The sequence below is a fragment of the Peromyscus leucopus genome, chromosome 4 (genome assembly GCF_004664715.2).
Source record: "Peromyscus leucopus breed LL Stock chromosome 4, UCI_PerLeu_2.1, whole genome shotgun sequence".
NCBI classification, from domain to species: Eukaryota; Metazoa; Chordata; class Mammalia; order Rodentia; family Cricetidae; genus Peromyscus; species Peromyscus leucopus.
The window spans coordinates 7754665-7817146 of record NC_051066.1 but is presented as its reverse complement, the minus strand read 5'-3'; the positions used below and the strand labels follow the sequence as shown (position 1 = coordinate 7817146).

The following is a 62482-nucleotide window of genomic DNA, read 5'->3' as shown; positions in this document are numbered from 1 at the left end:
TTTAAGCTTATTTTCATTAAATTTGACAAAATTAAATTCTGATAATAGCGAGTATTGGGGCTGGGGACACATAGCTCAGTCGGTTAAATTCATGTTTAGCACACACAATGCCCGAGTTAGATGTCCAGAACTGTATAAAACCATCTGTAATCTTAACACTGGGGAGGCAGAGGCAGGAAAGTCAGATGTTCAAGGTTACCAATGGCTACATAAAAAATTTAAGGCCAGCCTGCGCTACAGAAGACTCAAGTTTGTTTTCCTTTTTGCGGGCTGGATAGGAAAGTTATTAGTGAACTATGATTGGTGGAGTGTGGGACTGAGTGGAAACCCACAGGAGAGCAGGGCTTGCTATTTGTGGAGGAGACCTCAGCTAGGGATATATTTGCCCCCACAGCCATCAAGGATGAGCTGCTTCCCAGGCACCGTGTCTAAAAGTCCATCTGCACTAAACTAGCTGAATCCCCTCTACTTTGAGATGTGGATCTTCTGGTGATCATGGAATTTGAACCGGGCAATACACAGGGCCTCAATCATGTGTTCCACATTCTGCACCTTGGTCAGATGACCCGGCCACTGTGTCCTGGGGCTTCCCAAAAGCACCCCACATACCTGCCTGCAGCATTGGTTGGGAACACAAGTGAGATCAGAAACATGAGTATCCACTAGAAACTGTCTCCAAGATGAGGAACTCTGACTCTTAAAGACAGAGTGGGGGAAGGGCTGGAGAGACGGCTCATCTATTAAGAGCACTTACTACTTTTGCAGAGAGATGGTCTGGATTTGGTTCTCAGCACCCACATGGTGGCTCACAAACATTCTAGAGACTCTAATACTGGCTCTGACCTCCCCAGGCATGCACATACATACATGCAAGCAAAACATTCATACATACAGAATAAAATAAATATAAAAAACATTGAAAAGAGATTATAAAGAAAAAGAGTATAACACCACATGTTACAAGGTTGAAGCATTGGAAGTCCTATTTTTAAACTGTGTGTTGTATGTATGTGTGAGCGGAGATGCACACTTGGCACTGTGTGGATGTGGGGGTCTTAGGACAACTCTTGGGAGTCAGCTCTCTCCTTCTATCAGGCCTTCAGGGACTGGACTCAGATCATCAAGCTTGCTCAGCATGCATGTTTGCTGCCTCCTCCCCACCCAGCCATCTCGTCGGCCCTGCAGTAAGAACTCTTGCCCATAGCTAGCAGGATGCTTGTCACAATTCAGAGAGACTATCCAGTCTGAAGAGCAATTTGACTCTGGCAAGCAAAGCCAAGGCAGCACACTAATTCAACAAGTTTAGCTATCCAGATGCTAAACTGTTTCCCAGGAGCTGGGATTACAGGTGAGCTGCCATGCCTATCTGGCATTCATGTTTGGCATTAGGGTTTTGAATTCTGGTCCTAATGCTTGTGCAACAAGTGTTTTGCTCTCTGAGCCAAACAGAACCAGTGCTCTCTCTCACTCTTCCCCACCCCTGTGTGTGTGTGTGTGTGTGAATGTGTGAATGTGTGTGTGTGCCTGTTTCACATACATGGGTGTTGGCTCTGTGTGTGTATGTGTGTGTGTGTGTGCCTGTTTCACATACATGGGTGTTGGCTCTGTGTATGTGTGTGTGTGTGTGTGTGTGTGTGTGTGTGCCTGTTTCACATACATGGGTGTTGGCTCTGTGTGTGTGTGTGTGTGTGTGTGTGTGTGCCTGTTTCACATACATGGGTGTTGGCTCTGTGTGTGTGTGTGTGTGTGTGTGTGTGTGTGTGTGTGCCTGTTTCACATACATGGGTGTTGGCTCTCTCTCACTTTTTCACTCTCATCATGTGGGTTCCAAGAATTAAAACTAGTTTATGAGCCTTTGTGGTGAGTTCCCTTACCTATTAAGCAATCTCACCGGCTCTTGGACTGAATTCATTTATTTACATATGACATGTATTTTTTGTGGAGGGGCATGCACATATAACAGTGCATGGGTGGAGGTCAGAGGACAGCTTTCAGGAGTCAGTTCTCATTCTACTATGTGGATTCTGAGGATCAAAGGCCAGTCATCAGGCTTGGCAGCAAGAGTCCTTACCCACTGAGCCATCTTGCCAGTCCCTGAGCTGAAGCGAACAGTAATAACCACAAGATGGGAATAGCTGCATTCATATCAAATTGCTGTCTCTAAAACAATATTACTGAAAATTAAGTGGAAATGGTATGAAATTATGAAAGGATCAATTGACCAAGGAGACACAGCCATCTTCTCTGGCTCCTTGACTCCTAACTGCCCAGAGTCCTTTCCCTGTCTCAAACAAAGCAAGGATCTGGATGGATGGCTCAGTGGTTAGGAGTGCTTACTGTTCAGTGCTGTTAACTGCTCAACCATCTCTCCAGCTCCACCCCCTTTTCTTGATACAGGATCTCACTATGTAGCCCTGGCTAGCCTAGAACTCACTGTGTAGAGCAGGCTGGCCTGGAACTTACGGATATCTGCCTGCCTCTGCCTTCAGATTGCTGGGATTAGAGGTGTGTGCCATCACATCTAGAAGGATGAAGCATTTCAATGTCATCAGTAAGACAGAGAAAAATAGCTCATTTATATGTCTGTGTATGTGTATGTTGTTTGTGTGAGTGCATGAGCATGTGTGTTTACACATGTGAAAGTTAAAGGCTGATGTCTTCAATTGTTGTCCACCTAATTTTTTTGAGATAGGCGGTCGCACCAAAACTAGCACTCCCCAATTTGACTAGAAAGATCCTCCTGTCTCCATGTCTTGGTCACTGTTCTATTGCTGTGAAGAAACTTTGTGACCACAGCAATTCTTATAAAAGAAAATATTTAATTGGGGGCTTGCTTATAGTTTCAGACAGACTAGCCCATTATCATCATGGTGGAGAGCATGGCAGCATGCAGGCAGGCATGGTGCTGGAGCAGTAGCTGTGAGTTCTACATCCCGATCTGCAGGCAGAAGGCAGAGAGAGAGACACAGCCTGTCATGGGCTTTTGAAACCTCAAAGCTCATCCCCAGTGACACACTTCTTCCAATAAGACCACACCCCTAGTCCTTCCGAAGTGGTCCATCAACTGAGAAGCAAACATTCAAAGACATGAGCCTATGGGGTGCATTCTCAATCAGACCACCACATTCTAACCATCCCTCCACTCAGCACTGGGGTTACAGGCATGCACTGCCAGGTCCAGTATTAGTTTCTTTTAATGATTGTGTGTGTGTGTGTGTGTGTGTGTGTGTGTGTGTGTGCGTGCCACATCTGTGTAGTGTCATATCCTTTGTAACTGGACTTTCAGGAAGTTATGAGCCATCCAATGTAGGTGTTGGGAACCAAACTTGGGTTCTCTGCAAGAGCAGCAACAGCTCTTAATGGATGAGCCATCTCTCCAGCTCTATGCCCAGACCATGTAGTTTCTGAAGACTGGCTTTGGACCTCATATTTGTGCAGCAAGCATTTACCTTCCTGGCTGAGCCGACTCTCCAGCCAAAGGAATAGTTTAAGTGATGGTCTTAGAGACAAAGCCACCTACAACCACAGTGTGTATGGGTTTTGTTATTTTGAGACAGGGTCTATCACAGGCTGGACCTCATTGTATAGCCAAGAGTGACCTGAACTCCCTAACTTCCTGCCTCTGCCTCTCAAGTGCTGGGATTCCAGCACGGCATCCACTGGGCTTCTGCATTTAATGTCTAAGACTCTTTTTCTCTGTGCTCTTTGGACAGAATTCTTTTCCTGTATTCACTGAACTAAGAGCCAAGCAAATGCAACAGGGGATTGTTGTATGATACTTTGTTTGTGTTCTGACAAATAAAGGTTGCCTGGAGATCAGAGGGTAGAGCTAGCCATTAGTTAACCATAGATGCCAGGCAGTGGTGGCATGAGCCTTTATTCCCAGCACTCGGGAGGCAGAGGCAAGCAGATCTCTGTGAGTTTGAGGCCAGCCTGGTCTACAAAGCAAGTTCCAAGACAGACAGAACCAAAAAAAAAAAAAAAAAAAACCTCTCTAGTGGCTCGCTGCTCTGCTTCTCTGATCTTTCAACTTTCAACCTGCTAACATCTGCTCCATGTTTTTATTTATTAAGACTAATTAGGTTTACGCTTCAGGGGATTTGTAGTAAGTATTAGATAACGAAGCCCAGGACAGTAGAACATTCCACAGTGGCCTGACCAGGTTAGAGTCATCTTCCTTGTCTGGTCCCCACAGAGATAATTGACCAGACTAGAGTTACTCAACCAGAAAAAGAGGGTGGGCCAGAACCTGGTCACCCTAGCTAAGCGTTCTGTGACCTTTGCAGTGCAAACCGTCTGGAAATTGATCTCTTTACCCCATTTCTACTTACAGGGAGAGTCGGCAATAGGGATGCATGAGCACTCTTTCCTCAAAGGTAGACACAGTAAAAACAGGAGCACCACTGAGGATGTCAAGTAGAACATGCCTGTCTGTAGCTGAAACTCTATGGTTGATTTTTCCATCATATACAGTGAAAACACTCAGCCATCCAGAGTGCTGCCTCCTGCTTCCAGATGGCTAGTGCTCAGTAACGCCCATACTACCCATGCATGCGTCCCTACAGGTTTTGAAATGATGTCTAAACGTGATCAATTTCAATTTTGTAATTTGGCTATTCTTTTATTTTGCCATAATCTAAGAATTATTCAGCTTCAACATTATTCAATTTAAAATTAGTTTCCTAAGCACCTACGATGTGCCAAACTCTATGAATACAGGTCGAACAAGAGCCTCTAGGGTGGTGAGGTGCCTCAGCAGGTATAAGGGCTTCCTGTCAAGACTAATGGCTTGAGTTTGATTCCTGGGACCCACGGTGAATGGAGAGAACCAACTCGAGCAAGTGCCCTCTGACCTCCACATGCGTGTGGCAATACATTCATACATGCTCACAAAGAAGGAAGGGAGGGAGGGAAAGAGGGAGGGAGGGAGGGAGGGAGAGAGGGAGGGAGGGAGGGAGGGAGGAGAGGAGGGAGGGAGGGAGGGAGAGAGGAGAGGAGGGAGGAGGGAGAGAGGAGAGGAGGGAGGGAGGGAGGGAGAGAGGGAGGGAGGGAGGAAGGGAGGAGAGGAGGGAGGGAGGGAGGGAGGGAGAGAGGAGAGGAGGGAGGGAGGGAGGGAGAGAAGGAGGAGGGAGGGAGGGAGGGAGGGAGGAAAGGAGGGAGGGAGACCTCACTAGCGAACTCAAGATGATCTTGAACTCCTGCTCCTCTGTGCTAATCCACCTCCCACACGTGTTGGCAATGTGAGGTGTGACTTTCTGTTCTAACAGGACTGAGGGCAGAAGCAGCGTATTCCAAAGTGGAGCTGCCCTCAGTCCCTTCTGAAACGTCGCTGCTAGCTTCTCCCCCTCAAGCACTCACACCTTCCGCCTGCCTCCTGCCTCGGCAGGCCCGGAGGCAGTGACGGTCCTAGGGTATTTCCTGTCCCCCCAGTGAAGGAATGTGAAAGAGGACACCAGGCTGGCTTTACAGCCGAGGTGGCCGTCTAGAGCGGCGTCTTCAGACCCATCCTTGGCAAACTGATGGCCAGTCCTGGGACATGCTGGAGTACCGAGCCTCCCAGCGCCATGCCAAGGTGCTCAGCCACAGTCAACGCAGCACACCACGGCTATTCCGGGGGTGGTGGGTGGGCGGCCAGGGCGCCTCGACGGTTGGCCGAGGTGTTGGAAGAGCCACGTCTCCCTTCCGTCAGGTACCAAAATCTGACGGCGGGCGCCTGGCAGCCGCTCCTGCGCCTCAGCGGCCGTCACACAGACGATGAGGGTCCGGGGCCCGAGACCCCCTTTAGAGGGCGGGGTCGCAACCCGGCCTTCTTGACGGACAGCAGCCTCGTGCGCTGGGCAGGCCCCCTCGCGCCGCGGCCACGCCCCCACTTCCGGCCGGACAGCGGTCACGTGCCTGGAGACCCCGCCTCACAGACGCGGCTTCTCCCCAACCTGTCTCTCACTGAGCGGGCAGTGCCTTCCCTCGGCTTCCCTTCCGCCGGAAGTGGGGCGACTTTCCCTTTCCGGCTACGGGTCCCGGAGCGGAGCGGGAGGCCGGACCGGGGAAGCGGAGCGGCGGCGGCGGCGGCGGGGTCGGCCATGGCGGAGCTGGTGCAGGGGCAGAGCGCTCCGGTGGGCATGAAGGCTGAGGGCTTCGTGGACGCCCTGCACCGGGTCCGGCAGGTACGGGCGCGGGAGGCTCGGGCCGGGGGCGGGAGGCCGCCTCGCCGACGCCTCGGGTGGGCAACTGGGACACGGGAGGCCCGGGCGGTTCCCTCCGGCGCCCCGGGCCCGGAGCAAGCCTTAGCCGAGCGCTTCTGGCGCCTGCGCGCCCGGCTGCACCCACAGGCCTGCCAGTCGGGGTTCAAATCCCTACAGCTCCTGGTGGGCACCCGGGTGTAGACCCCGGGCATCCATCTCACTCCCTAGACGTGGCTTCTGCAGCCGTGGGAAACCTCATCTTCCACTTGCTGCATTTCAAGCGGATTGGAAGAAATTCGAAGACATTTTATATTTAGGAAATTTTTTTGTTTTTGTTTTTTGTTTTTTTTTTGCAGAAAGGAGAAGGGGAGGTGTTAAGTGGGTGGTCCCCAAGAGTTCCTTCTGGCGATTAGTCCTGCTCTGCTGGGAAGAGTGTGGGATGGGCTCGCTCCGACCGTGAAGCTTTACCATCTGGCAATATCGTGCGTTTTGTCAGTGAAACTGGCTTTTTAGAGGGCTTGAGCTTCCCTGGAGAATGAATATGGGACCTCTCTGGCTCCTGGCATAGTGCCTAGAACAGAACTGTCCTTGTCTCTTGCCTGAAACTTAGTGACAAGATACCCTGACGCTCAAACTTCCCTCTGTTCAGTGATGTTTCTCTTCCCCGACTTTGGAAGCTCGCTGGTTCTTTGAAAGCTGGGCTGTAACTAATGACTGTTTGATTCCTAGCAGAATGCCACAGGATTCGTTCTTAGGAAGTCCTCACCTGTGCACGTGAAAATGGGGCCTTTGCGTCACTTTCCAGGAGTCCTGCGAGGGAACCTACCTGTCTCCCATGCAGTTTGCATTTAATGCTGATGCTTCTGTAGACATTATTGGAGCCTGACACTTCCCAATGTTGGACTCACCCAAAGTTTTCTCTGATGAGTTGTTTGTTACTGTCTAGGCCAACCAGTACAGTAGTGAGCATCCATCCATCTATATTCCACTGCAGAGTTACTCAATTACGCACTTGTAACGGATGAACATGCCACCCAGCTCCTCTTCCACCACTGTGCTCACTGGCACTTTCTAGTATTTTCTTCTGCCAGACAGGGTCCTGAACCCTGTTTTGTACTAGTTGGTACTATCTACTGGATTTTCCTCTATGCTAGCATGTCAAAGTCATCGTGTTGGCTTTCTCTGATCACTAACAATTATAGTCGCTGGTTTAGAAAGCTCAGGTCCTTTGTCTGTAGCCCTTAGTTGAATGTAAAATGAATTTCTTTCTTTTTCTTTCTGTTTTGTTTTTTGAGATGGTTTCCCTGTGTATCCCCTTGGCTGTCCTGGAACTCGCTCTGTAGACCAGGCTGTCCTTGAACTTAGAGATCTGCCTGTCTCTGCCTACAGAGTGGAAAACATGAATTTTTAAGCATTGCTAAGACTCCATCTCTTAACTTGCTCGAGGGGGGTGCCTTGTATTACATGCTGCCTTAATGTGGAGCACTGGAGGAGGAAAACTTCATCAGCATTGTTCTTATTTCTGAAGCACACTGATCTGATGCCTGGATCGGTAGTGAAGCCCATTGGAGGTGGGGGTGTTGCTGCTGAGTGGCAACAGCTGGAGGTCCATACAACCTTTGAAGATTTGAAGGGGATTAAAAAAGAGAGAGAGCCTGGTATAAGTAGCGCACGCCTTTAATCCCAGCATTCAGAGGCAGAGGCAGGTGGATCTCTTTTAGTTTGAGGCCAGCCTGGTCTACAGAACGAGTTCCGGGACTGCCAGAGCTACATAATGGGACCCTGTCTTTAAAACACACACACACACACACACACACACACACACACACACACACACACACACGAACCCAAGAAACAAAAGATTTGGTGGTAATTTTGGGGTTTATTAGTAGATTTCATTGGGTAAGACTGAACATTAGAACTCTGCATTGTAGAGCTCTACTCTTGGAGAGGACCTGAATTGTATTCCTAGCACCCACATGGTGGCTAACAAATTGGTAGCTCCAGTTCCAGGGGATCTGACGCCCTCTTCTGGCACCACACACAGGTTGTGCAAACACATGCATGCATGTAGGCACAACATCTACACACAAAGTAAAATTATGTTTTAAAAAAATCTGTGTTATATGCATATGATAAAGCTTAGCAAAGGAGATCCTGTTTGAGGTTCTGGATAGTCAAGGTTCTGTGTCTCCATCACATACAGAGAGTGCTGCCAAAGTGAGATGCCTCCCTCACCCCAGTAAATGGAAATAAGATTTTTGTTTTGTCTTGTTTGTACTAGGGATTGAACCCAGGACCTTGTATGTGCTAAGCAAGCCTTTCAACACACAGTGAAAAAAATTTGAGGTATCATTAAGAGGCCCAGGCTGGCCTTGAACTCAGGCTTCTGTATCAGCTACCCACATAGCTGGGATCACAGGCCTGACCTCCTAGGCTTGACTTAACTATATTTCATTTTTATCTTTATTTAAAAACGTATTTTAATTTTATGTGCATTGGTGTTTTGCCATGGGTGTTGGGTGCCCTGAAACTGGAGTTACAGACAGTTGTGAGCTGCCATGTGGGTCAACCCGGGTCCTCTGGGAGAGCAATCAGTGTTCTTAACCACCGAGCCATCTCTCCAGCACCATATTTCTTCATTTTAATAAGCATAGAGCTTTCTCCCTTCTTGGATGGTCTCATAAATATTAGCAGCAGTAAGACCTTTAGTCTTTCAGAGTAATGAGTTGTCTTGTGTTCAGTTAACATTAGCAAGTTCTAGTAGTATGAGGTGGCCCTGCTGGAATTCAGTCTGTTAAGCCTGTTGCATAGCTCTGTCATTTAAGCCACTGAGCTTCCTTCCTGGTGGTTTCTTAAAGCATCTTTATATGAGTGTCTCCAGGCTCATAACAACAATGGTTGATGTTAGTGTACTTGAGTATGGAATTCTTAAACTCAAAGGGAATCTCTGAATATACGCATACAACTTAAAAAAAATTTCCAGAGTAGGGGGTTCAGTGGATTACTGTGTGGCAGATAAAAGAAATTCACATCTGTTCTGAAGGGCAGTAGAAAGAGGATCTGAGTTGGGACTACTGATAAAGTCTAAGACAGCTAGATACTCCCAGAGCATCATGGCTAGTTCTTCAAGTCATTGGCTGCTTAGCACGTTCAAATGTTCCTTCATTAGTTTAGAGAGGACTGGATGCTGGGAGTGTGGGCTCAGCCAAAGAAAGTCATCTTCCAGAGTCACATTCTGCACCTGCGCCCTGACTTTGAGTTACAAGAGGACCAGTGGACACTAGTCTGTTTTGCTTTTAAAAGTTTTTCTTGCCGGGCAGTGGTGGCGCACGCCTTTAATCCCAGCACTCGGGAGGCAGAGCCAGGTGGATCTCTGTGAGTTCGAGGCCAGCCTCGTCTATAGAGTGAGATCCAGGACATGCACCAAAACTACACAGAGAAACAGTGTCTCAAACCACCCCCCCCAAAAAAAAATAAATAAATAAAAGTTTTTCTGAGGATTATTAAAAATATTCCCTGGCTAGGGATATAGCTTAGTTGATAGAAGGCTTGCCTAGTATGCATATATATAGTACTGGGTTCAGTCCCCAGTGCCATATAAACTAAACGTGGTGGCACACATATGTATATGATCCCAGCACTTGAGAGATCGAAGTAGGCTGATTAGGAAGTTCAAGGTTGTCCTTAGCTACATAGGGAGTATAGCAAGTTTGAGTCCAGCCTGGGCTACATGAGAACCTATCCAAAAAGAAAAATGTTCCCAGAAAGTCTATTAGCACTGGTCATCCCGTAAAGACGGTAACTTGTTAACAGGGTCTTGTACCATCACAGTGTTACAAACTGCCAACAGCCTCCCACTAGCTTTCCTGAAGATAGGGTATTTTGCCAAAGTCAGTGTTCTGTAGGACTTTATGTTCCTATTTGTTGTGGAGGTAGTTTTGTTGAGGCAGGGTTTTGCTGTGTAGTTCAGAATTGTCTCAAACTCATGTTCCTCATGCCTTAGTCTCCTAAGAGCTGGGATTATGGGCATGCAGCATCACACACCTTGCTCAGGAGTTTTGTCTTAACCCCATTGAGGCCCTATGCATTACCTAGCTCCATGGTGTGTACTCACATAGAGTGCAGTATAGATGGCTCTTCAAGGGGTTGGGCACCATGCCTTGCACCCAAATAAAAGTGACCAAGCCATTATAAAATCGAGAAGGCTAGCAAAATAGCTTAATTCCTTTGAGGAATTTTGTAGGCCTAGAAATCTAATCACTACTGGCACCTTTGTGGGGGAAATATTGATTAGTGTGTGGCCTCAGAAGTTCAGCCTCCTTGTGGTGCTCCATTTCCTACTTTTGAGACTGAGAGTTGATTGCTTGGGGGTAAGTGTCCTATTTCCTGGGCTAATATGGGGCTTCAGTAAAATGATATTGGCATAAGCAGCAGATTTCCTTTAAAGGAACAGAGTGTGCCTGCTATTAGCAAAAGCTCTGTTCACTGGCTATTGGATGCACCTTGACAGCTCATGCCTTTGCTCATTTAATATGTGGGTCTGATTCATGGCTCAGATGAGCTGCTGAATGCTGAAGAGAATGAAATTGTGTTCTACTGAAATACTGCCTTGTGTTTATATACTCCTTTCAGCTTTCTCAGACAGTTGGGGAAAGCCAGTGTCTATGGGGAATTCCTGACCTGCTCCTGAGGCTTTGCTCTGATGGGCAGTGTTGAACCCTTGGAGTGAGTTCACCTGTGAGGGTTTGGTTTTGGTTGGTGACTGCCATGTATCACTACAAGCAGTTCTCAACCTGTGAGTCGCAAACCCTTTGGGGGGTCACATACAAGATATCTTGCATATCAGATATTTACATTACAATTCATAACAGTAGCAAAGTTACAGTGATGAAGTAGCAACAAAATAATTTTATGGTTGGGGTCAGCACAACACGAGGGTTGTGTGGCAAACTCCCATTAGGAAGGTTGAGAACGGCTGTCCTGGTAGAAGTTGGAAACTTACTTGATATTGAAAAGTAGGTAGTAAATTAACTGCATTCCATGGTATAATTCAAAGACTTCAGTGAAATTTATCATAATCTTCAGGTTTGTTAGCCCGCTTATGTTATCAAATTTTGCCGTCTTTTGAAGTCCCAGCTGTGTAGTTAATACCTTGACCACAGCTCTTCAGCTGGTGCCTCGTGGGCTGGAGAAGACTCCAGGAAACCTGCAGCTATGTCTTGTCTTACCCACGCTGTAACACTTAGAAGCCAGTGTGGCTTCACGTACAGATCTAGGGCTCTAGTTTTTCCAGGAAAGCTGACTGCCTTTTGATGTCTGCCACAGCCGTCATTGTCTTCCACTGCAGTTGACAGTAGCTGCTGCCATGACACTCTGGGCTGCCTTCATTCCTGCCACCTTGCTGCTGCTGTTTATACTGCCCATTAGGACCCTGACTGACAGTTTTTCTCCCATCCTTTTCCAAATTGGGAGCCTGTCAAGAGGCCCGAGTCTTTTACAAGTAGCTGCCAGGCCTTAACTACGGCGTTTGTGCTGCACACTGTTCTAGGTCTTTGATGGAAGAGAACTTGTGGGCAGGGTTAAATAAAGATAGAGCCACGTCCTTGCTGCAGGACTTCCTCTGAGTCTAATAGCTATGTGTAGTAACGCCTACCAGGGTAGAGAGTGTTATGTCACTTTATGGAAACAAGTCAGTTCTATGGGTCAAACTCTAGACAACCTCAGGAGCCCTTTCACATCCATGAACATGCAGAACTCCCCTAGCTGCAGCTAGAAAACATGGCCGCATTTATTGTGGTCTCTCTGCTTTCTAACATAATAGGTATTTGTTCGCACTCTTCTGCCTTCCTTTACTTTATTTTTTTTGAGACAGGGTCTCTGTATGTAGCTGGCTGTCTTGATCTATGTAGCCCAGGCTGGCTTTGTACTCAGAGCTCTGCCTGCCTCCACCTCTACCTCCGTCTCTACCTCCCAGGTGCTGGGATTAAAAGTGTGCACCACCATGCCCCACTGCCTTACTCTGTTTCACCTGTGAATCATCCCATTTGAAAAGAATAATTTTGGTCTTTTAGAATAGTCTTGTGTAGCCCAGGCTAGTTCAGAGTCTCTAAATGTAGTCCTCACATTCCTGATCCTTCATCCACATCACAAATGGTGGGACTAAGGTGTACATTGCCACAGTCAGCTGCATTTGGAGTTTTACAAGAGACTGGGAAGAACAGCCAGTCTGCTTCTGTGGGCACAAACTGGTTGTACTGTGAGAATAGATAGTGGCAAGTCACTTGCCATTATTTGAAGAGTTGAGGAGTTGCCATGTCCAAGGCCTCTTTCCAAGGGCTGGGCCAGAGGGGGAGATAAATCAGACACATTGATGGCTACTTTTCATTTTCCTGTGGAGTTGATGCAGGGACTAGAATTCTTATTTCATATTTGAAAATAAGCCAAAGGAGGTAGAGCAGTTTTTCTCAAAAAGGCACACAGGGGCTTGGGAGATAGCCCAGATTCTGAAATACTTGCCACACAATCATGAGCACCTGAGTTCCGGTCCCTGGGTGCGGTGGTTTGTATCTAATCCCGGTGCTGGGGCAGTAGAGACAGGAGGAGCTCACTGGTCAGCCCACCTAGCTGAATTTATGAATTCCAGGTTCAATGGGAGAACTTGACCTACAAAATGGGGTGGGTGGATGAGGAAGACGTACCCCCCTGGCTTCACACAGGTGTGTACACGCTGTATATGCTGTGGCTCTTGGGGCTGGCTCTTGAATTTTAAGCAGGACTTGATTCTTCTGTCCAGTTCATTGGATCATTTTCCCCCTCCGTGAGGTGACTGCAGCTCTCTGACCCAGTAGTGAAGGGATGCTTGTGGAGCAGGATGGAGAGGAAGATGCCGAGAGGCATTCCATATCAGCCCCACCTGCTAGCCCCGTGTCTCGGGATGATCCTTCAAGTGGACTTCTCCATACCTGCTTTGCCTTCTGCAGGTGTTTATTGAATGCCTGCCACATGCCCCCAGGCAGGGTTACTAGGGCTATTGGAGCCCACATAGTGTGTGGGTGGCTGCCTAGCATTTATTTAGCGGTTCTGCATGTTTCTAAGGATAAATTGGTGGGCTCCAGCTTCCCGTTTGGGTTTGCAAGATGAGCTGTCATGGCGTTGAGTCTGGAGTCTCAATCTTGAGTGCTCTGCGAATAGCAAGTGCCGTGTCCAGGTGACAGTGATTTACTGTGACTCCTTTATGACCTCTGCAGTGTTTATGAAGTCTCAGTACATTGTGTGTTTACTATTTTTACTTTGTTTTATTTTGGGGATTGGGGTCTCACTGTGTGTTGCTGGAATTCCTTTCCAGGGGAGCAATATCTGCCCCTTTTCCTAAGATCCCGGCAACAAACTGCATAATTCCACTATGGAACCGATGAGTTTATTGGACTTCACAGAGCATAGGTGAGGGTTCTTCCCCTAAACAGGTCACACCTGAAAAACAACTACCAGCAGCAGTGAGCCCCCGCCCCCAGATGGGGTCCCTTTCCCCTTGTATAGTCTATCCCTTCCCCAAGGCTTCCTGCAGTTAAGGCAGAGTTACATGCCACAGGGAGGTGGTGGGAAAGTGGTTGGTTACTAAGGTGAGAGTCTCATGGCTCTCCAACCCTCCATGATGGGGTATAAACAGTTAAGGAGCCCAGCTGAGTAATCCTTTTGCAAGGAAGTGCATTTGAAGTCCTCCTGCCTCAGTATCCCAGGATCTGTGATTATAGGTTCATGTCAACCACATTGGATTGAAAATACTTGTTTTTGTTTGTTTTAAGACAGTGTCTCATGCTACATTCTAGGCTGACCTGAAATTCAGGCTGGCCTGGAACTTACGGCAATCCTTCTACTTCAGCTTCTTGAGTGCTACCATTACAGTCATGAGTTACTTTGTGTGGTTCCAGTTTAAAAATAGTTTTTCCTTTTTCTTTTTTTGCTAATGTATATTGTATGTACGCATACATGCATGTATATTCTTGTTTTGTTTTTCAAGACAGGGTTTCTCTGTGTAGCTCTAGCAGTCCTTGAACTCACTCTGTAGACCAGGCTGACCTAGAACTCAGAGATCTGCCTGCCTCTGCCTCCTGAGTGCTGGGATTAAAGCAACATGCATATTGTTTGCATATATGGGAGCACTCTGCAGGTATGCTATGAGTCCAGAGGTAGACAACTGTGTCTTCCTCAGTTGCTTCCCATTTAATTTACTGAGACAGAATCTCTCAATGAACCCAAGCTCACTGAGCTTGCCCCAGGGACTCTCTTGGCTCTGCCACCTAAGTGTTGAGATTGCAGGTGGGCCACCATGCTTGTCTGGCTTTTTTTATGTGGATGCAAGGAGGGAGGTGGGGTGGGGTGGGGGGTCCAAACTCAGATCCTCAGGCTTCTGTGGCAAATGCTTTATCCATTGAGCCTGGCCTTGAAATAATAAAAGGGAAGAGTATCACTGTCCCAAATGGGAGACTTAGCTGTGCATATAAGGGAACTAAGAACAGTGTGTGTGTGGTCTTGAAAGCATGGATCCTGCAACCACAAGAACAGCCTTGTGTACCTGTTGGAGGAAGCATCAAGGAAAAGAACCTTGCCACCTTACTCAGTCATGTATTCTGAACTCTGTAATCGAGTGTGTGTGCTTGCAGAAGCTAGATGGGAGAGGGCTGTTAGGTGTTCTGTTCTCTCACTGAACCCTCAGCTAGTAAAGCCCAGCAATCCATCTGTCTCCTCCCTACAGCATTAGAATTACAGGCTTTTTACATAGATACGAGCCTGGTCCTCATGCTTGCAAAGCTGAGCACTCTAACCTGCTGAACCACCGAGACAGGGTCTCTCTGTGTAACCCTAGCTAGCTGTTCTGGAACTTGCTCTGTGGACCAGGCTTGCCTTGAACTCACAGAGAATCCGCCTGCCTCTGCCTCCTGAGTGCTTGGGATTAAAGGCGTGTGCCACCACTGCCCACAAGGTTGCATTTGTATGATAAAGAAAAACATTGTTTCTTTATGCTGTAACATAATAAAATGTACACTAGAATATAAATGATACATTGTAACAGGCATTTGTATAGCCAGGATTCAAGTTCAGAGTGCTTTAGAGCTACAGTGTGTCTTGTTCTATAAATTTTGTTTGGGGTTGTTTTTGAGAGGAGGTCTCCTTAGAACTGGGGATATGGCTCAGTGAGAGCACTTGCCTCACATGTGCAAAGAAAGACCTGAGTGTGACTGAGTTGGGGTCTCCCTTCTATAGTCCCAGGTGGCCTTGAATTTGCAATCTTCCTGTTTTGACCTATGATGGGTTTTTTGTTGTTATTTGTTTGTTTTCTTGCATTTTTGTTGTTGTAAAATGATTTATTTTTAATTGCGTATATGCATTTGTATCTGTGTGTGGGTTTGTGTACATGCATATAGGTGTCCTCGGAGGCAAGAGGTGTCAGATGCCCAGGTGATTGTAAGCCACCCACAATAGGTGCTGGGGAACCAAACTCAGGTCCTCTGTAAGAGCTCTTAAGTGATGTGCCATCTTTCCAACCTGATTTTATTTGTTTGCTTGCTTACTTGTTTGTTTTGAGACAGTGTCTCACAATGTAACTCAGGCTGGCCTAGAACTCATGACTTCAGCCTTCCTAGTGCTGGGATTACAGACATGAACTACCATACTTGGCTCTAGTCTTTTTAACTGTTATCCCATACTACCATATACTATATACACAATGTTGTCTTAGTCATTGTTTTATTGCTGTGAAGAGACACTATGACCAAGGCAACTCATAAAAAGAAAGCATTTAATTGGGGGCTTGCTTATAATTTTAGAGGTTTAATCCATTATCATCATGGTAGGGAACATGGCAGTGTGGTGCTGGAGAAATGGTTAGGAGCTACATCTTGATCCATGGGCAGAGAGAGATTGGGCCTCGCATGGCTTTTTGAAAACTCAAAACCAGATGAGCATTGGTGGCCCATGCCTTTAATTTCAGCATTTGGGAGGCAGAGGCAGACAGAGCTCTTGAGTTCAAGGCCAGCCTTGTCTACAAAGGGAGATCCAGGACAGCCAGGACGACACAGAGAAGCCCAGTCTCAGAAAAAAAAAAAAGAGGGGGGGGAGCTCAAAGCCCACCCCCAGTGATACATTTCGTCCGACAATGTCCCACCTACTCAAATAAGGACACACCCCTTAATCCTTCTAATCCCTTCAAATAGTGCCATTCCCTAGTGACCAGGCATTCAAATATATGAGCCTCTTGGGGTCATTCTCATTCAGACCACCACATATATTCTATGTTACTCCATCCCAGTGGTAATTTCCCAAATTATAGACAACGAAAACAATCATAAATTTAGAACGGATGTAAAAACTTCCATTATAGTTTAGAAGGATACTTGTTGATTCAATAAAGTGAACAATAGGAAACCATGGTAACACTCATTCCAGCTATTTGTAAGACCAACAGATAAGGAAGGAGGCTGGGCATAGTAGTGCACATCCGGAATCCCAGCACTCAAGAGGTAGGAGTTTAGCTGGGCTGTATTGTGAGTTCTAGGATTGGCAGACTGGATTACATGAGACCCTGACTCAAAAAACAATGGCCGGGTGTGGTGGTAAACACCTGCAACCCAGCACTTGGAGGCCGAGGCAGACCTTGTCTCAAGCAAACAAAAATCTGGAAACCAGAAGGCATCTTCCAAAGGGAATGGAAATAACCTGCCTAAGGTACAGACTTGTGGTTAGATCCTGTCTGTATTCAGACTGCTCATTGACTGTTTGAACCCCTTTACCTCTTTAGGGGAGGTCATTTTATTTGTTTATTTGTGGGATTTTTTTCTTCTGAGACAAGGTTTCTCTGTGTAGTTCTGGCTGTCCTGGAACTATCTGTATAGACCAGGCTGGCCTCAAACTCACAGAGAGCCACCTGCCTCTGCCTCCCAAGTGCCGGGACTAAAGGTGTGCTCCATTGCTACCTGGCTGGGAGTCATTTTAAAGTTAATGTTTTAAAAGATATCTGTGAATATATGCCACATGGGTGTGTCCCCCAAAGCCAGAAGAAGGGGTCAGATTTCCTTCTGTTGGAGTTGGAGTTATAGGACATCATTGTAAGCCACCTGCCATGAGTGCTGGCAACCAAACTTTCTGCAAGCCCAGGAAGCTCTTGACCGAGTTCTTCTTCCAGCTCCTCAAGTCTTGTGAAAGTTATTATGGACTGGGCTTGACCATTAAGAGCACTGGCTGCCCTTTAGACGACCCAGCTGCATTCCCAGCACCCACATTGCTCCTCACATCCATCTGTAACTCCAGTTCCAGGGCAGCTGACACCCTTTTGTGGCCTCTGAGGGCACCAGGCACTCTTGGTACATGGATGTACGTGTAGGCAAAACACCCATAAGCATAAACTAAGAATAATTTTGTATGTGTGTGCACATGTGGAAGTCAGAGGACAGTTTATGGAATGTTTTCTCACATTTGTGTGGGTTCTGCGGGTCAAATTTAGATAGTCAGGCTTGGGTAGCCAGCCCTTTACCTTTTAAGCTCTCCTGCCAACCCATTTTGGGGTCATTTTTCTTATGTGCTGAGAATGTTTGAGGCTGCTCTTAAAATTAAGGTGGCCCAGAGCCAGGTCTGCCATTCATGCTTATAATAGCAGCAGTCAGGAGGCTGAGGCAGAGAGCTGCCCTTAGTTTGAAGGTATCTAGTAGGATCTTGTCTAAAACAAGACCTCTGGGTTAGTCAGAGGACTCTGGAAGATGTGGCATACATATATATTAAGTGACTAAAAATTCTGGTTTTCTTAGGGGGTGGTGAGATGGCTTAGCAGTTTGTAAAAGCAATGTGAGTTTGAACCATGGACTTCAAGAGGTAGAAAAAGAAAACTAACAATCATAGGTTGTCCTCCACATACACCTCTTCTCCCCCTGAATTAAATTTTTAAAAGACAACATTTGGGGAGTTAATTTCTAAAGCGGCAAGACCAAAGAAAACTCAACAGGTAAAATGTTTGCCCTAGCAGAGAAAATGCTCTAGGTAGGAGAAATGGGGTCACAGCCCCTTAAAGAAGACGATGTCTTCCCTCTCAGGATCAAACTAGGACTCGCTACCAAGTATTTAAATTTGATTCTCTCTGTAGATTGCTGCTAAAATTGATTCAATTCCTCACTTGAATAATTCCACACCCTTGGTGGACCCCTCGGTGTACGGATATGGAGTACAGAAACGGCCCCTGGATGATGGAGGTAAGTTGCTGTAAACGGCTCACCTTTTTGATGGCAGTGAACCTGCCAGTTATTTTGAGTCCGTGTCAGCCATTTCTGAGCAGTTCTCCAGCATCACATTCTTAGAGGAATGCTGAAGAGGAAGTAGTTAGGATGATTTTTCTTAGCAATTGGCTGGCATTTGAGTTCCTATTTGCCTTGATAATACAGGAATCTTTTCAGCTGGGCTCCACGGTAAAGACTTGGCCTCAGCGTCCACTTGGAAGTAATTTGACCCATTTGAGAATTGTGTTTGATTTAGTTCTCAGTCCCTCTGGCACTTGCATGGGAATTGAAGTTAGTACTTTTGTGAAATCCTAAGATTTGGTGCAAGTCCTGGGGAAACTGTAGTTAGCTGACCTCTAAGAAAGGGCAGATTGGTGACCTTTCCAGTCTCTGCCAGTTTTCACCATTTCCATTTGTGTCTGGCGTGGTTTATTGTAGAATTTTTTTCAAAATCAGCATGTACTATTTACATGCACTACTGGATTCCATGATGACATTTTTAGATATGCATGTTACATACTCTGACCATTCTCCCTTCTGTCTCCCTCCCCCATCCCTGACCCATCATCTTCCCTAATAGTCTCCATATACTTTCATGTGTGACAGGCTCTTTCTAGAAGCGTCCATTTTCATTCATTCATTTGTTTGTTGATTTCTATTTCCAACTCTATCTCTAAAGGAATTTGGGGACACTCAGATTACCTGTCACCAGTGCTCCAGCCTTGTGTTGTCACAAGAGTTCACACTGGCTTTGTTCCTCCTGCAGTGGAGCACACTGAGGGGGGAAGTGAACAGAGTTACACATGGGTCTGCATACAGCTGGGGAGACGGTGTCTTTTCTGCTGACCTTCCTGTTGCTCTGGGTACATAGCCAGTTGTGTACAGATGCTTCTGTGATGTGTTGTTAAGAGGAAAAAACCACCAAGGTTTAGAATTGTATGTGTTGTGTAATCTCCTTTTCAAAAGAGTGTGGTTTTTGTTTGTTTGAGACAGGTTCTTTCTACATAGCTCTTGGCTGGCCAAGAACTCACTGTGCAGACTAGGCTGGCCTTGAACTCAGAGATGTACTTGCCTCTGCCTATTGAATGTTGAGATTAAAGGCATAAGCTACTATGCCTGACTTGAGTGTTTGTTTGTTTTGGCTTTCTTAAGACAGAGTTTCTCTGTAACAGCCCAGGCTGGCCTCGAACTCACAGATCTGCCTGGCAGATTTTTTTTTTTTTTTTTTTTTTTAAGAATGATTGGATTCTAAGTATAAGGGACAATAAGAATTTTTTTTCTTTTCTTTCTTTCTTTCTTTTTTTTTTTTTTTTTTGGACAATAAGGATTTTAAGAGTGAAATTTTTTGTCTATTTAAAAAAACTATTCATGGACTGTGGAGATAGTTCAGCACCTGAGTTCAATTCATGGAAGAAAAGAACTGATTGCCACAATTTGTCCTCTGAACTCCACAATGCATCTGTGCATTCATGCATGCATACAAAATACATTAAAAAAAAAAAAAAAAAAAAAAAACACAATCACAAGATGGGCAATGGTGCTGCATGCCTTTAATTCCAGTACTTGGGAGGCATTGGCAGGAAGATCTCTGTGAGTTCGAGGTCAGCCTGGTCTACAGAGTGAGTTCCAGGACAGCTAGGACTGTTACAATTCTGTCTCAAAAAACATCAACAAAAAACCCCCAAACTGTTTGTGATCTCATACAGAAATTCACCTCAAGGTTGTCAAAATGCAGGTAACCGTTTAAATTGCTGCTGCTAAGTGTACCCTATGGTGTCTCAGTTTTGTAGAGTGGTTTCTTAAACCTAGTGTGGTTGAGTGTGCTAAGGGCAGTTTTGCACAAGTGAGGAGCAGTGAGTCAGAGAGATCTCTTTCCCTTTCCAGGGCCTTGCACTTTGTTTGTTTGCAGGACGACGTCAATATAAAAATAAAATGGAGTTGTCTGGCTCTGAGCACAGATCTTCTTAATGGATGGTATCTCTCTAGTGCAGTGTTCCCAGAAATCACTATCAATCACTTTACAGTTTACCCAGTCCTGTCTAGCAATTCAGCCTATAGATTCGAAGTGTGACAAGTTGGGTCATGCTGTCTTTTGCATAGGGTATACCTAAATATTTGCTAGTGAAACCCTCTGGCACTTTTAAGATATTTTTCTCGATGAGCAGTGGTAGCACATGCCTTTTATCCCAGCACTCAGGAAGCAGAGGCAGGCGGCTCTCAGTGAGTTCAGGCCAGCCTGGTCTACAGTGATTTCCAGGACAGCCAGGGTTACACAGAGAAACCCTGTCTCAGAACCACCACCACCACCCCCGGCCAAAAAAAAAAAAAAATGTTTTTAGCCTGTTTGAAAGAAATCAGTAAACATTTCAATAAAAAGCACAGGATAACAAGCAGATATGGGTGCCAGAGACAAGACTCTGAAGGGAAGACCAGAATCTCACCTAAAATCCCAAGTCCTTGTTATAATGCATGCATTTTCACTTCTTTTCTCTTGTTGGTTTGGTTTGATTTATGAGAAAGGGTCTCACTGTGGAGCCCTGGCTGTCCTGGAACTCAGAGAGAGCCACCTGCCTTTGCCTCCTGAGTGCTGAGATCAAAGGGAAGTGCTACTGTGCCCACTTTAAGGATAGCATACACTGGCCTCCAAATTGTCATATAAGCCAGGGTGAAGTTTTTCCTAACCCCGCTGTCTCTACTTCCCAAGGACTGGGACCACAGACATGCACTACTGTGTCTGCCTTGTTACCTCTTTTTGAAATACACACTCTCTGTGTCTGTCCTTGAGGACAGACAGCTCCTCAGTATAGCTTTCTTTCCTTTCCTTTCTGCAGTGTGCTTTCGTAGTGAGAGAGTACCAGGGAGAGTGCAGCTGCGGGCTGCTGGGTCTCCCGGATCTTGGGCACACACTTGTCTCATAACGACCCACTGTACTGGAGGAAGCAGACATTACCTGCAGGTGCTCTGCACTGTGCAGCACATTTTGATCAAGTAAGCCTCTTTGTTAAACACCTTATGAAAATTGTTTCTTTCCTCCTGCTCTCCAAGTTTGGAATTTAGGTTTCCTGTTGAGCAGAGGAAGAACCCTGGAAATAGGGCCTAGTTTTGGCCTCAGCATCATCTTCTCCCTCCCTTAGCCACTGGGAATTAGGTCACTGGGCCAGATCTGGGGAGCTGTGTCCTGTGGAGGAGAGAGAGCTAAGCAGATGCGGGGCAGTGCTGCCTTAAGAAGTGTCCTGTATGGAAAAGAACAAGTCAGTGCACTCTAGGCTTCTTTTTTGTTTGTTTCTTAATGATTTTTTTTTTTAATTTATATACATTGGTGTTTTGCCTGCATGTATATATGTATGAGAGTGTCAGATCCCCTGGAACTGGAGTTACTGGCAGTTTTAAACTGCCATGTGGGTGCTGGGATTGAACCTGGGTCCTCTGGAAGAGCAGCCAGTGCTCTTAGCCTCTGAGCCAACTCTCCAGTCCCTGAGATGGCTTCTCTAGCCTCTTAGTCCTACAGGAGTGTGGGGCGTTTATCCACCACCCCCACAGCTTCCCAGAGTTTTCTTGAGTGCGAGCAGCAGGAAATATTAGATAGAAGGATTTATTGCGGAGAATATCGCGGAGATAAACAGATAGAAAATAAAGGATAGCCTCGAGAGGGCCTGGAACCTATTCCAATGGGCCCCAACTGTCTCTGGCCCAGGGTTTTTATAGAGACGCCAAGGGGTGGAGCAAAAGACCTCCTCCCCCAGCACAGCCAAGTGCAGACCATCTCAGACACCTGCACTCAGGCCCGTGGTCCTTATCATCCTCTATTCGGACCTGCTGGGTAAAGCCACGAGGAACCCGAGAACAGACTCCCACACAGGAGGACAGCAGCTCAGCTCACCAGGCCTGCTCATTGCTCTTCCCCAGCCTTTTAGTCTCCTTGAGACAGAGGCAGGAGTCAGGCTCATCATGTAGCTCAAGCAGTTATACTCGTCACTCTTTTTATAGTCTGTATGGTATACTTGTGGTTGTGAACAGAGGTCAGAGGACTCTCCTTACACTTGTTTGCGAGTTCCATGTGTCAAATTCAGGTCATCAGGCTTTATGGCAAGCTCTTTTACCCAGAGCCATCTCAATGAACCATAGTCCCAGACTCTCAAACCCTTCACCTCTGAATGCTGATGATATCCACATGTACTGCATCTTTGGGGATACACCTTTGACATTGCATCAGTTTGGAAATCCTTGTTCTCAACTGCAGTGCTTTCCTGTCAGACTTTTGTACATGCTGAGGTGTACCACTCCCAGAGCTGTCTGGCTTGTTAGGGTTCTCTCCTACGCCCTAGATCCTCGTGGCCTGGCTGTCCACCTCTGCTTTTGTGGCAGCCTGCTCAACTGCTGCTTCTCTGCTCTGTCTATATCTAGACCCCTAGCCTCGGCCGGTGCTTTCCTACTTGGTGTTAGATTGCAAGGTTGATGTGACTTCCTTCTAGAAATAGTCTTCATCCAGGCTTAGCCCTAATGTTGGGGAGCTGGATGAGTTGTAGTCAGTGACAGCTCTGTCATGAGACTATCCATGAAGACTGTAGCAAGATGTTTTTTTAGAGCTGAGACTGTAGCTCAGTAGTAGATTGAGCTAGGTTGAGGCCCTAAATCCAATCCTCAGGACTGCCACAAATAAGAAAGGAAGTGCTTTTACTTTTAAAACTTATCACTCATGAATGAATTAAATCCTGTTTCCATCAGAACTAGTTAGTATACACCTTAAAAAAATCACACAAAACTGAAATAAAGGCTTAGGAAATGTAAACCTTCACTATGTGGTAAATTGGTTCTTAAGAAATCTGGGCCCCCATATTTATCATGGGAGGAAGGCTTAGTACTGTGCTGATGGCCTCAGAGCACTACTGTTCACTCACTGTTACTCTGTTGCTTCCAGGTCAGGCCTTGGCTTTAAGGGTGTACTGGTGGAGGGGTACAGGTGTTGATTCATCTTGACCCTCCAGTTGAGTTAGTGTACACTGGACCCTTATGCACCCTAATGGCCTGGTGTGGTGGCTGAGGAGTAACAGAAACAATATTACAGGAGGAGGGTGCAGCTCAGTGGTCGTATACTGGCCTAGTGCAGGAAAGTCTGGGTTCCGTCTTCAGCACCTCCTAAACAATGATCCAAAAGTGCCGGATAATGGCAGTGCTACGTGCAGCGCCCCTGTGGCTCCAGGCAGCTGGAGCGAGTGTGTAGGTGTCCTGGAAGGCTGCTAATGACAGCCGCTCCCTGGGAGTGGGGAAAGCAGCTGTGCAGGGCAGTGCCCCAGGTAGCTGCTGCTGCTGCTGGTCTTTTCTGCTTTTGAACTTGCACTTCTTCATGATGGCTTCAGACTCCTGATTCTTTCTTTACCTCCTAAGTGTTGGGCTAGCAGACATGTACCAAACTCATTGTCATTTCCTATTTTGTTTGAGGATTGCAGACCAGTTTGTTCCAGTTTGCAGTGCATACAGGCTATAACTCTCAAAGCTGCTAGGAGGAAGAAGAAAGCACCCTGCCTTTTTAGTTAGGGTCCAGAAAAAAATGACATATTCCATGGAAGTTGGAAAGCAGTTGCATGGAGTGTGAGAGTGTCTTCAGAAAAAGAATGAGAAAGCTGAGGATCAGGACAAGCATGCTCAGGATTTGGTCAGTAGCCAAAGAAGGGATTGAGGGCTGAGCAGAACCTACATCTGCTGATTTAGGACTCAGGAAAGAAGGCAGGTTTAGTAGTGAGGAACACCCTCAAGCAGTTGCCTGTTTTTTCTTTGTTGAGAGTATCACCAAGTACACCAGGCTAGCCTGGAACCCTCAGTTCTCCTGTCTCTACCTCCCTTCTCTCAGTTCTCAAAAATAAGTAATTGGAGGCCAGGCAGTGGTGGTAAACCTTTAATCCCAGCACTCGGGAAGCAAAGGCAGGCAGATCTCTGTGAGTTGAAGGCCAGCCTGGTCTACAGAGTGAGTTCCAGAACATGCTCCAAAGCTACACAGAGAAACCCTGTCTCAAAAACAAACTAACTAACTAACTAAGTAAGTAAGTAAGTAAATAAATAAATAAATAAGTAAATAAAAATGGAGGTCAGGTGGTGGTAGAACACACCTTTAATCCCAGGACTAGGGAGGCAGGGGCAGGTGAATCTCTGTGAGTTCAAGATCTGCCTGGTCTACAGAGAGAGTTCCAGGACAGCCAGGACTATACAGAGAGACCCTGTCTCAAAAAAACAAGGCAAACAAGCAAACAAAAAAATAATTGGCAAAATTAGTAATGGATCACTTGCCCTAAAGGCCCTTCAGCAAAGGAGCACTCTGTGGTCTGGGACAGGAGCTGCTGTAATAGGACACAGGAAGCCTTTATGTCCCCCTCAGCCACCTGGGTATCACTGACTTTAACTGAGACCAGGAAAGGGCCAATCATAATCAGAAGAGAGGCGCTTGGGTTTCGGGGGGAATGTTGAAACTGAAGAGGGAGGAGGGCTGGGGAGATGGCTCAGGGGGCAAAGCAACTGTGTGAGAGCATGACAGCCCCAAGGTCTTGTCCCCAGAGTCCATATAAATCAGTGTGCAGTGTCTACAATCCCAGCACTCCTTGGGAGCTTCCGGCCTGTTAGCCTGGAGTGTGCAGCAGTGACCTGAACTTCCATGAAGCCTGCACTACGCATGAAGGTGCTCTTGGACACAAATCCAGACTTAAAACAAGAATCTGGGGGGCTGGAGGGAGCACCAACTGCTCTTCCAGAGGTCCTGAGTTCAATTCCCAGCAACCACATGGTGGCTCACAACCATCTGTAATGAGATCTGGCACCCTCTTCTGTATATATAATAAATAAATAAATCTAAAAAAAAAAAAAAAAAAAAGACAAACTACCTTTGCCTTTCTATGGCCTAAGAAAGGACCAACCATCTCTTTTTTAAAAAAAAAAAAAAAAAAAAAAAAAAGAATCTGAAGAGGAAATTGGTTTTGTTGCTGAGCATAAAAATCCTGCCATTTTTCTTCCTGCTGGAGCTGCACTCTGGTATCTACCCCAAGCACCTGGTGTCTGGGGGGCGGGGTAGGGGCAGATGATTATTAAAGTTGCAGCTTCTGGGGTTGGGGATTTAGCTCAGTAGTAGAGTGTTTGCCTAGCAAGCGCAAGGCCCTGGGTTCGGTCCTCAGCTCCGACAAAAAAAAAAAAGTTGCAGCTTCTTAGAAAGTTGGGCTAATTGGCCAGTGATACTTTGCTAGCATTTCTTTGCAATGGCTAAAAACAAGGTAATTTTTTTTCCCCTCATGAGAAAGAATATGTTTGGCACTATACTTTTTTTTTTTTTTTTTTAAGATTATTGCTGAAATTTTACAGAGTGTTACTCCTCAGAAATAGTTTTTTATATTGTCAGCTGCCGCATATCTGAAAAGTTCATTCTCCCTCAACATCCCAGGCAGTTTCCATTGTAACCACCCTGTGAGTGCAAGTATGCTGGAATTGAGCTAAGGGGACTCAGGAAGTGAGATGCCTCCTTAGTGTGACCCTCCCACCAGGAGGACAGAGGAGACCCAAGAGGAGCATTGTAGTTGCATGCACAGTACCCAATGTCCTTTCTGTCGGTTCCATTTTTAGGCACCCAATAAGATAGATGCATGGAGCCACACATGTGTATCATGTGTTGTGCTTGCATGGAGAGAGGGGAGAATTTGGGCTTCTTAGCCTGCCTGAGGCCCAATACTGACTTGGTGGAATCTGGTTTTGTCCTTTGGTGTCATGGCCCTTGAAGGCTGTGTATTTAGTAGTAATGGTGTATGCAGGTTTGGTTCCAGTGTTTGGGGCACCTCTGAGTGTCTGGGAGACAGAACTATGCCATGTGTATGGCCAGTACCTTGCCAACAAAAAGGAATTTCTGTTGCTGTGAACACAGGCTGTCATTGAATGGTGTTGACAGAAAGCCTAGAGTGTTCCGGTGAGTTTCACAGGGTTCTTTGTGGCCAAGTTGCCCTTTGCTGTGTTCCTGTGGCTTCTCTGAGCCAGGGCCTGCAGTCTGCTGTGCAGCTCTCACTGAGGATTCTCACTGTGCATTCACTTGCGGGCGTTTAGTTCTTCCTGTATTCAGTGGACTCTTCATCCTCTAATAGAGGATTCTGATGGAAATTGAGGAAGCTAAACTTTCTTTTGAGACAGGGTTCAGTATAACCCAGGCTGCCTTGAAATCTGTGCATATGACTAAGGCTGGTCAACCTCTTGAGTGCTGGAATTACAGGGGAACTGCTGTGCAGCTCACAAGCCTCTGCCCTTGCCTTTCTTTCTGGCATTTTGTTCTGTCCCCTCGGTGGTGGACAGTTTTTGGGCAAAGCCCATGATGGGGATTCCTCTGCTAAGCTGGAGAGTGTCCAGTTTTCATGCGAAAGGGAATCAAGCACTGGGTAAGGGCAAAGAAAGTTCTAGGAGTCGATTAAAAACAACTCTCTTCCCCTGAGATGAGCGATTAACAGTGTACAGTGTCTCTGCTTTGGCTGCAGACTGTCAGCTTGCTATTGATCCAGATGGAATAGAGTATTTTTTCTGGATCAATAGCTTCAGTGAACTCAGTAGTTTACTTTTGGCTATATTGTTCCTCTGCTTTCTCTCCTTTGAGGATGTCATGGTCTGGTTTGCTTTTGTTTGTCTCTTCATGGACCTCTACTGTCCAGGGGATGGCAGGGGAACTGGACAGGAAACAGCAGTTGGCCTTCTTAAGCATTCTCACTCTCCCAGACATTGGTGTGGCTGATGCTTTCCCGCTTTCCCCAGGGACATATTTTTGAATGCTCTTTTAGCATCTCGAAAGGTCCATTCAGTTCTTGAGTTTATAGTCTCCCTTTGTCCACTGACTGTATTTCTTGAACTGCATTTCCAGAAGAGAAGCAGCACAGAACCATTTCTGCTGATGGCTGGTGAAGGAGGGGGAGGCACATCGATAGCCAAGAGACAGAGATTAGCCCAGGGGGCCTGGCAGAGAGAGCCACTCTGGAAATGCGGTTTGCAGAGTCTGTTCTAAAGTGAGGGCCTGAGAGAGGCACTCAGCTCTGGGAAATGGACTAGAGAAGCTGCTGCAGGAGGAGGGCCTGGTCCTTTCTGGTGCTGTTCTGGGTGAGGGGGGATTACAGAACAGGGACATATGTGCGTGTTTAGTGACTGCAGCTGCCATGGAGCAGTCCTCAGTGCTTCCAAGGAGATAAATCTTCTCATTTGGTTTTAAAAGAGTAGGAAGGACCCGGTGTATCTACGTTGGGTTTGGATGGCAAGCAGGAGGGAGCGGGCAGGATTTAGACAGACAGGCTTCCTTCCTAGGCCTCTCAGCATGTGGACACACAGATCAATTTCTTATCCTTCGTTCAGCTGGACACTGGGTTAGAGACTGTTGAACAAGACATCCCCTCCTGTTTCATATCACATAACGCATTCATTTCAGCCACTGAGCCTAAATTACTGTTTGCTTTCTTTCTGTCTCCCGCCCACCCCTGAACAGTAAGAATGCGGGTAAGGATGAAGTTAGTTTATCCGTGCTAATGCTTTGATTTTTCTTTTCTCTTTCTCTTTGCCACAGTAGGTAACCAGTTAGGGGCCTTGGTACATCAAAGGTAAGCAGTGGGTTATGTTTTATTATTTATTGATCATTTCTAATTGTTTATTGATCCACCATCTGCACTGGAGTGTTAGCAAGTCAGAGGTTGGGAGTGTGGGAAGCCAGGGGCTAGATTTCCTTAAGACCCATGGTTTCTGCCAGCCCTGCCAGCCCTCTCCAAAACAGTATCAGCCAGAGGAGCAGACTGACATGAGGCACTAAGCCAGCCCCTGTTGGGCCTCAAGAGACTCTCACAATGGTGGAGTTGCTCTCTTCCACTGTAGATTAAATTTGAAAGGAGGGAGTGCATTGTCCTGCTGGTTCTGTGAATCTCCCAGTGCCTCAGGATCTTCAGCCTCTTCACAGAAGAAGAATGCAGTTCTTGGGTGAACAGAGTGTATGGGGCTTCAGAAGCAGGATGTGCTTGGGACTGGGGATTCGTTGAACAATGTTTAGTTTCTTAGTGCCTTAGTGCCTTAGTTTCTTCTCTCCCTCTTCCCTCATAGCCTTCCATTAAGTTGAGGATTTAGAGACAAAGACCCTAGGCTTTAAAAGGGCCCATCTGTAAGATAAGAGCATCTGGTCATAGCATCACCTACAGGAGGGGGAAAGTGCCCAGGAAACTATGCTGCTTCTCCTCTGCAGACTATAACTGTCAGTTGTGTCCTTAATCTGCACTGCCAGTGACACAGGTCTGCCCTCCATGTTGTACGTGAACATCACTAAGAGTCAGTTAAATGGAAGGTTTAGCCTGATTTTCTTGTTTGCATTGTTTTGTTTGTTAATGAGTTAAAATAATTTACATGAGGTTGTTCATATGAAATGCTGATGAGCATTTCCTGTTAAACTGTAATTAGCATGTTTCCTTTCCAGAATACCTATTCTAGGAACCTTGCCTTCAGAAGAGAGCCTTTGAGCTGGGTGTGGTGTCATAGGACTGTCACTGTACTTGTGAGGCGTGGATGGGATGTCTTTGAGTCCAAGGCTAGCCTGGTCTAAAATAGGAAGTTCCAGGGCAGCTAGAGGTACATCGAGGGGAGTTAGAGATTGATTGCCAGTGTTATTTATGAGAGCTGAGGGATTGCCCAGCTCTGTGGTATTCTCTATTGTGTATGTTGTTTTAGGGACTGCTTTTGTTCTTGGTGCTGGGGATGAGTTAGGACTGCCAGCAAGCATGCTAGGTGAGCACCCCATCCAGGGTGACCCACTGTGCTAATGTAGAAGGCACTCTAGCCGGCTCCTGTGGACAGCCTGTGCTACATAAGCAGGCATAGGGCTCAGCCCTGTGTATAAGATGTCCCAACTGACAGCTGTGCTGGAACACACCCTGACGGCCTGGTCTCTGCCAGCGGTGTTAGGTCTTGAGGGCTGGGGGATGTGTCAGGCTGGGGAGACCCAGCGGAGGTCTTGAGGGCTGGGATGCTGGGGATGCGGGGGTGTTAGGTCTTGAGGGCTGGGGGATGCCAGGGGTGTTAGGTCTTGAGGGCTGGGGGATGCCAGCGGTGTTAGGTCTTGAGGGCTGGGGGATGCCGGGGGTGTTAGGTCTTGAGGGCTGGGGGATGCCGGGGGTGTTAGGCCTTGAGGGCTGTGGGATGCCGGGGGTGTTAGGTCTTGAGGGCTGGGGGATGCCGGGGGTGTTAGGTCTTGAGGGCTGTGGGATGCCGGGGGATGTTAGGTCTTGAGGGCTGGGGGATGTCGGGGGTGTTAGGTCTTGAGGGCTGGGGATGCCGGGGATGTTAGGTCTTGAGGGCTGGGGGATGCCGGGGATGTTAGGTCTTGAGGGCTGGGGGATGCCGGGGTGTTAGGTCTTGAGGGCTGGGGGATGCCGGGGGTGTTAGGTCTTGAGGGCTGGGGGATGCCGGGGGTGTTAGGTCTTGAGGGCTGGGGGATGCCGGGGGTGTTAGGCCTTGAGGGCTGTGAATTGGCCCTATTAGGATTGGGTGAATGCTTGTATTGCTCGAGACAGGGAGAGAAATGAGGAAAGGTCCCCATGTACACAGGCTGAGGTGGCTCCTGTCACAGTGATGTGGTGACAGTGCTGTTTATGCTGTTAGATTTCTTCTAAGTGCTGCACTCCCCTGAAAACATGACTGTATTCAATCCTTTCCATGATGGGTAAAAATCCAGCTGTGTGGGAGATGCTTAAAAATGTATGCTATTTTTTTTTTTTTTTTTTTTATAAACTACTTGTATTTAGCATCCCCTAAGGTAAATGTTTAGATTTAATTGCTTTCCGGGGTGCTGGGCAATTGGATATTGTCCACAATACACTGCATGCAACATTTTAAAGTTTGTTTGAAAGAGCCAGTGGAGTCTTTTTTTGTTTTTGAAGGCACCTGATGGACAGGATCATATTTAACAAGAGTCTCTCACAGCACGAGTGAGGCGATTATACTGGCCTGGCCAACACTGATTAGGCTATGCGGGGTGCTGGTTTTCGTGGGCACATACTACCTTAGAAGACATAGGTATATTGGAGGGGGGCTAGGAAACAAAGAGATCAGGAAATCCAAAAAGTTATCTCTGTTTTAATCTAGAGAGCACACTCTAATAGGTGTCTGAACCTCTTTCTAAACCCTAGCAGATCTTTAACTTTCCCGGGGTTAGCAGCTCATCTGTTAGGCCCTGCTACAAAAGCACAGCTGTATGTAGAACAGGCAGCTAAGGAAGGAGTTGGTTAAGGATCAGGATGGTTTACTTCTGACTAGAGGGGAGAAGCTTTGGTGTTCTTGAGGCATGCTTGACCAAAGAGGCATGGAAATGACCCTCTCTGAGTGCCTGGGAAGGACCAGATCAGCATGATTTGTTGTAAGCTTTTATCTTGGGGATCTAAGGTGGTTGCAGAATTTTGAATTCTGACTTTTTCTTAAAAATTATTGTTTGTTTTTAGGGCAGTAATAACAGAAGAATTCAAAGTGCCTGATAAAATGGTTGGATTTAGTAAGTATCTGCATTCTTTTCCCTTAATCCTGGTCTGTTACCATCTCTTAGGAGCATGTTGCCTGTGGGAGAATGCTAGTGGGAGTGTGTCGGGCACTGGAGTCGGTAGAGTCAGAGCATTTGTGCCTGACCACCCCCAGCTAAGGTCACCTCAGCTAAGGTACCATTGCCTGCTGATCTCACATGTAGCTTCTGCTGCTGTGATGCCCAGGAGTTGATGGGCTCCCCAGAGATCAGCTTCCAGGGAGTTGGGAGCAGAGTATAAATGTCTGTTGGGTTAATTAAGCTATCCGCATGATTAAGTGTGGAAGGGGAGGTATATTCTGACCCGGCTCGTTTTGTTGCAGTTATTGGCAGGGGAGGTGAGCAGATTTCACGAATTCAAGCAGAATCTGGTTGCAAAATTCAAATTGCCTCAGGTAAGGGCTGCTTTTCTCATAGATTTCTTTAGTAGAAATCAGTGTTCCACACATTTTCCAGATTCGGTGTCTTTGCTTTTTTGGTAGAGGCTAGGGTAAGTATGTGTGGTTGCCATCTGTTTTGCACTTGTGGAGTTGGACCCCACCTGAGCACCAGAGCAGAAGCCAGCCTGGAGATGAGGTTCTCTCCTGCCTTTTAGGGCAACACTCAACTCTGGCCGGTATGGCCTCTTCCTGACACCTGCCGGCTGGGCTAGCACCTGTGTTTTCTGCACCAGAATGTGAAGCCAGGCATGGTGGGGCCTGCACCCAGCTTCCCTGCACAACCACCCTTCCACTCCGTGGAGAGAGGACAGTGGGGTCCTAGCTAATTGAGTGTGTATCAGACACCTTTCAGGACCTCTCACAACACGGGCAGTGTTGATCATGGGTGTTGAAAGACACAGATTGAAGAACAGTTGTTATCTTATTTGTAGTTTTATTATGTCATCTGAGTGTGTCTTCTTTTATTTGAGAGGAAGGGTCTGGAGACATTGCGGTAGAAGCTGTTTGTCATTTATAAGATACTCGCTGCCATATCCTAAAGGCAGTAATTGCTGTTAGCTATTGTTAGCTATTGAGAATTTTTGCTCGTTTTTTACAGTGCGGGGGAGGGGGGGCTGCAAACAGAGCCTCACATAGGCTAGGACAATGCTATGTCCCCAGTTCCCTCCTTCAACTTTTTGAGGACGCATTTTTTTAAGGAGTTTTTAGGGTCAGTCTAAAACATGTGGGTGTTGGAAACAAAGGTTTTCTTCTCGTGTCAAATGGTCCAGGACTCATGCTGCATCTCTGCTGCCAATTTCTTGGGCTATGGCTACAGTAGCTGCTCTAATCCTGATGTGCTTATGAAGTCCTTACTAGCACCCTCAGAGCAGTCTGCAGACCTGTGTCCATGAGACTGCTCTGCAGACAGAGCAAGGGAAGCATAATGAAGTGACTCAGATGCTACAGAGCCTCTGGGCAGGTCAGAGTGAGTGGAGCTTGGTAATTAGGACCAACTCTCAGAGCTCTGCCATGTCCTCCTGGCTCCCCTGTGGGACTCAGTCTCTACATTGAGAACTAAAGTTCTGTCCCCCAGCAAAGCAAACTGGTCTTTTTGGGAGACTGTTCTTCGGTGGGGGTGGTGTAGGAGCCAGCCCCAGAGAGACAGTCTATACACAGAGGCAAAGGCACACGGTTGCCTGATGCCCACCAACACACCTCATCTTCTTGATTCTTCTTATAGAGAGTTCTGGGATTCCAGAGAGGCCCTGTGTACTTACCGGAACCCCAGAAAGTATTGAGTAAGTTTGTTTTATTTACTTTTTCCTTTTACTCTTCTTCCTCCTTCCCCAAGTGAGGAGAAATGGAAGGGCGAACTGTTGCTGCAGACTGTTGGTCTGTGCTGAATCTGCCCCACAGCACACCTCCAGTAGGAGAAAGGCCTGGGAGGTTGCCATGCCAGGAGAGCTCTTCTGTTACCTCAGACACACAAACCTAGAATGCCTTCCAGCTGTCGTGGCCTCTCCATAAACCAGGGACTTCAGTGGACACTCATCCTGGCCAGCCACCTCCTTGTTAACACCTCCCATACCGAACAGGCCTGGGTCAGAGGAATGGATCGCTGTGAGCAACAGAGAACTGGACACCAGGACTTTTTCCTGGGCTGATTGATCTGTTTGCCCTTCTGGTATTTGTGAACCAAGTGAATCCACTCTTTGTGGCCTTTGCTCCACTCACAGAGCCTTGTGAACCAGCAGATGCCTTGGCTTTGGAGGCTCTTGGCAAGAGCCCTGATAATTTGCCTTGATTTCCTATTCTGGTACATGCTTGCTCAGAGCCCTGTACCAAACACAGACTCATAACCCAAGTACCTCCTAAGGAGGAGGACCGTGCGGGCTGGAGTGGCTCGTTTCCCTCTTTGAATCTGTGCAGTAGTGTTTCACTAGGGCATGGGGAAGCTGAGATTATGTCTGGCTCAATAGGTAGGGTTGTTTTATTGTTTCCATTTCTCGGGGAGCCTAGATGGGTTTAAATTCTCTTGTTCTGCTGTAACATTGCAAGCAGTGAACCAGAATAAATATCCCTGGCAGGTGTGCATTATAGGGCAAGCTGGATGGTTTTGCTGGAGTAGCGCATTTTTTTTTCAGCACAGGTTAATCTAGTACACTAGCAAAATACTAAAAAGCTGCTGCAGCTGAGAGCCCACAGGATGAGTCTACACAAAGGCTCAAGGCTGCAGAAGACCTTCCTACTCTTGTAAGCATTCCTACTTTGTTTCTACCCGAGGAGTTGAGGCTTGAGAACTAAACTTGAAGAGGAATCTTTCTCCAACACAGCCAGCCTGTCTGGTTGCTGAATCTGTTTCTATCAGAGGAGCCAAAAAATAGATGGTGCATGATTTAAAGAATAAATTCTGCAAATAACAGCCAGGGAAGATTCTGGTGCAGAAAAGGGAATCGACCCAACATATGACATTGGTAGGCTGGATTGTACTGTTGCCACATTGCAGAGATGAAGACAGAGAGTGGGGTGCACCAGTCAGGTGCTCCCTGGAGTACAGCTGCAGCAGGACACTGCCCCTTGTGCCCCGAAACCACACTGGAGGTGTTGTGGGCTTAACTGGAAGTCCTAAAGCAGTGTTGCTGGCCACAGGGAGACATTGGAGTTCAGGAGCTCAAGCGTGGCTACTAACCCTTGCTTTCTTCCGTCTTTCTCATCGCTCTTTCTCTCCCTCACCCTGGTTAACAAGTGTGCTGAGTGTTTCCCTGTGAGGGTTGTGCTGGGCTGGGGAACAGAGATGAACACAGGAATAGGAGGTTTCTGCCACCAGAGCTGCTGATATTCCAAGTAGGAAGCAGGACATGTAGGGATGAGGTCGGACAGTGGCCTGCTCCTTGGCACTCCATGGAAACTGCAGTGGTGTGGTACGGTGTGTGTTCTTTTGAATTGCAGTTCTGTAGCATGGCGACTGGTTCAGACCTCCCAGGTTGTGAGGCAGGAGCTGGAGCTGGATGGAGGGCTGGCTGCCTTGACTCCTTCGTGGTTTCCCCGGCACCATCTCCCTTCCCAGAAGACCTTAAACATCCATTTAATGCTGGGTCTCTTGTGATTTTTTTTCTCCCTCCCAAAGACAAGCCAAACGGCTCCTGGGGCAGATTGTGGACCGCTGTCGGAATGGCCCTGGCTTTCACAATGACATAGATAGCAACAGCACAATCCAGGAGCTTCTCATCCCGGCATCGAAAGTGGGTCTGGTCATCGGCAAAGGAGGGGAGACAATCAAGCAGCTGCAGGTATGTGACACTGTGTGCTGGGCTGGGCTGGCCTCACCAGCAGAGCCGGGGCTCCTTCCAAGCCTCTCCTAGGGGGCAGGAGAGAAGACACCATGGGACAGCCTGGAGTTGGGACTCCTGAAATCTGCTCCTTGTTAGCATTGATTCTATGCTCTTAGACATGCTCGTTTAGACAGACAAGGGGCACATACCTGGAATTTCAGCACCTGAGGGGCTGAGGGCAGGAGGATCAGGAGTTCAAGACCAGCCTAGGTTACATAATGAGTTTGAGGGCATCCTTGGCTTCATGAGACACTGGCTTGGGGGAGGAGTTCATTTATAGCTAAGTATGGTGACACAGGCCTGGAGTCTCAGCGCTTAGGAGGCTTGAGTGGGAAGAATGTATGTTGGAAGCTGGTTTGGGCTATGTATAGTAAGACCCTATCTCAAAATTACATAGTTGAACAGACTAAAAACCCAGTTGTGGTGCATGCCTTCCCCCAACATCCTAGCAGCACTCAGGAGGCTGAAGCAGGTAGATCTCTGTGAGTTCCAAGCTATCCAGGGCTACATTAAGAGACCTTAAACAAAAAGCCCAAAAGTGTTCATTTACTTTTCAAGTACTCACAGTCCTTGTCTATAGAAAGAGGAGTGACCGCCTTACTGTAGTCAGAGTCACAATGAAGAGGCCGCTCTCAGCTGCAGAACCTCTAGTCAAGAATGTTTGAGATTGAACATGTCCAGCTAAGGCAGTGTATATGTCCCCAGCCAAACACATGCCGCCACACTGACCCGAGAATGGTGAGCTACTCATTTGAGTGCATGTTCTACTGAGTTCTAAGCTGACTTCAGAACTCGGGGACTTGACAGCTGTAGGTGATGCCCTGTGTGTTATACCCCAAGCCTTAGATTTGTAGAAGGCCTCCTAAAACCTTGGGTAAATTGTAAAAGCTTGGGATTTGATGTCACAGAACCCACATATCAGCCGGTTAGCCCTGGACCCCTGGGTGGTTTGAGAACCCATTTCTCCTGGGCCTGGGAGGCAGCAGCACTTGGTTGCATGGTGGGCACAGGTTGTCCTCAGTTAATGATAAGCAGAACACATACTTCATGTGTAGCTCTCAGTAGGAACAGCACCCTCGAGTTCAGATACTCCGGACATGGGTAAAGAGGATGGGCACATTGGAGTTTTGTCCCGAAGCCTGTCCAGGGGAGAAGGCATCACCTTATGTAAAGTGTGGCAGACTTAGGATGAACTGGCCCAGCCCTGCTTCTTGAGGCATCATGCGTTTTCCCCATGACGTTGAGGGTTGTGTGCTTGCATGTTCCCCAACAGGAGCGGACAGGTGTGAAAATGGTCATGATCCAGGATGGCCCACTGCCCACAGGAGCAGACAAGCCTCTCCGCATCACTGGAGATCCATTTAAAGTACAGGTAAGAAGAACTTGTGGGTTAGATTTGTCTAGCCCAATGGTTCTCATCTTCCTAATGCTGTGACCCTTTAATACAGTTCTTCATGTTCTGGTGACCCCCAACCAAAAATTATTTTCGTGGTTACTTCAAAACTGTAATTTTGCTGCTGTTATAAACGGTAATGTAAATATCTGTGTTTTCTGGTGGTCTTAGGCCACCCTTATGAAAGGGTCATTCAATACCACCACTATCCAAGGGGATCTCCATCCACAGGTTGAGAATTGCTGGTCTAACCCAAGTGGTTGTTGATATCTGGTGGTACATCTTTGGGGAAATGTGATGGAGATATAATTTCTAGCTGTGCCCAGTGCCAAAGCCACTGGCTAGATGTGGCCACATACGAACAGACGACTGCCTGGGACAGTGCATGCGCTAGTTTTCATGTTGCAGGTGGTACTGGGTAACCCAGATTAAGTGTACTGTTAGCCTTGCTGTGCTGTGGTCAGCTTAAACCCAGGCCAGCTGGAGGTGCAGATGAAAACAAGTGCCAGGTGTGTTTGCCCTCAGCACAGCTTCCTGTACTGGGAAAGCAGAGTTCAGCCTGTGGCTGCACACTCCCTCTTACTGGGACAGAAATGTAAGTGTCTGTGGGTGTATGTTGTCAGGTTAATGCTAGTGCTCTGTCATCTGCAGCCTGTCTCCTTATTGCATCTAACCTGTCGTGCTTCTTTAAGAGCATTGGAGTTGGGCAGTGGTGGTGCACGCCATTAATCCCAGCACTCAGGAGACAGAGGCAGGCAGATCTCTGAGCCTCCAGGACAGCCAGGGATACACAGAAAAACCTGTCTCGAAAAACCAAAACAAAAAGCATTGGACTTTGGCCCAGTGAAGTTGGCCAGTCCCTCCAAGTCACTCCCGTCTCCTTCGGCTGCTCTCGCTGCACAGGGTGGCCAGGGAAAGCTAGGTGGGAGGGAGGCTGGCAGCACTGTAGCTCCTCCCTCCCTTCCTTCAGGCCAGCGGCTCCCAGTGGCCCTTCCTCCCCAGAGCTTCCAGCCTTCTTTAAAATAAGATGGATCAGGGGGCTGGAGAGATGGCTCAGAGGTTAAGAGCACTGACTTCTCTTCCAGAGGTTCCTGAGTTCAATTCCCAACAACCACATGGTGGCTCACAACCATCTATAATGAGATCTGGAGCCCTCTTCTAGCCTGCAGTCATACATGCTGTATACATAATAAATAAATCTTTTAAAAAAAAAAGATTACTGGGTCAGGGAAATGATCTAATGGATAAAGTGATTGACTGCCTTGCAAGCAAGCGTAAGGACCTGAGTTCAATCCCCAAAGAAAAGCTAGGTGTGGATGGCACTTGTTAATCTCAGCTCAGGGAAGTAGAGAGAGGTGGATCCTCGGAACTTTCTGGTCAGCCAGCCTAGCCTACTTGGAGACCTCGAGGCCAGTGAGAGACCCTCTCTTAAAAATCACGGTGTAAAGTTCCTCCTGCCAACACAGACCATAGATAGGTACACGATCCGATTGCATCTTGTCTTTGCATCGGTCAAGTTTCCAGGTGTATCCAGCCACTGTGTCGCAGTTGACACAGTGCTAGAGGTTGAACCTAGATCTCCACACACATGTACATCCCCAGCCTCTTGGAAAGTGTCTTCTTCAGGAAAACACCCCTATTTTATTGATCTTTCTTCTTAAATCTGCAGGGAAATAATTGTGATTTTAAGGTCTTCAGTTCTTTTTTCCTTTTGTTTGGTTGCAGTCCTAGGCATTGAACCTGAGGTCCTAGGCAGGGTAAGCAAGCACTGAGTCCACTTGTTATTAAAAACAGGTGTGAGCAGATGCATGTACCTTTGGGAGAGGGCAGTAGGGTCTGCCTCGTGCTTTCAGGTCTGTGATGCCATCTTTTGTCTTTTGTCTTTTTTTTTTTCCCCAGACAGGGTTTCTCTGTAGTTTTTGGTGCCTGTCCTGGATTTCACTCTTTAGACCAGGCTGGCCTCGAACTCATGGAGATCTCCTGAGTTCTGGGATTAAAGGCATGTGCCGCCGCCACCACCACCCGGCCTATGATGCCATCTTAATCAGAGGTCGGTACCTGCTGCAGTTCAGCTGGGCCTAGGGTGTGGCTCAGCCATATACCATGTGCCTACGATTGTGCATAGTCCTAGGTTCCACCCCTAGCACTTCATGTATAAAAGCCAAGATCTAAGAGTTCGGAGGGCAGGAGCTGTGTCTATGGCCTGTGCTGCCTGTTTCTGTCTGTCCTCTGGCTCAAGGAGCCTCTGCTGGAAACACTTGGGGCCACTGGAAGGATTTTCACTCACTCTCCTTAGCTGTGTTGACCCAGCTGCAGGTAGAGTAGGTGACACTTAGAGTTTGAACCTTAGAGTAGCTGTCCCCCAAGACTCTCATCCTTGTCAGCAGTGAGCGCCTTCACAGTCTTGGGTCACACTGATCCTGACCCTGATCCTGGCTTTTCATCCGGTGCTGTCTTTTTCCAGAATTTTTCCCCATTGGTACTTTTTGTTTTTGCAGCAAGCAAGAGAAATGGTCCTAGAGATCATCCGAGAGAAAGACCAGGCTGACTTTCGGGGTGTGCGTGGCGATTTCACCTCCAGAGCAGGAGGAGGTAGTATAGAGGTGAGCTGGACCCACAGGTCAGTGGGCAAACAAGGCTGAGTTCAAAGCCAGCCTGGTTTACATAACAAGCCCAGGCCAGCCAGGGCTGCATAGTGATATGATCCTATCTCAAAAAAAAAAGAATGTCACTAAAACCACTGGTCACACTTCTCTCAGCTCCTTAGCCTCAAACTGGTTATGTAGTTTTTCTCATCTTCAAAACTCAAGAGTACACACACTGCTCAAGGGTACAAAGAAACAAGCATGGAAAACCAGCTGCCTTACAGGGCAGGTCATTCCACTGGTTTTCACAGTTTTGCTTTAAAGGTTAAGTTGATGTCTAAATAGGAGCCAAAATCCAAGTTTTCACAGTGATAATGTGTTATGATTATATCAAACCTGGAATCTTGTTTTATTGATGAGATGGAATGCTATCAAAATCTGTCCTACAATTTTCATTTATGCCACACTGTGCAAACATCACACCTAGTGCCTTCAGCTAGATTCACAGTGGGCACTCTGGACAAGGTGGAGTCAGGCAGAAAACATAATAGAAGCAAGTGGTGTTGTTCAGTGGCACTGGGTCTAGATGGTGCTGCTGGTCACTCCACAGCATCATGACTCCGTCTGAGGCCACTGGGCTCTGCACTTCTGAATGACTGAGTAGCAGGTGCTATGGCCTGTGCATTTTACCACAGTTACAGATCAAAAACAAAAGACTGTAAAAGGCCACAGGTAGAGCCAATGGCATATATTTGTATGCAGTTTCACAGACTCATAATCATCAATCACAAATTGTTCTATAAGGAAAAAAATGCTTTATTTTAATTCCAAAATTGCACTATAATAAAAACTAAGTGGTTTATTTAAAGTCTTTCCTTTTAAAAGAAAAGGCCAGGGGCTGGAGAGGTGGTTCAGCAGTTAAGAATGCTAGCTGCTCTTGCCAGAAGACCTGGATTCAGATCCCAGCACCCACACAACAGCTCACAGACACCTGTAACTAGCTCCACACTGTCTCAGTAGGTACTTGTACTTGTAGGCATACAAGACATACACACACACAATTAAAAATTGTAAATTGGGTCAGGAGAGATGGCTCAGTAGCTAAGAGCACTGACTGGTCTCCCAGAGGTCCTGAGTTCAGTTCCCAGCAACCACGTGGCAGCTCACAGCTGTCTCTGACTCCCAAGATCTGACACCCTCACACAGACATACATGCAGGCAAAACATCAGCGCACATAAAATTAGAATAAATGAATTTTTTAGAAGTTAAGTCTTTACAAAGCCATATTTGCAGAAGCTCTGATGGTTTTGTCTGTCTGTCTAGGTGTCTGTGCCTAGGTTTGCTGTTGGGATTGTCATAGGAAGAAATGGAGAAATGATCAAAAAGATCCAGAATGATGCTGGTGTGAGGATCCAGTTCAAACCAGGTTAGTTTGGTGTTAGATCTACCCAGGGCTGTGTTAACCATGTGTATTTTCTTTCTCTTTGTCAATCTCCGTTTCCTTCCTAGTCAGTGTGCCCTTCCTTGGTTGTGTTCTGGCTTGATCTTTCTGGCCTGTGGTTTCTTAACCCCCCCCCCCCCCGCCCACCCACACACACACACACACACACACTATGAAGCATTTTCAGTTTGTAATTTTGCTAAGTGAAGATTTCTTTACAAAATGTACCATTTTGATTTAATGCAAATCAGAGACAATTTAATATCACAAAGAAGGATAAACCTTTCATGGAAGGGCCGAAGATCTTACTGTGTTGCTTAGGCTGGTCTAAAGCTGGTTATTGGCCTGCTTCAGCCTCCCAAGGGCTGGGTCATCTGTGCTTGCACAGTGACTGGGTGTTACTCTGACACGTGTGAAAAAGGCACACTCATACACAGTCCTCCTCACACTGCTCCCAGAGTTCAGATGTGAGGAGATGAGATTTTATTTGCTGTGTGATCTCAGGCTTTTCTTTACCCTCTCTCATTTGGTTCCACAGACGATGGGATTAGTCCAGAAAGAGCAGCACAGGTCATGGGCCCTCCAGACCGGTGTCAGCATGCAGCGCACATCATCAATGAGCTCATTCTCACAGCGCAGGTGGGTCCAGAACCATGGTGCTCTGACCACTCAGGCCCCTAATTGGAGATTTTTCCACATCTGCCTCTTCCTGCCTTGGTGCTTTTCTTTGCTGATTTGTAACCCCTGCCTTTATTGCCCAGAATTTAGGTTTTCACTACACGTTTAGTGTGTGTGTGTGTGTGTGTGTGTGTGTGTGTGTGTGTGTGCGCGCGCGCGCGCGCGCGCATTTATTTATATGTGTGGTGTGTACATGGTATGGCATGCAAGTGGCAATCAGTTCTCTGGAGACTCCATCATGTGTGTCCTGAGGATCAAATTCAGCTGTTAGGTTTGGTTGTTAGAGCAAGCCGTCTCACATACCCTAGGTTTTCGTTATCCGGCAGCTGTGTCCAACCTGTGGCACATAGGTCATATGCTCCCTAGCTATAATTATAGCCCAGTACAAAATTGCAAATTTACATAAAGCTTTTGAGATTTTTAAATTTGTTTTTAACTTTGTTTTGTTTGGGTAATTATATTTACTTCATGTGTATGAGTGTTTGCTTGCATGTGTGTGTACCACGTGTATGTAGTACCCATGGAGGGTGGAAGAGGATGTTGGATCCTCTGGAACTGGAGTGCTGAAAACAACCTGGGTCCTCTGAGCATCTTTCCATCCCCAGTTATGTGGTTCTGAAGCATGAGCTTGGTAGATGACAGTGTCATGGCAGAGTGCCTGTTTCCAACAGTCAGGTGTATATGATATAAGACCAACCAACATGGAATGAATCTAGGACATAGAGCAGAACCTCTTCTATCCCTGATGGCACCATGTCTTCATACACCTGGGTTTTGTTGATGATGGGGTTTTTGTTTGTTTGTCTCTTCATTCCTTCTTTTCTTTTTCTTTCTTTGGTTTTTCAAGACAGGGTTTCTCTGTTTAGTTTTGTTGCCTGTCCTGGATCTCGCTCTGTAGACCAGGCTGGCCTCGAACTCACAGAGATCTGCCTGGCTCTGCCTCCCAAGTGCGGGATTAAAGGCATGTGCCATCACCGCCTGGCTGTTGTTGATGTTTTGGGGGCCATTTTGATACAGGGCCTAGCCTTATAGCACAGGCTGGCCTCGAATATATGGTGATCCGCCATAAAGATCACCTGCCTCAGCCTCTCTAGTATTGATTGGAGATCTGTTCCCCTAATCCTGCTCTTATACTTGGTTCCAGGCTTGCCTTTAGAATGTAGGTGAGTTTTCATGTTGTCAGTAGCATCTGTTAACCTGAGGACGTGTGGTAGGGAGCACATGTGGTAGATTAGCACATCCTCCAGGCCTGCAGGAGTGAAGACATATCAGTAACTAGAGACAAAGGACTGGGCAGAGTTTCGAAATTCATCTTACCTACTTGTCCATTAGCTCATGACCTTTGGCAAGTTCTGAGGTGCCTGGAGGCTCCGCCAGCAGTCTCAGGGGTCAAGGACTACTTCTCAGTTGTAAATGTGTACCTCCTGTTCAGTCCCTGATCACCAGGGTAGGCCTGGGTTTTAACCAGAACCCTGGTGGTCTCTTAGGGTTGAACACGGTAACACCTTTTCTGTGTAAGTTTGAAAGCTGCAGAGCCACCTTTTTCCTCATGTCCGTCTTGGGGAAGCTGGCTGCCCATGGCAGAGTCTGAGCAGAAACCCTCAGGAAGGCATGCTTCCTTGTCAGGCCTCCCGTCTTCCTAGTCAGCAGGTGCTGCTTCACTGTGTGGGAGCTGCTTCCCTGACACCAGCGTGAGGCCTGCTGTCTCCTGTTGCCATCGCTGCCACTCCCGTTATTCCCGACACACCACCCTTGGGCCAGCCGTTGTAGGTCCCTCTGTCCCTCAGCCTGTCCCCCTAATTCTCTGGGTTATAGACACCTGCCACCATCCTTCCTAAGAGGTCACTCTTGAGGGTCTTCTACACCTTCTTGGTAATAAGACCGCCTTTTTTTTTTTTTAAATTACATTTGTACTTATTACATGTGCATGTTCGCATGCCGTGGCCTGTGTGTGCAGTTGAAGGACAACTTGAGGATCTGGGTCTCCCTTCCCCCAGGTGAGTCTCAGGGACAGCAGTCCTTACCCACTGAGCTACCCCACCAAACCAAGGACTTTTTCCTTAAGTCCTGTGACCCTTTCTGCTGGCCATTGCTCTCTGACAGCCTTGTGGAGAAGTTGAGTCACACACTGCCCCTCTAGCCCCTCTCAGATGCTACTGGTAGCTCTTTCGTAGCCATTTTATGCTCGGACAGACCCACCATGAGTTAGCCTCAACTTGGAGTAAAGCCTGATCTTGAGGGCCTTGTAATGAAAAGTAGGCAGTCCCAGGCTTCAACCCAGAGTTTCTGGCTTCCGGTTTTAGGCAGGTGTGTGGATGCTGTGTGTGCCCACAGGTATCTTTTTATAACCAAGTGTTGGTTAATTCTGTTCTGAATTCGAGCCTTCAAGTCTGAAGTGCTGAGGGTCCAGTGTGTGGTGTTGGTGTCACCAGAGAAGGGAGATGTGCTGATGGCATGGCAGACGTCCTCACTGTCACCTTTTTTCCTTACCAGGAAAGAGATGGCCTTGGAGGCCTGGCGGTAGCTAGAGGAAGAGGCCGTGGCCGTGGGGACTGGAGTTTGGGCACTCCTGGTAGTGTCCAGGAAATTACATACACAGTGCCAGCTGATAAATGTGGCCTTGTAATTGGCAAAGGTAAGAGGCAACTGTCAGGGTTTCTGTCCCCTGCAGCTGCTCAAGGAAGGGGAAGCCAACTCTCAGCCCTGTATTCATGGCATCTTCTGGGGTCCCTGACTTGGCTTGTCACGATGGAGTGACAAAAAAAAAAAAAAAAAAAAAAAAAGCAAAGCACCTGTTTGAGTGAGGGCCTTGTCTGTAGACTGGAATGAACGTGGCCCTGAGAAGTCACCAACACTCACGCCTTCCACAGAGTGCTTTCTGACATGGGTGTCACCTTCCCCTCACTGGATTTGGCCGCTGGCTCTTCGTGGACAGCCTAGGCTTTCAGCAATGCAGACAGCCTGTGAGAGGAGTAGAGATTGGCTTGCTAGTTGATGCTAGACATTTGAGGGCAATTTGGAGCATTGGGTGGAATGCCTCATTCTTGCCTGCACAATGCCCTCCTTCCTGTCAGCCAGGAGAGAGCGGGCAGAGTAGGCCATGGACCACCTAGACTTGGCTGGTCTCCCTGCGGGCACCGAGCTGAACTTGACTACCGACAGGACGTCTGTGTGACATTGGCTCTTTTGTGTTTTCCTTCATTATTCATTTGACAGACAGCATAGGGAGACAATGACTTCTCCCCAGAGTCCCTCAGATTTCTTACTACAGGGAATGTGACTTGGGCTGTCTCCATCAGCAGATCTTAACCCCACCCGCCTGCCCGTGTGACCTTGGGCGCTTAAGTGGGTATTACCACCACAGACACACCCCCACCCCCGATCTGTAGTTACCACTCCTTGGGGGAGTGTTTGCTCTTTCGAGATATTACTCCATTGTATCCATGTCTTTCAGATTATTAGATGGTAAGAATAATGAAGGAGGATTTTGGTTTGGACCAGACTGCCTCTGCCTTGTGACCCTCCTGTCTCAGCCTCTAGGTCAATGGTTCTCCACCTTCCTAGCACTGTGACCCTTTAGATTACTAATGTGGTAATGATGCCAACCATAAAATTATTTCATTGCTACTTCATAGCTACTGTTATGAATCATAGTGTGAATATCTGATACACAGGATATTTGATATGTGACCCCTGTTGGGGGTCATAACCAACAGGTTGAGAACCCCTCCTCTTGCTGAAATTGCGGCCTGATGACAAATGGAGTAGTTGTTTTTGTTCTCTGGTACACGCTACTAAATGTATTGTTGATCCTGCTAGTTACTTAGAATGGTAGACATTCTCACACCCTCCCACGCCCCACCCAGCCCGTTGACAGTACTAAGAGATCACATTTACCAGTACCTATAGATAGGGGATCAGATATAGGTGTCTTGGCCTTTTGAAAACCATCTTGTCAGTGATATTTTCATTTGAGTGTGTCTCAGCAAACCCTGACAGAAGCACCCCATCTGTGTGTGGTATCATTGTCCATCCTCCACAAAGCCACCCAGGTAGGGCCTAGAGGACAGTGATAACAGAGTGAAGTGGTGGCTGGCACCCTGTCGCTGTGTTCACTAACAATCTGGGACCCACTACAAGCTAAGGTGGCCATGGAGAGGATCTTTCATGTGAGCGGTTTCCTTTTCTTGGGAAAAGCATGTGGCTGAAGGAGAGAGCCCAGGCAGCCAGGCAGAGCTCCCGGGCTTCTGCCCTTGGACAGCCTCCCGGGCCCCTGCTGGATTTCCATGATAAACACAGCAACATTGACAGATAGTCTGGCCAGCCCTGCCCTTGTCAGCCAGGCCTTTTAGCAGCTTTGATTAATTGCTTTACGATTTCACATCCAGCCAGCCGCTGGTGGGTCACTTCTGCTCCCCATCAGGTGGAAGAATGGAGCAGGCTGCTGAATGAGTTCAAGACAGCCACCATGCGCCAAACTAGTGACCTCATGTTGAAGGACGATGAACTTAAATTAACTCCTTCTGGCCCCGTGCAGTTCTGCGGGGCCTCCATACCGACTAGCATGCTCCTGAGGCCCCAGCAGAGCATCCTGGGCTGCCGGCCTGGCCACGGTGGGCTGCTTTTTGGAGCCTGCCAGTCCTCAGTCTCGGGCACACTTGCCCTTGCCTGCTGGCCAGGGGCCATCTGAGGTTAGATGGGTGCAGGTGCCTGCGGTCATGGTCCCTGCTGCTGCTTTGTCCTCGTTGGATCTCCAGAGCTTGATTGGGAACAAAGCTGCTCTCTCTGCGTGGGGCAGAGATGATGAAGGGTGCCAGCCTCGAGAAGAGGGCCCAGGAGCTCTACTGGGCGGTGCAGCCAGCTCTCGGCTGTCAGCCCCTCGTCTGTCCTCCGCGAGCCTGGCTGCCCGAGACTCACCTCCGTCCTTGTTCCGTGACCCTTGCGGGGTGAAATAAGACAAAGCTTGCCCTTGCTCTCCTCCTCCTCCACAGCCACCTCACATCGCTTGGTGATATGCGTAGATGACCTTTGATCTGCTAAGGCAGTAGGGAAGGTTGGAGTGTGTTACACCTGTCATTTCAAGCTGGGTTGCGTTGGAAGTGGGCAGGGCGACCCAGCACAGCACAGCACGTGGACTCCCTGCTCTGCTACACCACCAGACCGTCAACGTTTTCTCTTCTTCAGTTTTGTAAGACTTGTGCTCCAGGTTTTCCTTGTGTTCTGGCTATATTCCACTCCCACAGATGTAGGACCTGTAAGTTCTGTGAAGTTTCACAGGAATTGGGTCATTGTTCCCTGGCTGGTGGAGTTTTTGTTCCACACATTTTATGAAGAGACTGAGACTTGCCGGTTTTCAGAGAGAACAACTAACTTTCCTCACCCTGCTCCATCTAGTCCCTGTGCCCCGCCTCCCCCCCCCCCCCCCCCCCCCCGTACCGCTTCTGTCTGGACCCATCCCCCACCGAGGCAGAGGGACCCAGGAGGGAACAGGGTATGGTATTGAAGGCCAGAGTGGGCTCCAGGCATTGGTGGGGCCTGTGGCCGCCCATTTGACCTGTGGAGGGAGAGCAGCCCTGCCCAGGCTGGAGGCCCCATTGTGTATGGCAGGGCCATCAGGTCTCTACTCTCGCAGTGACTCTGGGTGGATTTCAAGGCAGATCCAAGGGCCTTGGGCCCAGACCCTTCTATAGGCCCTGTGGCCACAGGCCTCAGTCCAGCTCCAAACGGTCATCTTCATTCCAAATAGCTAGTGCTGTGAACAAGAAGCCCTGGATTTTGTCAGGGCCCTTGTCCAGTAAGCAGAAGAAAGTGGCTATCTGTGGGCAAGAGTTAGCATGCACCTCCCAGCCTCCCCAAAACATAGGCCATGCAGACTCAGAGCCACCTCTGGTCCAATCAACTATATCTCTTGCCTGCAGGGGGCGAGAACATCAAAAACATCAACCAGCAATCAGGTGCACATGTGGAGCTTCAGCGGAACCCCCCTCCTAACACCGACCCCAACCTGCGGATATTTACCATCAGGGGCGCTCCTCAGCAGATCGAGGTGGCCAGGCATCTCATAGATGAGAAAGTTGGCGTACGTACACGGGCCTTTCCCCACCTGGCTTATACTAGCTGGATTTGCTTTTGGATGTCCAAGGTACCTGTTTTCCCCCAGAACCTTGTGCGTCCTGTGCCTTTCCATCCTTGCATCACATGGGGGCAGCCTCTCCTCTGCCAAAGGGAAAGTCCAAGGCTCAGGGAATGCCAGGCTCAGATGCAATCAAAGAAGCCTGTGGCATGACTGGCCAAGGCTCCAGCAGTCAGCCCTCCGAGCATGTCCTTGCAGGCATAGATGAGCAGCCGGACAGCAGTCTTCCCCAACACTGCCCCCGGCTCCCTCAGGCGTCACCCTGGCCACCAGCCCTGCAGGCAGCTTTCATTGACTCTGGCTTTAGTTTCAGGCACCTCAAAGCAGATAAAGAAAGGGAGTGTTGATGGAGGACAGATGGGCCACTGCTCACCTCAATGGGGACGTAGAATGGCAGAAAGAGCCCTGGGCCAGCCTAAATTGACGGGAGAGTCAAGCAGGTTGGTCCTCCCCCAGGGTGACATGCCAGGGCAATCGTGGTGGTGCCAGGACTGGCTGTGTGGTGGTCTTGGTCATTTGAGGGGCAGGGCCACCACTGCAGACCCTGTCTGCTGGGGGAAGGAAGCTAGTGTGAGCGCAGAACTGTCTCCTTCACTTGACTTGCCTCCCAGAGTGGGCTTCCCTGGGCGGGCCTGGGCGGAGGGCACGCTCATGTGGTGCATGGGGTGAGAGCTCCTCTGTGCTCACACAGGGTGCCGGCCTCGGAGCCCCTGCAGCCTTCGGACAGAACCCCTTCAGCCAGCCACCAGCTGCGCCACATCAAAAGTGAGTCCTCTGCCTCCATCTTGACGGAGGCCATTACCTGTCTAACCTCCTCTGTCCTGCTCCTGGGAAGTGCTTACTCAAGTCCTGGGCAGGGGCAGCACTGTGCTCTCCTCTCCTTTCTGTAGACCACTGACCAGACAGGGTAAAGCCTCAGAGCTCCGTCTTCCCAAGGGAGCACACTGCCTGGGGAGAGGGGAGGGTGTTGAAAGGGCCGCCCTTCCTGCAAATCAACAATGCTCCTCCCTTGCCTACAGCGCCTTTCCTCCCAGGGGCTTCCCCAACATCGCTGCTAAAGTTAACGGGAACCCCCACAGCACCCCTGTGAGGTAGGTGATTACCCATCCTTCTGCCAGTCGGAGGGTGAGGGAGTCAGTAAAGAGGATGGTCGGAAAGCAGGGGGAGGGTGTGTGACCCGTGCTGTCACGAAGGACTCTTCTGTCATCCACAGTGGCCCTCCAGCTTTTCTGACCCAGGGCTGGGGCAGCACTTACCAGGCTTGGCAGCAGCCCACACAAGTCCCAAGTAAGTGACTCACAGGGGGGTGAGGGTGGGTGCCAAGGTGGCTTCCTGAGGCTCACAGATCCAGGGAACTGGGGTGTGAGGGGCTCTGCCGCCTCGCTCTTGCTTCAGCTCCTCCCCAGAGAAGGGCCCAGCACACCTAGCATGTGTGAATGCACAGGAAGGTGAGGCTGCTTTCCCTGGCTCACAGGACCTCCTCAGAGCTTGGGGCAGGGGGGAAGTGACGGTGGGTGTGGTTTGATAAGAGTCTCTCCTGTCTCCATCTTCTTCTGAGGGCCAATCTGCAGCCTAGAACTTCCCTGGGCTCTGCTCTCCTAAGCAGCCTCCTGCCCTGCTGAGGACTCCTCTCACTCAGTCTCTTTGTCAAGGTGACCTTACTTCTCACCAGTGACTTAGAAAAGGGCTTTTTCTGTCACCTGGACTTCTGCGGACACCAACACAATTGTCTCGGCTAAGGGCTCCCTGGCCAGGAAGCTACTGCAAAGAGGAGGCTTGTGCAGTGCTCAGCCCTCTCCCTCCGCATCTCCACATCCAGATGTGCTCTGATGTTCTCAGACTGTGGCAGTGCTTCCCTGTCAGCGGGTGCCCCTGACAGTGCCCCCCTCTGTCGCCCTGGGTTCCTGGTTCTCAGCTTCTCCAGCACTCTGCTTTCTCCTTGCCTTGTGGAACTGGTGTCCTCACAGTGCTGGGCTGTCAATACTGCTGTGCTCTGTACATTCCCCCAGGCAGGAGGATGGCAAGATTGTGATTCCATCCGCCCTGTTGTTCCCAGAATAAACCCTGAGAGGAAAGCTGCTTCTCCCCGTCCCCACAAACGGAGTACTAGGGTCAGGGTCAGCAGAACCTGACACCGGGTGGGTTGTCCTTGGTGTGGGTGGTGAGCAGGAGGAAGGAAGGAAGGCTGGCAACTTGCACCCGTCTGCCTGTGTCCAGACAGGTCAGGAAGCAGTCCTGTGCATAGCCCCACACTGCAGCGGGGAACAGAAGCTGTCCTCCCCTGCAGTTCAGCAAGTGGGCCTTTCCCTGCCATTGGGCTGCAGCTCATTGGCATGGCAAAAATAAGACACTCTGCCGGGCGGTGGTGTGCACGCCTTTAATCCCAGCGTGTGGGAGGCAGAGGCAGGAGGACCTCTGAATTCAAGGCCAGCCTGGGCTACCAAGTGAGTTCCAGGAAAGGCGCCAAAGCTACACAGAAACCCTGTCTCGAAAAACAACAACAAAAAAGGCACCCTGCTGAGCTGTGTTGAGGGGCACATTCTTCACATTCCTCTGTCTGCCTTAGACTGATTCTGAAAAGAGATGAAGGGCTTTGGTGAACCCTTCAACACCAAAGGCGCTGTCCCTGGCCTCACTGCCTTATCCCTCTGCTTACCTGCCCCTGAGCCTAATGCTGCCTTGCCTTGACACTGGGGATCTCCTCATTCCTGCCTCCCCTGCCAACAGTGGAGAAGAAGGTGCCTAGAGTTCTGTGCTGTTCCCAGGAAGAAAGACTAGAAAGATCCCAGTTGGGTGCCTGTTGCTTCTGCCCCTGGCGCATGCACCGTGTGTCTCTGGCCTCAAACCCCAGACCTGTGCCTTCATGCCGCAGGGAGTCCCCACCCCTCTCACCTTCCTTGTCCAGAGCGGTAGTGGAGCGTGAGGGGCCTGACTGTCCCTTGGGAACTAGGCCCAGCGACTCTAAGAAGACTGGCTTCCAGCCCTGCCTCCTGGTAACCTTGGTTGCAGCCTTGCTCAGTGATAACTGTGCTTCCCAGCTGGGGCCTAAGTGAGGCAGGATGGGAGTCCATGAGCAAGGCCTGACTGCTCTCTGTTCTCTGCACAGGCCAGCAGAGCCAGCCACAGAGCAGCCAGCCCGACTACAGCAAGGCCTGGGAGGACTATTACAAAAAGCAGAGTGAGTGCAGCCACCGCACACTGCCGGCTGTGGCTTTGCTGTCCAGTGTCACCTGGTTTACACCCCTCTGGGACTGCATCTGGGTGCCCTCCTGATCTCTCTCCCATGCCCTGTCAGAGGAAGCCAGATATGGCCAATGGCTGCTGGTTGTATTGTCCTCACAGTCTCCCGGGGGCCATGTCAGGGCAGGCAAGAGGTCACAGTGCAGGAAAGGGCGCTTCCTTCCCTGGGTGCTGGCAGCTTGTCTTTGCTGTGGAAGTCCATTCTCTTTACAACACCAGGAACCAAGTCAGGCTTGAGGGATGCCGACACCCAAGTGTCCCCTGAGTGACTGCCAAAGCAAAGGGCCTGGGCTTATTCCAGTTGAAGCCAGTTCTGGGTCTGATGTAGGGCTCCCCTGGCAATAGCTTGCACCTAGAACAATCACTTGGCCAATTGGAAGGCCCAGGTTAAGGCTGTCAGAAGCTGCTTGGACTTGGAGGCAGAGTCCTCTCTGGGCCACTAGCTCCTCTGGTGACTGGACAGGCAGGTGTCAGGTGGTCCCCTTACTGGGGTGTGGAGGAGTTCAGGAGCCTGTCCCCCCACAACTTATCAACCTGCACTCCAGGTACCCAGGGCCGATTTAACACCAACCCCCCCATCCCCATCTGAGTGCCACACTGCACTGTCTCCCCACTGGCTGTGTTGATTCTCTAGCACCCAGAGTTGCTGGGCGGGCAGTTGGTGTATGGGAGACCTGTAGAAGTGTAGCTTCTGGGTGGGCTGTGGCAGAGGCTGGCGACAGAAGGCCACAGCACTTTATATGGCAAGCACCTTTGCAGCCCCAAATGGCAGCAGTGGTCCAGGGGAAGCAGATGCCTCAAGGCCCGAGAAAAGGGGCCTTCTATTCCCTCCGCTTTCTTTAACTGCTGTCCTTTGTCATCCAGGTCATAGCACCAATGCCGCCCCACAGACCAGCTCCCCACCGGACTACACGATGGCCTGGGCCGAGTACTACAGGCAGCAGGCCGCCTTCTACGGGCAGACTTTAGGGCAGGCTCAGGCCCACAGCCAGGTCTGTAGCCAGTCCCCAGTGCCATGATGCCACCCAGCCTTTGTGCTTACCTAGTCCCTCGGTGAGCACACTGGCCTGTGGGGATCTCCTCTGTCTCCCTCTGTCCCCGCCTTGGGCTTGCTCAGGTGCTGCTCTCTACAGCTCTGGGCCTTAGTAGCCCAACTATAAGTAAGTGCTGGACTTTCCCTGCATTCGCAGGGAACTCCAGGGCCACTCCAGTAGTTGCCCCTGAAGGGCCAGGGCCTTTGTTCAAGGGGGAAGGGCCTGGTGATCCCTCAGGGCACCTTCCTGGGGACCTGATGCCTTCAGGCCTTGTGGGAGGCTCCAGCATCAGGTGGACCGGTGCTGGGGCTGACCCTCTCCCTCCCCCACAGGAGCAGTAGATGGGCGTCCGCAGCGGCTCTTCCCCGAAATCAGTGTGAGGAAAACCTGTTTGTTACAGAGATTTTTAGATTTGCAAACCTTTCAATGAAGAACTTTTGTTTTGTTCTGTGAAACACTATATTTAGATTAACAGAATTTTTCTAAAAATCGGGAAAATGAGTTACTAAACATTGCTGGTAATTTCTGTGTCATGATTCTTTGTCACTTCAAATGTGTAAGCTCTGGGGTTCTTCTGAGCAAACCTGCGAGCTCAGGTGCCCGAATTCTCCTCAGAGTCTCGACATTTCATCAAATGATGGGTTTGTTTTATTTTTGTGTCTTTTTATTTACAGTTTTTTTTTGTTTGTTTGTTTCTGTTTTCTGTTGCAACAGAAAAAATGGCTTGGAAGTCTTAGGTGGTATTGTAACAAATTCTTTAAAAAAATTTAAGCAGTATTTAAATATTCGTAAATGTAAATTCATTAAGTGTTTCACTTCTAATTACTTGTATCTTGGCTGTCCAGTTTTATTGCGTTTTTTTTTAAGCTGAACTATTATGTATTGTAATTAATGATGTGAATTGTGAGCTGAGACGGGTCCTTGTATGCGGGAGGGGCGTTTGGGGTTGTGTCATTTCTAGCGTTCTGAGGGTAGCGCAGAGACGCAGTCCACCTTCATGTAAGCTGCCCGTCTCTGTCACCTGGTGCGGTTGTATGTCTAGACCTCCAAGCTGGTTTTAAAAACAAAAAGCCTTTCTCTATTCTCAGAAATATAAATACTGTTATTTTTAATATTAAAAGAAATTCAATATAACTTTTAACAAACACTGTGGACATTAAACCATATAAAAATGTAGTAACTATTTTTTAATTCCAAGGTGTTTTTTGCTTTTTTCTTTTAAATATTTTCTTAATATTTGTCAAATTAACTAGATAAATAAATAAATCTAGTATTAACCACAGTATGAGTTAAATAATTTTGATTTAATAAAAGGGATAATATGATTTCCAATGTTTACTGTAGTGTATCTTGTACAGATAACATGTATTTTTAAAGAAAAACGGAATTGAAGCTATTTTTTCTTGCATTTTGAATTGACCCCGAGGAACATTCCGTTTGAAATGTGCTCAAGTTACAGTTTCCAGTTCTCTCCTTTTCCTTACAATGCTTGAAATGTCTAACTATTAAAAAGGCAGTTGGAAATGTTATGCATGTTTGTTTGTTTTGTTTTTTTAAGGTGTTCTTTTTATTTGACTGACAATTCATTTTACACTCTATATAATAAAATTTCCACAAGACACCTTGTGGGCAAAGTGTTCTCGTCTGTTCTGTTTGCTGGCCCCTGGCTCTTTCACTTCCTAGCTGAGGTCACCTTGCCTCCATCAGCCTGACCTGTTGGTGCACAGTGACTTCTGAAGCCAATCTGGTGTTTAGGTGTAGCTTCGCACAAGATCTTTTGACTTAAGGGCCACAGTAAGAACAGTCTTCCCTGTCATAGCAAATGAGTGAGTAGTCCTGCCTGGGCCTGGGAGGGTGTGGTGTCCGAGGGGACCCAGTGGGGCTGCACCCCATCCTGAGCCTGACACCCTCCAGCCCCATAGTCAGGCACGCACTCACCTAAACACACACAGACCCTGCCGAGTGTGCGCTCTTGGGTTCTTTGCCCTGGCTGCTGCATACTCCAGACCCACTCACCTGTGCTCTGCTGTCTCAGGTGGGACAGCAGCAGATGCAGGCCTTTTGTTGAAAACAGAAGGGGACTACCCGCACCCACCCTAGTCCCACTGCAGGCCTGACCACAGGACCTGATGGGGGAAAGGCAGCTTTGCTGGCTGTTTTCTATCACCTTTTGGAGGCAACTGGCTTGAAATTCAGGTTTTTTGCCAGGGCATCTACCTGGCCCAACCTTCACCTTGGACCTCTCTGCTGTGGGATTGTCTGAGTATAGACAACAGGCCCATGAGTCCTTGCTGAGAACCTCTTGTGGGGAGGGGGTGTGCACGAATGCACCACACAGGAGGGAAAGACACATCTGTGGATCCTTGAGCCCAAAAGGGGGTGGGGAGAGTGTCCCATCTGGGCCGCACTGAGGCCTGTTGAGAGCCGGAAGACAAAAAGGAGATGTGGCATCTTTAACTACACCTCTAGAGAATCGAGTTTGACGTTGAGAAATTGAATAGTGAAAGCCACTGGGGGAGGGGGAGGGCGGCCGAGAGGGCATCAGCGCTGATGACGGTAATGGGAGTTGGAGAGGGCATTACAGGGAAGACTTCCTTCTAATTCATCTTCCAAGCTCGGTGCCAAAACAGCATTTGGCATGGTTCACAGGGAGCAATTGTGTGATAATGAACCCTAAGGTGTCCCTTAATTGAAGACTGAGCATTGCGGTTTGTGCCAAGAGTCGTAAATGGCGCAGGCTTGCGGGAGGATGCATTTTCTTAAATGTATCGGTAAGTACAGATTAGCGTTTGTCCCCAGTGAAATGCCGTACTATAAATTATGGAAATCTCTCTTTCCCTCTGATGCAGTCTTCTGCTGGGGGGTGGGGTGTGCAGAGCAGCAGGCCGCAGGGGGGAGAGTTTGCAAGCATATGAAATTTGGCCTCTCATTAACATGGCGCCCGCCCTCTGAAGATGGGTTCCATCAGCAGTCTGCTGTCCTGGAAGGCTAAAGTGCTTGAAATGTACCAAGTTCAGCGGTTGTGTTCCATTAAGAAAGCTGCATGGTCATCATGGAGGGCAGTGCCTGGTCTGTCTTCAAGGGCTTGCCCCACACCCACAGTGGCTCTGCCCACAGACAGGATTCAGCAGGACCCTTGCCAAACTGACCTAGCCCCACCCAAACTGGAACTGGAGTGAGGAGTTCTCTCTCCATCCTCCATGGGATGCACCTCCTTTCCTGCCCCTGGCCTCTCAAGTAGGAGGCAGTCTTATCCATTAGTGGACCCTCTCTCGTGGTGACCATCCATGTGTCTGTCCTACAGCCCCACAGGAGCACAGATGGTATGCTGTAGTGCCCAGGCTAAGGTGCACTGGACACCCTGGAGCCCCAGCTCCAGCTGGCTCCGGCACTGCTCTTCCCCAGGCCCACTTCCAGCCCTCCAGGGCCCAGCTGGGGTTTAGGATGGGCTAATGCAACTGCTCCTGAAGGACCCCGATTAATGGCCCGAAAGTGGCCTGACAATTCCGCAGGGGGCTGCTGGGCCAGGGTGCCTGCAAGAGGAAGCGAAGACATCCCAAACGGCTTCGAGCAATGGTTATCTTGGGCTTTTTGTCTTGAACCTTTCTCCAACTTCTCGACACTGGGCCCAGGCCTGAGAGGTAGAGGAACAGGTCCCGTGTCGCCTGCTCCCCATCCCCCAGGTCGGCCAAGACTGCCCATCCTAGAGCTGGTGGTCTCTGGACAGATGCCCAGTGAGGTAGATGAGGAGGAGAGGCCGTCCTAAGAGTAGGAGCTGAGCAGCAGCCAGGGCAAGCCCAAGGCGCATCAGTCACTTGCCATTCACCTCACCAAGATGTCTTTGAAACCCCAAAGTTTCAATACCTTTGCAGTCACTCATGGACCAAAGTCAGTGATTGTTACTGTTCTGTGCCATCCCTGCTGAGTTTAGCCAGATAGCATTGTGTAGCCTTCCTAAATTTTTTTATGGTTTTTCGAGACAGTGTTTCTCTTTTTTTTTTTTTTTTTTTTTTTTTTTTGGAGCTGAGGACCAAACCCAGGGCCTTGAGCTTACTAGGCAAGCGCTCTACCACTGAGCTAAATCCCCAACCCTGAGACAGGGTTTCTCTATGTAGCTCTGGCTGTCCTGGAAAGACCAGGCTGGCCTCCACCTGCCTCTGCCTCCCGAGTGCTGGGACTAAAAGTATATGCCACCACGCTCTTTTTATTGGTGAATTTGCTGTTACACCCAAGCAGGATAAGCCAGCAAGTGCTGTTTGGTAACTGAGCACAGGGAGCTGGTGTAGACCTTTAGGCCGTAGGTGAAGACACCAGGCTGTGTGCCAGCCTGAGTTCGTGCTGTGGCCATGAGATGGAAGCTGGTGGATGGAAACTGATACACACACGCACCTGTAAATACAGACACATCGGTAAGCACACATACAGAAACAACCTAACCTCCCGTGCACGCGACCTACAGACAAATGCTCACACAGTGAGTATAGAGGCGGGCTGGAAGCATGCTGTGCGCTGGCGGACAGCTCTACACTGGCTCCCGGAAGCCGAACCTAGTCACTGCTGTAACTTCCACACGGTCTAACCCCTCTGAACCCCGAGTGGTCATGTGACCACCAGCAGCGGCCTGAGAGGAATGCATGCTTTTCTGTGAGGAGAGGGTGTGCTCTCTCCACGGTGGGTCACGGGGCCTCCTGTTCTCCTTCCGCGGGCCTGCTAGCCAAACTCTTGGCTCTATAACCTAGATGCCGGGTCTTCATGCAAAATCAGTCATTCTGCCTCGCCCAGCCTCAAGCATTCTACTGTTAGCGGCAGAAAATGTGACCCCGCCCTCAGAGTAAGAGCTCCGTATTGACCACAGGAGAATCCAGTGCGTGGTTCCCTCTGAGGGAAGTGCTGTGCTCTGCCCTAGAGAGACCTTGTCAAGGCATGCAAGAGCATTGCCCTGTCCATTTGATGTGGGCAGAAAAGAGCCAGTGCTTGAGGGATGTCTGAGGTGGTTCCAGAGGGGCCCAGCAGGCCAGTCCACCGAGGCAGTAGAGTGCAGGGTGTGAACAAGCGACCTCGGCCTTGCCTCAGAACCCTGCCTCACTCCTTGTGAGGGTCATCTTGAGTGTCGATTGACTGAGTTTGGAATCACCATGGAAACACACTCCTGGGCAGATGTGGGAAAGGGCACTTCCAGAGAGGTTTAATTGTGGGAACAGACTCAGGCTGGATGTGGCAGCACCACCTTACGGCTGGGGTCCCAGCCCGAAGGAAAAGGAGGCAGCGAGCTGCGGACCAGCAGGAACTGCAGACGCGGTCCCTCCTGCCTCCACATCCTGCCCGCCATGGTGGACTGTCCCTTCAGGCTTCCGGCCTTCTGTAAGTCACTTTCTCGGGTGTTGAGAAGACAAGTGACACACTCCCTGGCCTCTGTGTGATCACCCTGTTCCCCCTCCTTCCACCTCAGCCCCTCACAGCAGGTGGCGATAACCACCCTCCTCAAGGGGTGACATGAACCTGAGGTCACCATGGGAAGTGGCAGCCGTCAGTAATGACTGCGGAATGACTTCTGACCACCATGGTGACTTCCTGCAAGAGCAGCAGGGGCAAACTGATCTGAACACAGCACCCCGCTGCCCCCCGGCCCCCACAGTCCTGCAGCCGGTCCCTGGGAGAGAGCAGCCTGGATGAGAGGGAGCTCTGCAGACAGCCAGACCCACCCCATAGTCAAGTGGGTGGCGACTGGTCTAGTCAAGGCCGCTTCACTCTGACCCACACAGCGACGTTTCCGGAAATCTCACTTCTGGCTTGTTGCTAACAAGTCTGAGGTACTGCAACTCGGCTTGTGTCAGATTTTCTGACCATCCATCCCTTCCCTGGGAAGCTGCACCATGGTCCAGAACTGAAGCTGGCTCACAGCTCTCGGACTACTCCTCTGTCATCTGCCCCGCCCCCACCCCCCCCACCCCCCACCCCCACATTCCTAGCAAACCTCCATCCCTCAGGTGGGCAGGGGAAACAGGAAAGCTCTGGCTGTGTGCTCAGGACAGCCGGGGCATCTGTCTAAACGTTTCCTGCGGGGCTGGTTTTGGTGTTTTGGTTTGGGGTTGGGTTTTTTGTTTGTTTGGTTTGTGATTTGGGTTTGTTTTTGAGACAGTGTCTCATGTAGCTCAGGCTGGCCTCAGTTTTGTTCTATAGCTGAGGATGGCCTTGGCCTCTAGATCCTCCTGCCTCCGCCTCCCGCATGGTGGGGCCATTGGCAGGTACCACCACACTCAGCTCTAGATGGATATTTCAGACTCCTCCCTAGCCTGCCTCCTTTTCGGTCAGGAGGGGCCTGAGCTACGTCCCCACTCCAGTGGGGATTTGCCCTATGATTGGAGAAGGTCAAACCTGTTCATTGCAGGTCCCTTCCTTGGATCTGGGTCACACTCATGATCCAAATCTCATTAGGCTCCGTGGGGCATCTATAGATGCATAGGTGTTTGGTTCAGTTTTGAGTTGTGAGCTTTTGTTGTTTGTATGTGGGGCGGTGGTGTGTACAGGCACACATATTTGTGTATGTGTGTGTGAGAGAGAGGGTGTGTGTGTAAGACACAGACACTTGGGCTGTCTTCCTCAGTTGCTCTCCGCCTTTTTTGTTTTTCTTAATTAAAACAGGGTCACTCTGGTTGGGTGGTGGCAGCACAGGCCTTTAACCCCAGTACTCAGGAGGCAGAGGCAGGTGGATCTCTGTGAGTTCAAGGCCAGCCTGATCTACAGAGTGAGTTCCAGGACAGCCAGTGCTACACAGAAAAACCCTGTCTCCAAAAAAAAAAAAAAAAAAAGAAAGAAAGAAAGAAAAGAAAAGAAAGAAGAAAAAAAAGACAGAGGGCAGTGTCACTCACTGAAACTGGAGCTCGCTGGCTAAGATGGGCCAACAAGCTCCAGGAGTCTTCCTGTCTCTGCCTGCCCTGGGCCTTGGGTTACAAACACCCAGGGCTGTGCCCGGCTTTTTAATTTAATTTTTTATTTTTAATTATGTGTCTGTGTGTGGGTGTGTGCACATGACCGCAAGTACCTGTGGAGACCAAAGGTACTTTGAAATGGTCAAACCCCCTGGAGCTGGAGCTCCAGGGTCAAATCCCCTGGAAAAGCAGCATGTGCTCTTAACCACTGAGCCATCTCTCCTTTTAATTACCCCCTCTTTAATTAAATGTTTTATTTTATATTCATACATGAATATAACATACTTTGATCCACCCACCCCAGTTTACTCCCCTCCAATTCATCCTCTACACCCTGTCTTAGTTTGGGTTTCTATCACTGTGACAAAACCATGACCATGGCAACGCTTATAAAGGAAAACACGGGTTGGGGATTTAGCTCAGTGGTAGAGCGCTTGCCTAGCAAGTACAAGGCCCTGGGTTCGGTCCTCAGCTCTGGAAAAAATTAAATAAAGGAAAATATTTCAATGGGGCTGGCTTACCATTTCAGAGTTTAGTCCATTATCATGGCGGGAAGCGTGGCAGCATGCAGACAGACCTGGTGCTGGAGAAGGAGCTGAGAGTTCTGCATCTGGATTGGCAGGCAGCAGGAAGAGAAAATGACACGGAATCTGACTTGAGCATTTAAAACCCCAGTGACACATTTTCTTCAACAAGGCCACACCCACTCCAACAAGGCCACACTGCCTAATCCCTGTCAAGTAGAGCCATCTCCTAAGGACCAAGCATTCAAATCTATGAGCCTATGGAGGCCATTCAAACCACGCCCCCAACACTGCCACTGTTGTTCCCCTCCAAAATCTTGAGCTCTTGCCTCCCCACCTCTCTGTCTCTGTCTCTGTCTCTGTCTCTCTCTCAGTACTCACATGGTGCAGCCTGTATGCGCATGGGTGTGGGGCCACATCCTGGAGCACCGGCAGCCCCTTAGGGCGTGAGTTCTGCAGCCTCCATTGCCAACAGTCCCTCAGATAGGGTGGGACTTCATGAGCCCCTCCCCCACCCGCACTGGCACCTCAGTTGGCTTGATTGGAGCAAATGTTGTCTGTTGGGTTCCAGCCACCGAGTTGGTTCATGTGTGTCGCTGCCCTGTCATGTCCAGGAGATACTGTTCCTCTACAGACGGTCACTTGCTCTGGCTTTTACAATCATGCCCATTCTTCCACCATGACCCCTGCGTCCTTAGGGGAGATGCTGGGATGTAGATGACCCATTTAGAGCTGAGCGCTCCGTGGTCTCTTACCCCCGCTGTCTCCCCCATATCCAGTTCTTAATTTAAGAAAGTCAGGCACTAACAGGCATAACGGTTGTAAAAGCAAGTGAAGGTCTTCAAGCTTGAAGAGCTGAGTTTTAAACCCACACTTAGGGTATGACCACACCCAGGGGAGACCTTACTATTATTGTTTTGTTCAAGGGACATGGTAGTAAACTGCCCCCTAAGCCTTTGTCTTTATACCCATAAATCAGTGCATCTCTCAGCCTCATCGGAGACGCTTCTTGTTGCCGGTGATAGTGATTAAAACGGAAGCCAACATCTCTCCTACATTCGCAGTCATGTTGTCCTGCATCTTTCTGGCATCTCTCTTGTCACACTTGATTGCACCAGCCGAGCCCTCCAGCACGTGGTCGATTAGAGCGGTGAGAGTGGACAGCCTGGGCTCGCTGGTGCTCCCGGAGGACTGCTCTCGGCGATTCACCATTAATTACGCCTGCTCCAGGATGCCTGCACATACCTTTCATCAGATAAGAAGTTCCCTGATGTTTCTCGCCTGCCAAGAGTTTTATCATAAATCGAATTTTTCAAATGCTTCTTCTCCATCTAGAGAGGTCATCATACGATGTGTCTCCCTTTTCACTGGAATATATGAATATTAACGACATTGCTTTTCAAGGGTTAAACCAGCCTTGCATTCCTAGAATAACCCGCCCAGTGTTCATGATGTTTCCTCTATCCCCTTTCTACCATATAAATATTTGGATTTGCTAATGTTGTATGGAGCACCCATTCACCTGTGTTAGTAAAACTGCCCCAAAGGTTCACCTCTGAATCCCACGGCCAGTAAAATGCCAGGCAAGGCCTTGGGGGAGGAGATGAGCATCTTACTGCAGCCATTGGTCATTGTGTGGTGGCAGCCACAGCCAGCATTGCTGAGCAGCAGGTGTCTCTCGGGCACTGTCCTCAACCCTAAGGGACAGAAGGACAAAGCCGTCCTCCCATTATACCCCTGAAGGAGGGACCTGTTTAGACCTGGCAGTGCTTAGTTAGACATTCAGCTTTGAACAAGTTCCTCCCACACAGGTGAGTGTTTGGGATCAGTTTCATTGGGGTTGCCAAGGCAACAAGGTAAGCAACCCACAGAATGTTGTCAGGGAGTGTACTGCTTGCCTCTCTGCTCAGATGGTAACCACACTGAACCCTGCTGCGAAGTAACGTGTATGCTGGGGCTCATGCCTCGCCCCTGTCCCAGGTCACCTGCTCAGACTCTCACTTATTTCCTCACCTTTGGTTTTTTGAGACAGGTTCTCTCTATGAAGCTCTGGCTGGCCTGGAACTTGCCGAGTAGACCAGGCTGGCCTCAAGTGCAGAGATCCACCTGCCTCTGCCTCCAGAGTGCTGGGGTTAAAGGAACCCAGCCATTCTTGGAATTTTGTTGTTCCTCTGGGTTTCCAAGATGTGTGCTTTGCTGTCTGTCATTAAATTTGCAAGTTTTCAACCATCATTTCAGGATTGCTTGGGCTCTTACCCTTCCTTTCTTCCTTTCCCCTTCCCTTTGGGCTCCCAAAGCTCACAAACTCACTGTGTAGCCACCAATAACCTTGAACTTCTGATCCTCCTACCGCTGCTTCCCTAGTGCTGGGATAGCAGGTGTGCCCCACCACAGATGATCTGTGCGGTGCTGGGATGGAACCCAGAATTTCTTGCAAGCTAGACAAGCACTCTACCAAGAGCTACATCTCCATCTTCCTCACCTCAGCCTCATTTTCCTCTTATTTATTTATTTATCTATTTGTTTGTTTATTGCTATCTTGAGACAGGGTTTCTCTGTGTAACCCTGGCTGTCCTGGAACTCGCTCTGTAGACCAGGTTGGCCTCGAACTCACAGAGATCCACCTGCCTCTGTCTCAGGAGTGCCGGGATTAAAGGTGTGCGACACCACCACCACCACCACCACCGTCTATTTTCTTTTTTTATTTCATGCAGCCCAGACTGGCTTCAAACACCTTGTGAAAGCTAGGTTGGTTCTGAACTCCTGATCCTCCTGCCTCAGTCTCCCAAGTGCTGGGATTAGAGGCTTGGCCCACTGTGCCTAACACCGACTCCAGCTCTCTCCATCCTCTCCCACCTTCGAATGTTCTCACACCGCTGGTGCTGCTGTTTCTTCAGAACTCACTCACCCCTTTGTTCCTGGGTCCCTGCAGTCTCCTCCCACTTCCCTTTGCCCCTCCCGTGACTGTTTCTATTGACATGACCCCAGTGGCGCCCCCCAGCCCCCAACAGGGTCTGCTGCACCAAAGCTGCTCTGGAAAGCCTGGGAATCAGACCTTCCTCTTCTACCCACATCCTCCAGTGGATCCCTTCCCATAGCCATCATGGTTATCATAGAATCCCTGTCTGGTACCTCCAGCATCCATCACATCTGGGTCAGAGGCCCGTGGCGGCTTTGTCTCCTCAGACTGCGTGAGTTGTCTTTGTTTCTGGTTTCCCCCTCCCTTTTGGCACACCTTGCTGTTCTTTTGAGGACCAGACCTGGTGTTTCAGGTACTCAGAGCTGAAGTCACTAAGCCTTTTCTGGGTGACCTAGTGTTTATCTGGTTGAACGCTGGGCTGGCCCCTGGGCTGTGCCTAAGGGTGCTGAAGTCTAACTCAGTCTCCTCCACACATGCATCTGTCTTCCTTGCATTCCTAGATATCCGTGCATCCTCCTCAGAGTCTGTCCAAAGCTTTTTCAGCTCTCTCGGATGACACTGCAGTTGGATTAGTGTGCTGGGGACATGGAGAGAGGGGAGCCTCCATCTTCAGGTGAAGTAGCCATCTTTTGGGAAGACCTGGGCAGTGTGTGTGTGTGGTGGTGGGGGGGTAATGACTTCCCTCTGCTTTCTCTGGATCTATTTCACAAGGACCACCTCTCCTTCAGAGGTGATCTTTCTCAGATGGAGCCTGGTAGGTTCCACCCTCAGCCTACTCCAGAGACTGAGACAGGAGGGTTGAAAATTAAGGTTTATATCTGGGCTACATACATCAGTTTAAGGCCAGCCTGGGGAGCGTAGCAA

The 62482-nt window shown here is 48.8% G+C and overlaps 1 protein-coding gene across 3 annotated transcripts; it reads left to right on the top strand.

Annotated features, from left to right (window-relative positions):
- The first annotated feature begins 5998 nt into the window (after positions 1-5998).
- On the top strand, positions 5999-52774 carry Fubp3 (far upstream element binding protein 3). Of its 3 annotated transcripts, XM_028884659.2 has the most exons (19): positions 5999-6164; positions 18316-18421; positions 28005-28038; positions 30913-30962; positions 31310-31381; positions 32649-32706; positions 34536-34698; positions 36014-36112; positions 38632-38736; positions 40043-40145; positions 40699-40799; positions 43332-43473; positions 46757-46917; positions 47663-47736; positions 47991-48062; positions 48185-48258; positions 50078-50149; positions 51076-51203; positions 51578-52774. In XM_028884659.2, exons 1-19 carry the CDS (start codon positions 6081-6083, stop codon positions 51584-51586), a joined length of 1707 nt encoding a protein of 568 aa, XP_028740492.1. In that variant the 5' UTR covers positions 5999-6080; the 3' UTR covers positions 51587-52774. The 3 variants fall into 3 exon arrangements, with proteins under 3 accessions (XP_028740492.1, XP_028740491.1, XP_037060476.1); XM_028884658.2 differs by having other exon boundaries at positions 51076-52774; XM_037204581.1 differs by lacking the exon at positions 50078-50149 and having other exon boundaries at positions 51076-52774.
- Positions 52775-62482: the final 9708 nt, after the last annotated feature.

Excerpts from the sequence above, each read along its gene's own strand:
- Fubp3 (XM_028884658.2), top strand. The coding sequence starts at position 6,081 with ATGGCGGAGCTGGTGCAGGGGCAGAGCGCTCCGGTGGGCATGAAGGCT. Across the intron at positions 40,800-43,331 it reads AGCTCATTCTCACAGCGCAG|GAAAGAGATGGCCTTGGAGG; the intron begins GTGGGTCCAGAA and ends TTTCCTTACCAG. Across the intron at positions 47,737-47,990 it reads CCAGCTGCGCCACATCAAAA|CGCCTTTCCTCCCAGGGGCT; the intron begins GTGAGTCCTCTG and ends CCTTGCCTACAG.